The sequence below is a fragment of the Pipistrellus hanaki genome, assembly GCF_964339955.1.
Source record: "Pipistrellus hanaki genome assembly, chromosome: 5".
In the NCBI taxonomy this organism is placed as follows: Eukaryota; Metazoa; Chordata; class Mammalia; order Chiroptera; family Vespertilionidae; genus Pipistrellus; species Pipistrellus hanaki.
In genome coordinates this window covers 65,717,894-65,778,841 of record NC_140507.1, presented here as the reverse complement: position 1 = coordinate 65,778,841, position 60,948 = coordinate 65,717,894, and the positions used below count along the sequence as shown (strand labels likewise).

Here is a 60,948-nt window from a genome sequence, read left to right as displayed (position 1 = left end):
CTTTGATTGCCTTTTTCATTATTTTGGGGGGAGGGGGGCAGTCAGGAGTGGAGAACCTGATCTCAGGAGGGACGGGGGGGGGGGGGGGGGAATGGGGTGGGGGTGGAGGGACGAAGCCCCCCCAGCCCCTTCCCCCACGTACTTTCATGAAGGTGGTCTTTAGCTCACGTGAGGGTCAGATTTTTATTTTTGTTTTCTTTTCCAATGACAGTTGACATTCACTATCACGTTATCACGTTGTATTCATTCCAGGCGCACAGCAGTAGAGTGGTTGATAATCACATACTTTACAATGTGTCTCCTCCCCCTTGTCCCCCCATGGCCAGCCCCCCCACCTGGCACCATACACCGCTATGACCATATTGCCGATGGAGGGCCATCTTATTCAGAAATAAATACCCTTTCTGCTCTCCCCGTCCGCTCGCTCGCGGCCAGGAGCGCAGCAGCCCGGGGTGGAGAGGGAAGGCGGTGACCTGGGTTCAGCGAAGAGTCAGGAAGGCAAAGAGCAAGATCGCGCGCGCGGCTGGGCTCCCGGGAGCGCTCGGGGCAAGGTGACACAGCCCGGGGCCCGGCGGGGCGGACGGCTTCCTCCCCGCCCACTCGCAGGCAGGAGGGCGCCGGCCGGGGTGCAGCGCGCCGGGACCATAAAAGCTGCGGAGGCGCGGGACGCCCAGCAGCGGCCGCACCATGCACGTGAACGGCAAAGTGGCGCTGGTGACCGGCGCGGCGCAGGGCATCGGCAGGGCCGTGGCAGAGGCTCTGCTGCACAAGGGCGCCAAGGTAAGAGCTCACAACGGCCTGGCTGCAGGAATTTTCTCTGCTCCCCCCTGAAACTCACCTCCCACCCCCCACCATCCCGCCTGCCAAGCAAGCGATGGGGTCCCGGGGGAGATAGGGAACTTTGCGCCCCCAAGTGCCCACCGTGCCAACTTCCCAAAGCTGCCTGCGAGGAGGCCGGTGCCCCGTGGAGTAGATCTCCAGAGTAGCTGGAGGGAAAATCCGACCTTGAACCTCTGAATGTCAGGTGCCCACGGGGAGCGTCCTAGTGTTTATTGACTGTTCGCCTGCGCCTCTCCTTCTCCGAGCTGCACGGGACCTGGGCTCCTCTTCTTTCCCCCACAGGTAGCGCTGGTGGATTGGAGCTATGAGGCGGGCATCGAGTGCAAAGCGGCTCTGGATGAGCAGTTTGAGCCCCAGAAAACTCTGTTCATCCATTGCGATGTGTCCGACCAGGAAAAACTGAGAGGTAAGCTAGAGGAGCTCTGTTCACCGACGCGGGACGCTCCTTGAACAACTGATAACCTGAAGGCAGCCCAGCCCGTGCCAGAGAGTCCGTGTGGGGCAGGCAGGCAGCTGGAGAGCAGCTCCCTCTGAGCTCCAGGGGATGGCTTGGAGTGGTATGCTTCCCACGGACATTGCAACCAGACACACACACACACACACACACACACACACACACACACACACACACGAGGGAGGGAGCCCAACCCTGAGAAATCCTTTTATTTCAGTCATTTGGCAGCGCATAATGTAATCAAAACCCCTTTGTGTATTCAGAGACAGTGCTGGCGAACAGTAATTATTAAATGATTGAAACTGCAGCTGGAACTTGGAAAGTTAGACATGGGCTAAGGGGCTTCTCCCAGAAAGTTGGACGACACAGATGACAAGTGTGGCCAGTGTTTTTCTTTTAAAAAGTACTAGAGTGCAAGGTCGAGGGTCATCATCACAGACATGCTAGATGCTGTTAACCACGTGTTTTATTTGGTTTTTCCCCTATGAGATAGCAGTTTAAAAACAATAATAGCTGCGCTACAGTGTTAGAATGGCAGAAGGAAAGTTTCTATCAGACTTTTCCTTCAATGCTTTCCTGTTTCCATCCACTACTCACTTAAAATAGAACAATCGACTTGTGAAATAACAGGGACGATATTGGCATATAAACCGATTTGGTTATATAGAAGTCCAATAGATATGCATGGAAAAATGTTTTTCTGGAGAACAAAAAATAGAAAAATAGATATTTGTCTCTCACCAAGTTTTATTGAAAGATTGAGTAAAAAAAAAAAAAAAAAATTCATAAAAGTCACTCTGGCCCTAGCCAGTTTGGCTCAGTGGATAGAGTGTCGGCCTGCAGACTGAAGGATCCCGGGTTTGATTCTGGTTTGATCATGGTTAAGGGCACATGCCTGGTTGGCTCAATTCCCAGTGAGGAGGGATGCAGGATTCTCATCATTGATGTTTCTATCTCTCTCTCCTTCTCCCTTCCTCTCTGAAGTCAATAAAAAATATATTTTTTAAAAAGTCACTCTGCTACTCCTGTTTTTAAAGGAACACTGAAGTATGGCTTTTTTTTTTTTCTTTTTTTCTTTTTAATGTAGGGCTATTCTGTAAGAGATTAGAAATAGCATGTTAGGAAGGAGTGTTCCCCTACAGTTAAGGAAAATTGTTTTAAAGGAAGATATGTAATTAAAATCTGAAAATGCTAAGAAAGATTTACAACATGTATTAAAGCGTGAGTAGAAGTGAGCTATAAACACAGTGCTGGTGGAACATATTTTGCCAGAGGATAAAGGTTTGTTGATTGCACGTGACATTTTGGATCAAGAATAGAGGCATGTCAAATCTCAACATCCAGGCAGGATGGACTAATCCATGGTATATATCATCTGGAAGCTATTTCTGTCTGAATTTGTGTAGTTTCTCATGTGACATTTAACCTTAATTGTTTTTGCTTTTCTGTATTTAACATAAGTACCTTGGCTGTAAACACATTCCTTAAGGATAAGTGATTGTGGAGGAGGAAACTTAGACACATAATGAGTGACCAGGAGAAGGCATGTGGTCATGAGAAATCCACACGTTGTCTGGACAGCAGCACGTATCTGCATTTCAGGAAAACACAGCATTGACCCTTCCCGTTTCAGGATTTAGTGCTGCCTTAACTTTTCAAATGGTCTAGACATGTGGCCCAGGGAGACTTCATTGAAATCATGCAAATACAGAGGTGAAGATGTTCTTGGAGAAGAACAAGACAGAACTCATTGTATATAGGAAGAAATGCTACTCCATGGTGGTGGTGGTGGGGAGAGTAGGTACATTATAAAGAGTACCACAGCATATAAACATCACCAAGAGCTAGACTGTAAGTTGCTTGGGCCCAGCATTTAGTGGTATGTCAGAAAGAAGATGGTGTATTATACATTGTTAAGGGCAGAATATAAGAAATGCAGTGGGGACTAAAATGAGAAAAGAAAATTAAAGAAGTAATGAGATGTACATATTTTTGTTTATTTTATGATAACTCTATAGCCAGTTGACTTATTTTGAAAAAATTCAGTACTCTATTAAAGAGTGTCAATACATCTTAGGATTTTAATTTACTAACTCTCTTCGTACAAAACACTGGACACTTTATACATTAGCACAATTTCACACAATGATGACTAATAGATATACACGTTTAACAACCTAATTTCCTATAGGGTGGATGTGGAGTTCTGAAGGGAACATTCTTAGGATGGAATGCAAAAATAAATAAGCAAAAAGAAAAGTTCTTAAGTGTTTTCTACTAGAGGATCTTTCCTAGAATCAATGTGAGATCTTAAGAATTATTGTAAAAATTCCATGAAAAAGGAAACAGTTTTTATTTTGTTGTTTTCCATTTCAGTATGGTAAAAGGTACTGGAAAGGGCACACATTAAAAAATCGTGCCACTATTTTTGACAATTAAGTTGCATAAGGAATTATCTTTTGGGGGAACTCAATATGTCCGGTGGTTGTCAAAAATTCTATGATTTTACTTAGGTGTACTTTTTTTCAAGGAACTCAGAAGTTGGCCTCAAGACCTGAGAACATCTACTGTCATTTGGAAGAGCAACCACAATTGTTTTTTCATAATCTCAAGTAATAGAACTAGGGCCAATGATACAAGGCCCCAGGAAACAGTTTAAATCAATAGAAATACTTAAAAGTCAACTCTGAGGAATGTGTTTCTCACACAAGAGTAGGAAAACCTAGTATGAACTGGCTAAGGAGGGTTTGCAAGAACTGGATATCTAATTGGACCATGGAATGAGTGACCTTCAGGCTTCAGAATCTATCCAAACTAAACCTTGCTTAAACACAGTGGAGATTTTGTGTGTGTGTGTGTGTGTGTGTGTGTGTGTGTGTGTGTGTGTGTATGTGTATGTGTGTGTGTTTTAAAAAGTATATTTTATTGATTTCAGAAAGGAAGGAAGAGGGAGAGAAAGTTAGAGATAGAAACATCAATGTTAAGAGAGAATAATTAATTGGCTGCCTCCTGCACACCCTACACAGGGTATTGAGTCCACAACCTGGGCATGTGCCCTGACTGGGAATTGAACCTGGGACCTCCTGATTCATAAATTGATGCTGAATCACTGAACTACACTAGCTGGGCAAAATTAAGGTTCTTGATTCAGTAGATCTGTGTTGGTCATAGCTTCTGCCGTTCTAATAAGTTCCCAGGTGATGCTGACTAATGCTGCTGGCTCACAGCCACACTCTGAGGAGCAAGGCATTGAGTCACTAAGAGTGTAATGTTCACTATCAGAGTGGATACATAAAAATGCATGCCATGGCATAGGATATGACTTACATGTATATGTGGAAAGTAAGAACATACCTGTAATGTCTCTTTTTTGATATTAGATGCTTTCAGAAAAACTGTAGACTGCTTCGGAAAACTGGACATTTTGGTCAATAATGCTGGAGTGAATAATGAGAAAAACTGGGAAAAAATGCTGCAAATTAACTTGGTAAGCCATCTTAGCCATGTTAATTGCCTAAAAGTGTTTAATAATGTGATTTTTTAAGAAAAATTGTTCTTATATTCATAGAAATAATACAGTAACTACAGAAAGCTAGAATAAAAGCATTTTCTTTTATAAATAGGAAGATACTTGAGATTTTTAATTATGAAAATATATGTCTTAAAATATAAAGGAAAATATGAAAGGGAACATAATTTATTGCATAACTCAGGAGTTGGCTGGCTATGGCTCACAGGACACACTAGCCTGCCACTTGTTTTTGTATGGCCTGCAAGCTTTTAAGTGGTTGAAAAAAGTGAAAAGAAATGTAAAAGAAAAAAAGACAGCTGTAGTTATTCATTTACACACTAGAGGCCTGGTGCACAAGATTTGTGCACTGGGAGGCATAGGAGGGTCCCTCAACCCGACCTGCACCCTCTCACAGTCCGGGACCCCTTGGGGAATGTCTGACTACCAGCTTAGGGGTTCCGGCCTAAGCCAGCAGTCAGACATCCCTCTCGCAAAGAAATAATTTCTACTCAAACAAAATAGAAATATTGCAAGAAAATAAAATTATAAGCTAGAATCATGTGTAAGTAGAGACACAAATACAAAATTAAGTTAGTTACAACTAAGCAAACTCAATGGTGCATTAAACATTGATATGCCATGATAAAGTATTATTTAGCCAAGAGATATAAGCATGTTTCACAATTGGAAAATATTTTGTTTTATTTTACTTTCACTAAAGGCCCTACTGTATTCACAATAGGCACCTACTGTGTCTTACCTCTGAGAAAGCAAATGTCAGAAAAGTGTGCAACAATATAAGAAACATAGAAATAGTAAAGAGATTGTCAAAGGATTCGAATTATCTGTCTTTATCTAGCTGAGAAAGCATGTTTGGTTGAACATAGCCTAGGTAAATAAACATCTGCTCCAAGCTTGGAAGTTTCCTAAACTACCTGAAAATAGGAAATTCTAGAAGACCAAGGGCATTTAATTTGACTCCTTTAGTTACAATTCACTCTCCTGGATTCTTCATCATTGAAATTTAGCTGGCCTGTATTTTTTCTTTGGACTCTTCTGACATAAGCCACTCCTTGGCTTAACGCCAGAGGCTGGTAGCATTTGTTTAATCTTACATAGAATAGAACATAACCTTTGTTACCCATATATTACTAAAAACATGTTACTGCCCCACCTACTTAAAACACCCATTGCAAGAGGAGATTAGAGTCTGACCAATCATTGTCCTTCCAACTTGATTATCTCTGTTGGTATAATGCAAATATTTGCGTGTGTTTTATATAATAATATTTTAGACACTGTTCTGAATGTAATTTGCCACACACAACTCTGTGTGTTCTTTTGTACATTTTTCTATATCCTTGTAAGAAAGTAACCACTTAGTTAAAGAACCTTACTACATCTTTCCCTCTTCTGAAATTTCACACGACATATTTATATGATATACCAATTTTAATTTTTTATTATTTTATTTTAATTTTTAAAAATCTTTATTGTTGAAAGTATTATATATGTCCCCTTTTCCCCCTATCAACCACCTCCTACCCCCTCCCCCAAGCCCTCACTACCCCATTATCTGTTTCTATGGGTTATGCATATATGCATACAAGGTCTTTGGTTGATTGCCTTCGACCCATCTTCAAAGTATTCACTCAATAAATTGTCTTTCTTTCCAAAGTATAAAAATCTACATTTTCTTCTTTCTCACTGTCTCATTTCTATGTGAGTTGATTTCCTCTCTCCTACTCTATCTCAAAATGAAGAGTTGAAGAAATGGATAGAAACATTGTTGTCAAATGCACTCCCTTTTCTTGGTTACCAAGATGTTGATTACAAAATTAAATTAGTGATGACTTTCTATTATTACTACTCTATAATTTCTAAAGATCCAGTTGAACTATTATCATAGTTAAGCAGAGCTAGCTAAATTGTAAGTATTTCTGCAATTGGGAAGACAATAATATTTATCCCCTAAACAAGCAAAAATGGAAAACTATTGACCATAAAAAAGAATTTCAGGGGGTGGGAGGTGGAAAGAAAGATAATATATATTACTATATTTCTTGAGAACTGTATTGGAAAAAAGACAAGAACCTGAAAGCAAAGTATTAGACCTTGTCATGTAGAGTTAGTCCAAGAGTGTTTCCATTTGAAAAGTTACTCCTTTCATATCCAGACAATGGATGGGAAAATTACCCTTTGTGCTCCTCCCCCACCAAAGATGTGGAAATCAATCTTGCTTTTTAAAAAAAATTTACAATAAAACTTACACATTCCCAACTTTTCTAGCTGACTGCATCTTGTAAATGTTGAAAACACAAATGTGAGGTGTCAGCAGAGTATAAATAACTGAGGAAAAGCATAGTGCCAATACGCATAAACAGAAATTCTGCTCAGACGCGCTGGAGGCTTGGGCAAAAGCTAGCAGCATCTAACTAACTTCAGTCATTTCACCCATTCACATTTTTCCCTTCTTATATAAACCATTCATGTTTTCTTTTTCCATTTTAAGGGAATCATGTGGAGATTATACTCATTATTCCTAAGCCTACTTAATAGCAAAATGATACCTGGTTTATGTGAATAGGATCTTCAATTTACTTTTTTTGTTCTAAACTCCTGTTAGGTAGAGAGGCAACTGTGAACTTCTCAAAAAACTCCCAAAGGACTTTTTAAATTAAAAGAAGGTAAACAGTAATAGGTGCCCTCAGTTCCAGACTCATTATTGTATCATTTTCTTTGCAGTATTATAAGGAATGAAAAAGGTAGGCATTAAGATCTCAAAAGAAAATGTCCACCTTTTAGAAATCTGAGTTGGAAGGAAGAGAAGTTCTTAAAAAGGAAAATAAGATTTCAAATATAAGTTTCACATCACAAATGTGAAATGCTTTGAGTAGTGATGAATTCTTAAATGTTAGAATACAACAGAAAGGGTGTCTACCTATGGCGATGAGCAGGGAAGCAGAGTCAACCAGCAAAAGCACATTGTGTGCCATGATGAGGACAATGACGGACATTATTGAAGACCGTGTATCCCAAGTAACAAAATCTCCCATTGGAACTGGGTAAAAGTTATGTGACCTCACACAGCAGGGTTGTAGTGTCAGGACTGTTTGATGTTGCATCTCAGTGTTTTCATAAGGACCCAGTTTCTTATCTACTCTTCCACCTGCCATCCTTTATTCTAGTTTCATCATGAGGAAGCTAACCATCGCACCTATAGAAAGCAATGGAAAAGGAATAATATAATCATTTCTTTCTGGTTTTCTTAAAAGTAACAGACAGTTTTCCATGAGTATCTTCTCCTACCACCCTTCCCAACCCAACTCCTTCACTCCCCTCCAGCCAACTGCCCCCCAGGTCTTACTGGCCAGATATGGGTCATATGCCATCTCCTAAACTAGTCTCTGGCAAGGAGAATGGTATTTCCATGACTGAATTAGGTTAATCAGTGTCTACACTAAAGCTGGGAGATCACCTTCCTCTGTGTTACCTGGAGGAGGGGGGAGGGAAGTAGATACAATGCAAAATAGAGTTTTTATTTTCTTAGATCTTATAATATGTAATAGTGGAAATTAAGAGAATTCGCTATTATATATTGCAAGATCCAAGGGCATTAAACTGAGAAGATGAATGCAGACTCCCCAGGCATGAGGACCATATGCTTCTAATAAGGGTAAATGAATTTTATATCCAATCTTTAGAAAAAGAATATATAGAATTCCTGATGATGCTGAACATTGAGTTAAAGTTGACAAAACACCATAGGGTTACAATCTTTATCATAAACTCTCAGGTTGGGCAACTAAGTGAAGTTTTGCAGAATGCGATAAGCTCCACAACTTCACACAAACAAAAGAGAATCCAGGTCAATGCAATTTCAAAACCCTTCATTGATAACAGTTGTTGAACTCTGCTTGGGACAGTAACAAATACATTGATGTATGATTCTATGACAGAGTGTAATGTCTGTGTTGCTTTTCCCATTCATGCTCCTGGTTTAGGTATCTGTGATCAGTGGAACCTATCTTGGCTTGGATTACATGAGTAAGCAAAACGGAGGTGAAGGCGGCATCATTATCAACATGGCATCTTTGGCAGGTAAGGACACCTGTTTTGCTAATAATAATTTCTTATTGGTGATTTGGACCACAGAAGTAAATCTTCAAAGTATACTTATTATCATCTCGGGTTTGAAAATGAAAGGTTGTTTAATTTTTCTTTGTTTTATTAATGGCTCTATGGAATTTTCTATTGCATAGCAAATGTCTGGACTATATGTTTACTTCTATTATTTTAAATCATGACTTCTTAAGTTATCTTACTGAAGTACTCTATAAACACACACACGTGTATTTTCCCAGAGTTACTGTTTGTCAAAGGTTATTGTGCGATTCAGTAATACATGTGAAAGCACCTTTGACAAAGTGAAAAGCACAAAAAGAAGTTAAGGTATCTCTGTGATTTTGATCTCACTCATCTAGGGGAAATGGTGAACAACACAGATTGATGAACAGGAACAAACCCAGAGATAAGGAGCATGGGTCAGACTGTTGAACCTCAAAGGGAGGGTGGGTATAAAAGGGAGAGATCAACCAAAGGACAAAGATCAACTCATATGTGCATACATCTGAGCCTAACCAGTGGTCAAGGACAATAGGGGAATGGGGGTATGAGTGAGGGTGGGGATAGGGGATTAGAATAGGGGGCTGAGGACAAATATGCGATACCTTAATCAATAAAGAAATTTAAAAAATAAAATAAAATGCATTATTTGTAGAAAACATAACAAACAAACTAATAAACAAAAAAACAACAACATGGAATTTTAAAATATAGCAGAAGTAGTGGTTGGGATATGCCATTAGGAGGCCAAACTTTACCTCTACTTTCTTAGGGTCTCTAGCTAGGCCTGAAAATTAAGCTGACATGAAATAGATTCACTGGAGAAAAACATACAGATTTTTACAGGTACATGGGAACCTCCAACGGAAAATGAAGAGCCAAAGAAGTGGCTAGTCCTAAGCATTTATAAACGAGGTGAACAAAGGATATCAATTGTGGACAAGTAACTAAAATATACAGGAAGGCTAGAGGAAGATAACAGTTATTTTATTTTAACAAGGTCTGCTTGTACAGATTTCTCTTGGCCTTGATTCCTGGTTTCTGGTGATAAAAATGTTTCTTTCTTTCCTGTTTAGACAGGGCATTTTTACATTAGATTTTTAACTCCTGTTTTCTGGAAGAGAGGGAAGGCCCAAATGCCTTTCGTGCACCTCTTGTTTTTCAAGTCTTTTAACCTCAAAATAATCCTTATGCCCAAGTGGTATTGTTAGGGGTGGCCTAGCCTGGCACCCTTCAATGCTAATGTGCTCTAATAAATAGACTGAAGCACATACTGCCTAAATATAAGACACTTGGTTCAAGGTGAAGTTCTTGTTGCAGGGAACCTCTGTTGTAGGCAGTCATTTGGAAAACAAGGCTGGCAGATGCTCCGTCTTCACTATGGAGCCTTAAAGGTTTCGGTGGCATTGGTGGCCTCCTCTCCAATAGAAAGAGAACAGCGAGGAGGCGTGGGTGCTCTTTTGAACCCCTCTTCCTCATCATCCCTGTCACCCCCCGCCACCCAGTGATGGCAGACTTCACTCTTGCTCACATTCCAGTCTGGATTTGCTCTCATAGCTCATCGAACTCCAAGAGAGTCTGGGAAACACAGTCTAGCTGTGTGCCAGTAGACAGTTCATGGTCTCTACCACCACGGGCAATCCAAACTGCTGCACCCAGGGCAGTAGGATCTACTATTAGATGGTATCATGTTACTCAAAAGTAGCTATCAGCTGTCAGCCAGAACCTTTGGAGCTACTTAGCCAAATCCCTTACTTTTTAAAATTCTAGAAAAGTAGTGAATGGTTCTTAACTAGTTCAAGGGATATTATGAAATTTTAGAAGCCTGATCAATAGTGACAGCAAGTCTAATCTATTCATGTCCACAAATAGTGAGACTTCCTTAAATTATCTGGTTGGTTTCCCTTGGTGTGGTCATTTCACAGTAGGTGCCCTCCGACCTTGTCCCCACCTCCCAGCTCCAATAATATCTGGGTAGTCAGGATTGGAGGTACCTATGACCACACCTGTGTCTGATGGTCTTTAAACCACCAAAACCTGCCACCAGTGGAGATGTAGGAATCTTCTTTAGAAGTTCTAAAAAAAAAAAAACCAAAAAAACAAAACAACAACAAAAAACACCCATTGCTTAAAGACAACATGGCATCCCTAAAGCTATGATAGATCTAATTCTATAATTTGTTCAGGATAATCTGGCTGTAATTCCTAATATGACATCTACTAATTTCAATTCTAAGGCTAGATAAAGAGGTAAAAGCACGGGCCATATGTAAAATATTTGACCTCAAAAAGGAGCAAATTTCAGTTTCTGGGAGGCTAAAACCTTAAAGGTAAATTGTCAAGGCTAAATCTACATTATTTAAAAATAAAGCCATAAGAAAGAAATATATAAATGATAGGAAAATTAACAAAAATAATTAATTTTTATTAAAAATGTAAATGTGAATAAATCTGGGCAATGGTCAAGAGACAATGGCATGGACTCTCTCTCCAGCTGGGAGGGTTAGCAAAGCTTGAATCAGGAGCACCATCCAGGAAGCCCTCTGCCCTGTGTCGCTAGGGGCACTGACTTCTTCTTAGGAAGGCTGGAAGCCTCAGGTTGGATCAATTTAGGACTCTCTGGAAGACATTCTGTACAATAAGAGGAGGTTTTCTTCCTTAAAGACCATAAATAGAGAAATGCAATGTCTACTGCTTTTCATCCAATAAAAACATTCATTGAGCACTCACTGTTTCCACGATACTAGTTTAAATATTGTGCATGCAATTATCTCATTAATAGTCACAACAACCCCATGAAGTAGATTTCATAATCTCCATTTGGTGGATAAGGAAACCTCAACAGGAGAGTTTAAGTTTCTTAAAATAGAGTTTAACGTCAAGGAAGCAGTAGAGCTGGAATTCATGTGTAAGCAGCCTGATAAAAGATCTCATGACTTATCTGAATTATCTAATTCTTCTATCTATGGTGTTTCTGTTAATCTCTCTAACCATGTCCATCTTAGCCCATGAAATAAAAAATTTTTTTTTAAATAATTGTTACAACATGATTAAGCCAGTGTAATTTGCTAGTATCTTCAGGCCTCTTGGGCACTGCTTTAATATATTTTTAATGCATTATTGATATATTGGTGAGATATATCTATTGACAAGAAAATAGCGTAGGTTTCTTTTTTTTGGATAAAATAATTTTGATATATTCATATAATGAATACTAATCAGCAATAAAATGGAATAAAGTACTAATAAGAAGCAGCAACATGAACACTGGACCCAAGAATATACTAGTACAGACAGTGAATCTGTTCATATGAAATTCTAAAGGCAATGCTAATCAATGGTAACAGAAATCACATAAGTGGTTTCTGGAACAAGAAAGGTGTTGGGGTGTGGGGATTGCCTGCAAAGGGGTACAGAATTCTGGGGAGGTAGAAACACACTTTATATTGATTTGGATGGTAGTTACACAGGTGTGCACATACATTTGTCAAAAACATTTAACTAATATGCTTAAAATATTATATGTAAATATTATTTCAAGAAAGTTGACTTAATAAAAAAAGACAATTGGCTTAGAAGAGGTTATGCATTTAGAAAAAACAAAAATTCCTCCATCTCTGTTTCCCTGTCCCCCAAAATGTTTTCTTTTACAGTATCTTTCTTAAGGTCTATGGATATTTCTTGTGGAGCAAATATTTCAAATAAAAAATAAAAAATTATTAATATATAATGAGTTAATATGACTGATGATAAACCTCTATATTTTAAATTAAATGGGCAAAAACATAAACCTGCAATTCAGAGAACATATAGAACAAAATGGCTAATAATCAGGAATAAATGGTCAGTCTCATGAGTAATCATGATGATGCCAATGAAAACAAAAATAAAATTTAATGTGTAACCTATCAGATCAAATCGTCCTGACTGGCCAGAATGTGGTGAACAAGGATTGTCAAATACTGCTAGTGTATGTGAGCCACTGCTTTCATCTTACAATTATGTTACTAAACCTTCAGTGGAATCTTGAATTCCCCCCTCCCCCATTTTACACACAGAGTAAAGCCCTGAAAATATTTGGGGTGCTTACCAAAGTCTCAAGTCAAAACATGCCATTGAGAAGAGCAATTTGGGGATTACAATTCAAGTTCCATTTGGCTTTCTTGGCTAACAGCTTGGTTTATCATATTACCCATCCCTGGGTGTTAATTCTCTTCTTACCTATCTAAGAGCCAATATTTGAAACCATAATAAACAGTTTATCTTTTTTCTCTTCTGCTTGACTCAGTACCTTTCACCAGTATGAAGGGAGACACCCTTCCTTCTTGATGCTTGGCCTCCACACCTGGTGCATTTACACTGTTTCCTGTTGCCAGGACCAACCTGGACAGTCTCTGCTACCTCTCTGCTCACCCAGGGCTTTGTCCCTACGGTGCATCTCAGAGAGAATATTAAAATGTATTATCTTGTATTATGTCTGCTCACCAAGAGCTTCTATCCTTTCCATAATGAGATTAGCTTGACAAAAAATTCAGAATGTTATAATAGTAGAAGATAAATGTGTGGACCTCTCTGGCTGCACACTTTCCTCAAAAATGTTACCAACAATTTTATACCCTTGAAGTTATAGCATGTTGGGAGAGGTCAGCCAACCAAAAAAGTCTGTGAGAAGTTCTGGAGTCAAATTATTTTTTCACCCAGTTTTATGGGGGTATATTTGACAAAATTGTAGAAAAAGTATTTCCAATGTTTGCTTCCTTTTGTTTTCCGAACTTTCCTTTCTCACAGACTTGACCTGTGCCCGTCCTTATGCCCTTCCTCTCCACCCCCACTCCCACTCCCCGCTCACTCAATTAAAGGCATAGCTGTGGGTTACATTCAACACAACCAGTCTATCATTATGATCTCTTGCACAGATTCAGTGAAGTCCTTCACTGTCATAGTAAAAACCTTGACACACTGGTTTGGGCAGAGAAGTTAATGAGTAATGACCACTGACGCAGAGTAAACTGAGTATCAAATGCAATTAATAAGTTTAACAAACAGAGGAATAAAGTGGAGAGGGATTCCTCAGTATGTTGAAGGAAGGGAGTGCTCCAGTCTGGAGGCCCAGAAGTTGTTCTGATCATCATTAACCACATAGACATTTCGGTATGAGTTTTTATTTATAAACATAATATGTAAACCTGCCCTCATTTTGCCTCATTCATCCTTAGCTATAAAAAAAAAAAAAAAAAAAAAAAAAAAAAAAAAAAAAGTTGGAAGGAACAACAGAAAATAGTGAAGCTGGTTTAATGAGATAATTAAATGCTTGTGTTCCCATAAAACATCCCATATGAGTCAAATATATTTCTTAACTACTTAGTTGCTAAAAATGGTATGAAGGACAGAGTAGTTGTCACAGGAAAAAGACTCTGTAAACCTGCTTTCATCTGCCTCCATACTCAGCTACTGAGGTCTTGGTATTTGGGGAGCATCCTCTATGCCTCTAAGTCACAAAGTGACATTTTGGAGGAGATCCCATGAAAGTCTTATTTACTCTGAGCTGAAAACATTAGAATCTCAAAAGAAAAACACTTGAAAACCATATATTTTTTTTAGCATGTCTTAAATATCAATCCAGGGACACACCCGCTTGTGTTATAAGTTTTACCTGAAACTAGAGGCCCGATGCATGAAATTTATGCAAGAGTAGGCCTTCCTTCCTCCCCCTCCCCCGCCCTGCTGGTACTGGCTTCTCTCTGGCACCCGGGACAGGGCTTCCCTCACAACCCCAGCTTCGTCCGAAAGGCCTAGTCTAATTAGAATATTATGCTCTAATTATTATAGATGATATCATTAACTTGCAGTTTGTATTAAGGTGGAAGTGCTAAAATTACTACTTTAAGTAACAAATTCAAGTTAAATGTATGTTGAGTATTTACAGAAAAAAAAAAAAAGGAAGGGGAGGGCATAAAAATAAGTAGGCAAAGTTTCCACACCAAAATCTATGTAATCAGTATCTTGTATCAATATGGCAGGACGAAATAGAACAGCACAGGCCATTTAAAGAGAAACAGGACATTGAGTTGCAAGGTCCTGGGACCATAGCCTGAAGAGCAGTGGTTGGACTGAAATGTCACAACAGACCAGAATTTTCAGGCAAAAAATATTGATCACCTTCCTTCATCTTTAGGCTAAAAATAAATCATGCTGTTCTACCTCTGCATATATACTTGATACAAGGCACAGGGGCTAACAGAGTTAGCAACTGCTGAGTCCCAGGCTTTATGATAAACTGTTGGCTCTGTGATATCACACTTAACTTTTCAAGTCCCTTTAATAAAGGTCAGTTTAAAAATCTTCAACATATAGTTGAACAACTAATATCCAACCAGCTTCATAACTTGGAAAATATGGTGAGAATTAGCAGTAGTAATAAAAGTAACTTTATTCGCTCTATTTTAGTGTATGTCATGAATGAATGAGCCTATATTTCTGGATCTTAATTGGTCAGATGAATCTGTGAGCTATCTTTCTTGCTTAGTCCTGGCACAGTTCTCCATGGTGTTCACTTTGTAGTCTTATGGCATAATATTATTAAGAAGACAGACTGGAAGGAATAAGTAAGAAAGATTAAATAGTTATAAATTGACCTTTTGAGGAATGGATAAATGATGTGGTTTCCTAGCATGGGAAATGAAAAGACTACTAGGTAATATCTTCTAGGACTTATGCTGCATAGATAATGCCTAAGGACTTTGTTTGTATGCAGATTCTGACTCAGTAGGTCTGGAAGTGTCTCCTGAAATTCTACTCCTGAAATTCTGATTCTGGTCCTTGAACCATACTTTGAATAGTCAGCCTCCAACTTGCAGAGGGATCTTCTTTGAGGGGCTAGGAAACTCATCTCAGCATAGGCAATGACTGAATTTTTAGGAAGATGGATTTTGGTCGAACATTAGAAGCAATTTTCAGGGAATTAACTATGTTAATTCTTAAAGTGACCTTTCTGGAAAGATTTTTGTTATAGAAATGTAGTTTTATGAAAGCTCATGTCACTTTTTGTGTTCAGTCACACTTCAGACATTATGGTATTTGTTATGGTGAAGATGAGATTGAGGGTAAAAGCAGCATCAGATAATGTGTCCTGTTATGTGGGAAAATCACATAATGGGGAAGTCCACCAGTTACTTTGGTCAGCTTTCTGCACGAACATTGATGAGTAGATTTTCAGTAGTTCTCCTTTTTTCCCTCGTATTAGAGAAGTGATGGTTAAAAACGGAAAGATGGGTAGACTGTTTTGTGTTTTTTGGACGGTAAAGAAATGTGAGGAATTCAAATTTCTGCTTTCTGGCACTGCTACTGAGTTTGAGTTATCAGGGAAAGATCATTATCCTTAGATTCTCAATTTATTTTTCTAAGTTGAATTTCTTTTGCACTTCTATATAGTCGATTTTACAGGGCTTCTCTTTATTTAAAAGAAAATGATGATATAGTACACTTGCCCCATCTGAGAAGATACCAGTTTTTAAGATATTTTTTTGAGCTTTTTTTCTTCTATAAGATGTAGGGATTAAAGTTATCTCTTTTAAATATGGGTAGAAAGAATATTTAAGATAGAAAAATAAATATGGAAATTATGTTTTATTTTTCGAAATGACTTTCTTACATACTTCTCCTATAATTACACATGTAATTTCCAGGCATTTATTTGTTTATAATTATCTCATCAGTCTATGGCCATTTGGTGTTATTATCCTTAGTGGTTATAGAAAATATGTCTCTGTCTTATGGGTAGACTCTCTCCCTCTATTGATTTTTTTTCTAAACATATAGTTATGATAGACCTGTTACTCATTAGACATGTTATAGTTTGAAAGCCTTTATATTATTCTATAAGTAAATTTGCACCATGATGGGCCTAGAATAAGTATTGAAAAATGTGTACTTTTAAAAATTCATTTTTAAACACAAATAAAAGATTTTTCACAACATTAAACAAAATTATATTTCTTTAGAGACTACTTTCTTATTGTCACAATTCTGTGCTTTGTTGTTACTCTTAAGTTCTTTAACAGTCAGACAAATAAGTTCCTGTCCATATGGGAATTAATTTGCAAAATTTAAAAAACCCAAATTAATTCCAGAAACTAATTGGTCCTGTGTCATTCTACTGGCAAACCTTCCCTAAATTTGGATAGAGTTGATCTGGCTGTTCTGTCAGTGAAGTGCTACCCCCCCTGTACCTGGGATCCTCCCATTGGTTTTACACATTTTAATAGAGTATATTTAAATACTACTTCAGTATATTTTGTACTTGAAAGGTACTATTCATATTTCTTAGATAAATGCACTTTTATAAATCCTTTTGAATTAAGATTAGCAACAGTTCACAGCTTGCCAATATTCAGTAACTATTTCAAGTTAGGATTCTCTACCAGATTTTAGTGGCATTTAATTAATATTTTTATAAAAAGAATAACAAATAGCAATGCTTATTATTTTCCAGACCTTGATTTTAGTATTTTATGTAAATGATCTCAAACAAAACTCAACAGTAATTACTATTCCTATTCCAATTCACAGAAGTAAAACACAGTGTCATAGAGCAGTTATCCTTCCAAAGCTAACATAACTCATTATGGTGGATTCAGGATTTGAACTCAGCCAGTCTGACACCACTGTGCTGTAATCCCTCTTGATAAACTTGATTGAGAGGACATTTTTAAATGATTAAATATTATAAGAAGTAACAGTCTGTTGAAATTTATTGTGGTGACATTGATTAATAAAAGTATATAGGCTTCAAAATGTATAATTCTATAATATATCATATGTATTATATATTGAATTGTGTGTTCATTTTCCGTTACTGTTTATTCCCCTTTACTCTCTTCTACCTCTCCCCAGCCCTCTTTTCCTTCTGGTAATCACCATAGTGTTGTCTGGGTCTATGAGGTGGGATTCTTTCTTTCTTCTCTCTCTCTCTCTCTCTCTCTCTCTCTCTCTCTCTCTCTCTCTCTCTCTCTCTCTCTTCTTTCTTTTCTTTCTTTATCCCTTCACATTTTCTCAGTCTCTTTTGCTTAGTCACTTTCCTATACCATAGAGGACTGCTCTGTATAGTTGTGTAGGTTGTAAACTGCACACATTAGGGGGCGCTGTTTATGCAAACTACCACTCGAATCCATAGCATACACACTTGGCACACTTAGCACAATTCTCCGTGTTGACCCTTATTACCAACACCAGAACACATTTTGTTTGAAGCACATAGGAACATTATATTTTGGTGTGTGGTTTAAGGTAAATAATAGTAGTATGGTTAACCAATACTGAAACTAAACCACAATAGCAATAATGCTATACTTGTAAAGAAAAAAAGTGTCTTAAGAATCAATAGGAAATGTTTGATTTCTGAACATTTTTCACCTAACTAAAATTTTGGATCCGGTTGATCTGGCTTGAAAAAAGGCTTGAAAAAGAGTTTTTCTTCCTCCGTGTATTATACCCTTTCAAAGCAGCAGACTGAGGTAAATAGTAAATCTCTCAATTGAAAGTCAATTGAGCTGCTTGAACCTTTCACCTTCCTCCCCAAACAACATGAGCTTCAGCACCTGCTCCAGCTTCTCCACAAACTACTGGACCGTGAGCTCTGTGCAGTTAGTTGCCAAGACATCGGGCCCAGCCAGCCAGAAGCCTGTCCAGTGTCTATGCAGGTGCTGGGAGCTCTGGCTCCCAGATTCTTATGTCCCACTCCACCAGCGTATGGGGTGGCTGGGGGCCTGGAGGATTGGCTTCAGGGATGTCCAAGGATCTGGAGAATTACAGGGATCATCCAGAGTGAAAAAGAGACTATGCAAAATGCCTGAATGATCGCCCGGACTCCTCTCTGGAGGAATCTGAAGACTGATAATCAGAGACTAGAGAGCAAAATCTGGGAACACCTAGAAAAGAAGGGACCTCAAGTCAGAGCCTGGGGGCATTATTTCAAGACCATCGAGGACCTGAGGGCTCAGATCTTTGCAAGTTCAGTGAACTAAGCCCACATCACTCTCCAGATTGGCAATGCCCATCTTGCTGCTGATGCCTTCAGACTCAAGTATGAGATGGAGTTGGCCATGCACTGGTCTGTGGAGAGTGGGATTCAAAGGCAGTGTGATTGATGATGCCAATATCACTCTGCTGCAGCTGGAGACAGAGATTGAGGCTCTCAAGGAGCAGCTACTCTTCATGAAGAAGAACCACAAGGAGGAAATAAATGGTCTACAAAACCAGATTGACAGCTCTGGGTTGACCATGGAGTTGGAGTTGGATGCCCAAATCTCAGGACCTCAGCAAGATCATGGCAGATATCTGGGACCAGTATGAAGAGCTGGCTCAGAAGAATCGAGAGGACCCAATCTGGTCCCAGTAGATTGAGGTGAGCATCACAGTGGTACCTTGCAGACCACTGATTTAGGTGCTGCTGAGACTGGTCACAAAGCTGAGACATATGGTCTAGTCCTTGGAGGTCAACCGGGACTCGATAAGAAATCTTAAAACCAGCTTGGAGAACAGCCTGAGGGAGGTGGAGACAGGCTATGCCATGCAGATGAAAGGCTCACTGGGATCCTGCTGCAGTTGGAGTCAGACCTGGCCCAGCCACGGGCAGAGGGGCAATACCAGGAGTATGAGGCCCTGCTAAACAAAGTCAAGCTGGAGGCCAAGATCACCACCAACCAGTGCCTGCTTAAAGAAGAGGAGGACTTCAACCTTGGTGATTCCCTGGGCAACAGCAACTCTATACAATTCCATCCAAAAGACCACCACCCATAGGATTGTGGGTGGCAAAGTGGTGTCTGAGGTCAAGGACACCAAAGTTCTGAGGTGTTAAGGCAGCAGACATGGGGCACCCCTTGGGGAAACAGGAGGCCAAGAAGAAGTTTATATTATTGGGGAGTGGGAAAGAAAGTCATTTGGCAAGTTGGGGAAAAAACATTGCAGATCATTAACCCACCCTACCTACTGGACATATGAAAAGCAACAACTAACATCTACATGTATTATGGAAATAAAGAAAAGCTCTCTAACTAAATTAATTGCAACTTGCCTAAATAAAATAATTGAAAAATATAATTCTTTTTATTTATCATATCCCCAAAAGATCCCACATATCTATCAGCAGGTGAATGTATATATTAATAAGTTTAACTTTACAGTGAAATACTATTCAGAAAAGAAAAAATGTGCTATTGATACACACTACCACATGGATGATTCTCAAAATTATTATCCTGAGTGAAAGAAGTCAGACAAAAAAGAGTTTCACTATATGACCACATTTATATCAACTTCCAGAAAAAGCAAACTAATCTATTGTGACACAAAGCAGCAGGTCGGTGGTGGCCTAGGAGGAGGGGAAAGGCAGGAGAAAGAGATGACAAAGGGACATCAGGAAACTTAGGGAATGGGTATGTATGCCTATTATCTTGATTGTGGTTGTGGTTTCATGGGTGTATGCATATGTCAAAACTTATATTGTATGTCAGTTATACCTCAATAAAGATGTAAAAAATATAAAGAGAAAAGGATGCACAATCTCTGCACATCTGAAATTAATTTATGCAGCTTTTGATCTGTATAATATCAAAAAGTGAAACAGCGCAAGAGTAAACGTCTTTGCAGGATAGCAGTGAAAATGTCATCGAAATGTTACAACAAGATTCATAAAACCAGGTGGCATTTTGAAAATGCAAACAAATCCCTTCTCTTTCTGGCTGCATGCTCCGTTCTACCTTTAAAGGAAAATGTATGTCTTGTGCTTGCTTGCTCCTTAACCAGAAACAACACAACAGTACTTGACATATTGCCCGTGTGTGACTCCTTGAACCGGTTTGGGTTCAGAAGTTCAGTGCCTACGCTTACGTAACAGAAATTCATTCCAAACTCAACTCTAACAACACTTAGGAGCAGCATCCCTGTGCTTTTTGTGGCTGCTTCAACTAGCCTATCTCTGATGCAGGTTCACACTGCATTTCCTGCAGCCCGTGACCACCGTCCCACAACCACACTGCCTTTGTCTGAGAAACACTTAAGGAGAGGGTAAGACAGCCACTAGCTTCAAAGAACAAGAAGCGGCAACGCCTGGTGCGACTATTTATTGCCTTCATCTCAACTCCTAGTACACCTGTGTACACGGTGCAGGCATCGTCACTTCTTGGTGACTGATATCGCTGAACTTAACTTACACATTTACTTAACCTACAAACAAAACAAAACAAAACAAGGAGGGAGCCACCTGCTGCAGTACTTAGAGATCACTGGGCGGACGCACAGTGTGTGAATTACCCTCCTCAGGATTTGAATTGCTCTTGGCAGGCACCCAGGGAGTGATTAAGGTCTGCATTTATTGCTGAACTTTGGCACAACATGCTCAATGGATTGGTGGTGCTCTGGGACTAGTTAGCTGGGTGGAGATGAGAACGCCTCAAACAGAATAATTGAACATTATTAGCATGACTTTGGATAGTAATATCATTATAGTAATCAAGGATCGCTGTCTCTTGACTCAGAAATCATGGATTTTAAAAATGTGAATATGAGTTATTTCAAGGAATTAGATTAAAAAATGAAATATACAAATAGCTATAGCTAAAAAGCTTACTGTTGATTAGATGGAGAATTGACAAATAGGAGAGATTGGCTTGATAGTAATAGTTACTATAGTAAAATGAGTTTTTCTTGCTGTTTTATTGGGGGGGGGAGAATTGGACTAGAAGGTAGGGGAGAAAAGATGCAATCCATGCTACAGCACTGCTTTTTCTCCAGACCATGAATTTAATTATATTTTTGATTAGCTCCTATTGCCTACATGCGGAAAGTTAAGCAAATTCTAAAATTGTTTGAATTCTGAACATGATTATGAAAGGAAATGAATTAAAACCATAGATGCTCTAAATTCCACTTAAGCAATTTAAGCCTCTTCAGCCATTTGGAAACCTTTAAAAATATAGACTTAAAGACTGAAAATGAGATGGTAATTTACTATATTTAAAGATGATTCTCTCTAAGTTTTAGATAACATTGACTTCTCTTGACAGAAAGTCAGGGAGACAGAAAAAGTTATATATTGCATTTGATTGCATCCCTCAGCTGTATCTTACCTACAGTGCATTCTGGGCAGTGCAGTAGATAGAGATCATGGAAGGAGTGACCACGCTAAGACGAGTGAGTTCTACAAAGTGTCTGGTGATTATTTTAGTGTATTTTTTAGATTAATTTAAAAATGAACAGGCAGCCGAAACCGGTTTGGCTCAGTGGATAGAGTGTTGGCCTGTGGACTGAGAGGTCCCAGGTTTGATTCCGGTCAAGGGCATTTACATTGGTTGCGGGCACATCCCCAGTAGGGGGTATGCAGGAGGCAGCTGGTCCATGTTTCTCTCCCATCGATATTTCTAGCTCTCTATCCCTCTCCCTTCCTCTCTGTTAAAAATCAATAAAATATATTTTAAAAATAAAATAAATAAAAATGAACAGGTACAAATTATTCATTTGCATAGCAATTATTGGGTTTCATCTGCTTATTGTTTAATAAAATGGTTTAAATTTGTTGTTTGTTTCAGGACTCATGCCAGTTGCACAACAGCCTGTTTATTGTGCTTCAAAGCATGGCATCATTGGATTCACACGCTCAGCAGCGGTGAGGATGTAACAACCACAATATCTCCTTTTCTCTCTGTATATATGTGTAGCATGCATTCTACATAGTCGAGGGGAATAAATTAAGAATTCAGTGCATCTGAGTAAAGTAAGAATATTATAGTTCAGTCTTTATTATGAAAACGTTAGAGGCCTGGTGCACAAAATTCGTGCACTCAGGTGGTTCCTCAGACCAGCCTGAACCCTCTACAGTCCAGGAGCCCTCAGGGAAAGTCTGATTGACAGCTTAGCACTGCTGTGGAGGCTGGAGAGGTGCCCACCACTGCTGCTATACTCACTAGACATGAGCCCAGCTTCTGGCTGAGCAGCGCTCCCCCTGCGGGAGCACACTGACCACCTAGGAGCAGCTTCTGCATTGAGCAGTGCACATCATAGCAACTAGTCATTCTGTCATTCAGTCAATTTGCATATTCGTCTTTTATTATATAGGATAGTTTTAGATCACATAAAAGACCAAATAAAGAATAGATCATTTTATTTTTTTAAACATTTTTTGCTGATTTCAGAGAGGGAGAGGGAGAGAGAGAAACATCAATGATGAGAGAGAATCATTTATTGGCCACCTCCTGCATACCCCTTACTGGAGATCAACCCAAAACCTGGGCATGTGCTCCTGGCTAGAATCAAACCTGGGACCTGGCACGTGCCCCTGGCCAGAATCGAACTGGAGTCTGAATGATGGCACTCTATCTACTGAGCCAAACCAGTTAGGGTAAGAATAGGTGATTTTAAAATGAAGTAGATTCTGAACATAGATGTGTTATTGAAAAATATTCTAAGACTAAATAATGGGAAGATAGTTTTTAATTTTAAAATTTACTCCAAATCTAAAGAGTATTAACTTCAGCTTTCCTTAAAGAGAATTTGCAGTGTGCTCCAGCCATTACCTGTCACTGTGTGAGAACATAGGGATGAGCAGAAGGGGTGGGGTAGGATTCACTGAGTAGTCAAGGAGGATGTCTCCATGGAGCCCTAGCATGTAAAGTGTACACAGCTTTAAAAAAAATTTTTAGACCTAATTGACCATGTGCATTGACAATGCAGCTGCATGGCTTAATGGTTGACCTATGAACCAGGAAGTCATGGTTTGATTCCCGGTCAGGGCATATGCCTGGGTTGTGGGCTCAATCTTCAGTTTGGGGTGTACAGGAGGTAGCCGATCAATGATTCTCTCTCATCATTGATGTTTCAATTTCTCTCTCCCTCTTCCTTCCTCTGAAATAAAATTTTTAAAAAAATATAATGTAAAATGCCTTTCATAATAACTGGGGGGAAAAGGTAGCTTAGCTGAAGCTAGATAAGCAAGGGAAAGTAGGATGAGAAATGATTAAAAATGTAAGCAAGAGCCAGATCAAGAGGGTTTATGTGTTGTAGTAATGAGATTTTATTGTAAGTGAAACCATCAATGTATTTTTTACACATAGGAGTGACAAGATCAGATTTCCATTTCTACAAGATCACTCTGACTGCTATTTAGAAAATATGTTAAGAGTACAAATATAGAAGAAATGAGGAAATTGGGAGGTCTCTGCAATAGTTAGCCTAGATGAGATATAGAGAGAGTCCAGACAGATGAAGAGAAAAATATTAACAACAGAAGAAATACTAGGATAAAGAAAACAGATGTGTGACCAGAAAATTTTCAATCAGAAAAGATAAGAAGCTCTCACAATCCTAATTTAAATTCACTGGAAATTTAATTTGCCAGGCTTAGTCTTTAACTCAACTTTGAATGAACACATAAAAGTATTAAAAAAAAAATAAAAAATGACCAGAAATCTCATATTTACAATTACAGTACTTGGAACTTATATAGTCAACTCTTATTTCTGATAGTTATGGTCTATAAGGTCACTTTTAAACACTGAATTAGAATTTCCTTACAGCCTCTGGTCACATTTTGGTCAATTAATATATATGTGAATTTCTGTGTAAAGATACCTTACTTAATATGTATTGTATTGATGTATTGTATTCACTATACCTCATGTTTGAGTGAAGCTCATCTGACACACGTATTTTCTCTGTAAGGCCTGCTTGGGAACACTAGATATCAATTCAGCACTATGCTTGGGCGAAGGGGCATTTTAAGTAGCAAAATCACAAACAAAAAGCACAAAAATAAGAAAACATGGACTAAATGCACTGTGAAAGGGAAACTTGTTTATAGTTAGAAGAACTGAAACAAGAAAACAGACTATTATTCTGCTGAACCTCAGTTGGAACATTGGCATTGGGCAACTTAAGTTTCTCACTGCTCCGTGGCTTGTCCACAAATGACCCCAGAAGCTCTAGGGAATTTGGGGATTACAGATTAACTTTACCAAGTAAGAAAATGGAATCCCCAAATAATCAACTACATTTTGTTTTACAGCTGGTTCCAATAAATCAATGGGGTGAAAATTAAGCCAAAGATTGTCAGTCTGAAAATACTGAAATTTGTCTTCTAGATAATTGAGTATCTTTAGAATCAATCGAAGTCTTCAAACTTTCCACTAGCAGTATTATTTAAGCAACTATTCCGTTAAACAACCCTAATCTTTGAAAGAAGGAGTGTTTACTAGATAAGAGCAGTTTAGATAATTAAGCATTTTCAAGGGCTTTCCAGTAATATTCATTTTAAAAATTTAATTAGGTGAGGCTTTCCGGAATTAATTCAACACTTTAGATACATGTTCTTTTACTTTCTGCTATGAACCAACTTTAATATTGTCATTTTTATAAATCCAGAAGGATATCTAACTAGTATTTTTCACATCAGAGCCTTTGAATAGCTTTAATTATCAGTTTTTTCCATGCTGTGCATTTGCAAGATTAACAAAAACTGACACTTTCTTCTTCCAATTGGCAGATGGCTGCTAATCTTATGAACAGTGGTGTGAGAATAAATGCCATTTGCCCAGGCTTTGTCAATACGCCCATCCTTGAAACCATTGAAAAAGAAGAAAACATGGGACAATATATGGAATTTGCGTGCCATATCAAGGATATGATGAAATACTATGGGATTTTGGAGTGAGTAAAGCTATACCTTTTTTAATTTGATGTAGCAAAGCACTATCTATACCTGGTTATAATATAGATAAGTATAGATAGTGCTTTGATAGCAAAGCACTATCTATACTTATCTATATTATAACCAGGCCAGTGGGGAGGGGGGCAGTTAGGAGCCAGCAGTACCAGATTGTGAGAGGGATGTCCGACTGCTGGTTTAGGCCTGATCCCTGAGATTGGGCCTTAACCGGCAGTTGGACACCCCCAAGGGATTCTGGATTGGGTCCAGACTGGGCTGAGGGGACCCCCTCCATGTACAAATTTCATACACCGGGCTTCTAGTCTACATATAAACAATAAAAAGGGGGAGGGGGAATAAAGTTTTAAAGTTGAGAAACTAATGCAAAGTTTGGTTTTGGCATACTCTGGGAAAGAAAATATCTTTTCTGGGTTTCTGAATATAATGTGTTTATATATTATGAATTTTGCTTAAAAATATAGACAATGCATTATTAATACATTTAGCCACAATCAGGCATAGTGTGAAAAGGTGATGTTTAGTTATCTTTGGAAGCAGTGATTCCTTATCTGCCTAAATTCCAAGCCATATTTACTTATACTCTTTGTGAAATTTCATATGGCCCTCTAACTTGAATCATTTTTATACTAAACAATGGATCAACACACGTGTTTGGTGAACATTGTCTGAATTAGAGCAGTCAGATTTCACAGTCAAAGCTATCATGCTGAGGGAATCAGACCATCTGGGATCAGATCCCGACTCCAGTTCTGACCATGAACTTCTCCATCAAGCTCATGCAAAATGGGGATAATATTAAAACAAACTTAGAGGATTTTTGCAAGTTCACAAATAAGTGATCCATCTAAACTACTTAAAACAGCAACAGATTCAATAACATACATGCAATAAATGCTAGCTATAATTCTATTTTCACTCTAATAACATTTCTGTCTGATAAGTCTAAGATGTACTGGTAGGAAAAAGATGAGAAAATAATAATTTTGTCAATGTAAATAATAAATAAATATTCATAAATCTTTCCTATCAAAATGATAGCAGGTTAAGGCTTGGACATCTACTAGTTAACTTATATAACTTAGTTAATATCTAATTGAATAAAACATGTTTATTAGCTGCTTGATGAACATTCACTTATTGCATTTTAAAGGTAGTAAATTATTCAAAAGTAACTAAAAGATAAAGTGAAAACTATACCTTCATCTTTAGTTTAAAGCACCAGTGTTTCCTTTCCTTTTAGCCCATCAACGATTGCCGAAGGATTAATAACACTCATTGAAGATGATGCTTTAAATGGCGCTATTATGAAGATCACACATTCTAAGGGAGTTCATTTTCAAGACTATGAAGCAACTCCACTTCCTGTAAAAAATCAGTGAACATCTTATATATCAGCCGTAACTGAAAATAAGCACAAGTGACTTGTCTTCAGACCATATCTTCATTTGAATACGACTTTCAAAGTGAAATGTTAATGTAGGACACTTTCCTTCATGCATTTGATGTTTATTTTTTTCCTAAATGATTGGTTAAATATATAGATTAAAAACATTAGGAACTGTCAAAAATATGATTTGAATCAAAGCAAGATTTTGATCCTATGGTCAAGGATATTAAAAAAAATGTATTTAAATTTGTGGTTCATAAATACTGTTTTTCAGAACATCATTTTAAAGGGGATACTTGAATTGTTATTTAAATCAAACCAGATGTAAAAAAACAAAACAAAAAAAAACACACGCCTCATTTTGTTTCCATATTAAAAGAGGGAGGCCACTGACAATGGCAACCTTTTAGTAACAACAGCTTTTCCTTACACACCAGCTTTCAGCCGAACACTCAGCTTTTATAGTTGTGGCATATTTAGCAGAAGGCATTAAGGAATAAATTACAGTGTGCATACAATCCCAACTGAAAATCTGATGTACAGAAAGATGTCAGAATGTAACTGGCTGAGTTGCTGATCCACCGTTCAGCTTCCCATCTGGGAAAAGCGTTTTTTACCCTCCTTGCTTACTTTAAAAACTTTAATTGAGTCCAAAAATCTCAGGAATGAAATTTGTAATAGATACAGCAGAAAAGATAGTTAGTGCTCCCAGAGTGTTATATTTAAGATACACTTATAAGAAAACAAATACAGATGTAATTTTTTTTCAGACTACTTCTCATTTATTTTTACTAATTTCAAAAGTGCCTTCCTTTCAATGAAACTCCCCCCCGCCCTCATTTCCAGAAGTTGCTTAGTGTTCTATGTATAGCTAAGAGAAGTCAATTTGTTGCAGCTTCAACTGTAAATGTTTTTGAATGCTCAGAGCCATAATCACAAGAGGTAAAAATAGCTGAGGTGTATTTCTGTTTTCCCTGTCAGGTCTTTTAAGAAGGGATCATTAAGTGCACCTGCTTTGGGTAACCCTATTTACAAGCAATAATTAAAGCTAATAATAGTGAAAGCACAAGATTTCTAATTCAATCCTTTCCTCTTATAACTTATACAAAATGCAAAATGTAAATGTTGTATGAGTGATTCACTGTGTCTGCTGACTCCAGAGCTCCCAGCTTGGAACAAAATGTATCCACTTGAGATTAATAAATATTTCCTAGAGGTCCTGAAGTGTTGCCATATCCTGTTCTGTTTTAATTCTGCTATAGAGTACAAGTGGCCTTCACTTTTAAAAGGGAATTTGAATATGAGTAACTGTTATCTAGATCTTCACATAATGTATTTTAAAAACCACCAAGAAATGAACATCAGTGAATGTCTAATAGAGATAAGTTGTATAATTAGCAAAACTTTGTTCGTACCTTATGGCAGTGACCAATCAGTGGGCAATGTGGGTACTATATGTGGTATGTCACTTATTGTGTGTATTTTTCTACTGTGATGTTTAAAGTTGTAGCTTAAGCTTTCTTTTTATGGATAATTCTCTGTATTGCTAGCCTTCAGTATACTTTGTACTTTGATTTTTTTTTCAAATTAATAAACTATGAAGACATTTACAACTGAGTAGAACTAAAAAAATGTGATTTATATTTTTAAAAGTTCTTTTACATTAAAATGTATCCTCTATAAATAGCTTTAAATAAATCGATAATGTTATGTGATATCTCTATATGCTGGTTGAGGAAAAATATAAATATTAAATTGGGGGGAGGTTTAGTTCCCCTATTTGTATTTTTCAGTGAAAATCCTAATGTGACTAATATATACTTTTTAAATGTCTTTCTCCTATAAAAGAAATAGAGCTCGCAGAGCAGCAAAACTAAAAATGTGTGGGCACTGAAAAAAGATTGAGATTTGCTATTGACATTGAAATGTCCAACAAACTTCTTTTTCAATATGACAATGCTCTTAGATACTTAAGTATCATTTAAGATACAAGTGATGATGATTGTAAATGATTTCCATCTATGCTTTATTTATTCATAAATTTAGGATGCAGAAGAGGTCTGAAAATGCACATTTTTAATAAAATCTAAAGTCATTCATATACTAAATATCATTTGATGGGTAGCTTTTTTCTTACATTAGAATTTCAAAAGGCACATTTACTGGTGCACTGGAAAAGGTGATTGGAGCCAAGGTCACAAGGATGTCATCCGTCCTCCATCTCTGTCCTCTGGTTGGCTTCCCTCCTAGGCAGCTTTCTTCATACGATGCTTCCAGGAGCTACAGCCTGAACCTCTCCGACCTCCAAACTGGCAAAACAAGAGCTTGTTTTTGGCAACAGAGCTCATTTGCCTTTCTTAGCTTATGTGCAAATTACTGAGACATTCTGTGTAGTCAGAGAGATACCAAACAACATGCCTTCCCCAGAGCTGGTAGAATTGGAGGATGCTGAAGGACACGAAACATGGGCTGGAAAGCTTTCTTAGTCCAAAGGGCTTGCATCCTATGGACTAAGAAAAGGAGAGGAATAATTTTCAAGAGGAAAATGATGCTGCCATTACCAGAACAAAAACCAGAGATAGCCTCTGTAGAGGAAGACAGAGTGAATAACAGATTCGTTAGGCCTTAATCCTTTAGATAAAATTTCACAGACTATTGGGGTTCCTATAACATGCCTAGATCCATATGTATCACGTTGGATAGGATACGAAAGAAGAAAATGAATAAAAAATGCAGCAGGCATACATGTTCCTGCTCATGCATATATGTTCATGCTCATTCTCCAAGTACAATATATTTCTTATTGTGGGCCCAAGCGAAAAGGGTTCAAAAGCTACTTATTTTAACATTGACTGCAATCACTGCCTCTAGACATCCTTCATTTCTGAATTTTTGACTGTTACCATTTTAATTATCTAGTTCCATTCAAACACTTCTAATTCATCTTACTAAAATTACATCATCAGCATGTAGTTACACTAAATTATAATAGGGCTTTGTAAGTTTAAATTTGAACCATTAAACTATTCCCCATCCCCAGTTTTCAAATAACACTGACACACATATATTCACTCATTCAACAAATAATTATTGAGCAATTTGGGGGCAAAATTTATATACACAAGTTTTAGCATAGAGTGTCTTACTTAAATATTAGTGCAGACACATACTGATTAAGGTCTGATCTGGAAAATGGCCCTGAAGTCTGAAAAAATCTATTGATTACAAAAGTATTAGAGCCTGGCCAGTGTGGCTCAGTGATTGAGCATTGACCCATAAAGCAAAAAGGTCCCTGGTTTGATTCCTCATCCGGGCACATGCCCCTGTTGCAGGCTCGATCCTCAGTAGGGGATGTGCAGGAGGCAGCCAATCTCTGTTTCTCTCTCATTGATGTTTCTATCTCTCTAGCCCTCTCCCTTCCTCTCTCTCTCAAATTAATTTAAAAACACTTTTAAAAAGTATTAGAAGAGAACTAAAGAGCCAAACATGGAATGATGGCATAACCCAGTGTCAACTGGAAAACAGAAATAACTAGGTATTCCATTGCTGAAAATGATTTATTCAGGAAAAACAAAGGATTGCACTCCAGGACATGCAGACATGGGGAGCCACTTGCACACGCTGCCCCCAGACAAAGATGCAGAAGGAACCAATAGGAAAAGAAAGTCAAGAGGAGGGGTGGTTACAGCCACAGAGCTCTATTATAAACATTGAGTTCTTCTTATACAGTTCTCATGATGACATAGACTGCTCTTATTTGAAATTATACAGGATGGCCTATTAAGTGCAATCAGGCAATGAAAGGAAAAGGCAATGTAAAAATTGGAAAGGAAAAAAACTATCATTATTTTTAGTGGACGAGACTATTAATACATAGAGTGTCCCCCAAAAATATATACACACTTTGAAGGATTATAAAGTCAGTGTTTATTAACATACAGTTCATTTTCAAAATTTAAAATAATCTACAGAAATGAATAAATTTTTTTTTGGTCAATGACTGCTTTCAAATCAATGACCATTCTGATCCAGGCCCTGCTGGTCATGTGAAGCAATGGAATTGCAAACATCAACAATCATTTTGTTTGGTATTTGTGGGCCCTCAATTCATCGACCATAGCTGGTTTTATACCATAAGCTTTATCGTTTATGTATTCCCATAAAATAGTCTAGTGGATAAATTTTCTTTGTTCAAAGCTTAGTCTGGCTTCAGCCATTGTTTAAATCAGTTAAATTTAGAATGGAGTAAAAATTGAGTTATCAGCTTTTAAAGTGTATACATTTTGGGGGTGTTCCCCAAAAAATGTATACATACTTTGACTAAATATAAAGGCAGTGTTTGTACTTCGACTGCATTTTCAAACTTCCAGTAGCATTTTAGGATAAATCTCCTTTGTTCAAAGGTTAGTCTGGCTGAAAAGAAAGAAACACCATTTGAGCCATCAGCTGTTGAAGTGTGTATATACATTTTGGGGACACCCTGTACAAAAGTACAAGAGGTTTAATATTAGAATTCATGACGACTTCAGCAAGTGTTATAGATTAAAAACATGATAATCATTCTTTTTTAGTTTCTCCAAACAAGAGGTGGAGTCTATTTTTCCTCTTGAATATGGGCTGGCCTTGTGACCTCCTTTGTCAAAACAATGCAGGAGAATCAATATTGTATGGTTCCGGAAGAAGCTTTTGTATGCATGTGTCTGCTTTTGTGCTTGAAATCCTGCCACCTCGTGAACGAGCATGAGGAGAGCCTGCTGATGGATGAGGGACCACATAGAGAAAAACCAAAACACTTTTTAATTGCCAGCTCCTAGCCAACCCAGCAGCCAGCAGCAGAGATTGAGTGAGCCCCATAGGAGATTAGAGAAGGCTGACTCACAGCAGCAGAACTAAAGTCTCAACTAAGCCTAGCCCATATTGCCAACCCACAGAGTTGTGAGATACATAGTTGTCTTAACCCACTATTGTATGGGTTCTTTATAATGCAGAAATTGCTAACTGATGCAGGAAGGCTGTGAAAACACAAGATATTATAGGAAAAAAGGTGAAAATCCTAAAACAGAAAAAAAGACATTTATAATAGAGCATCGCAGAAACCGGTTTGGCTCAGTGGATAGATACAGGGAGGTATAAGGGGTCATGAAAAAGGAAAAGGTGTGAGGAAATAAGATTTCTTATAAGAGCAATGAGAATCATGACTTCTAGGATTAGAAATATATGAAAACAAAAAGTCAAGAGGGAGCAAAAAAAAAAAGCATTCTAAATTATTTATATTTTCTGGGATTTGGTAAAAACCACTAAGTAATGTTAACTATTAAGAAATCAATAGTGTTTAATGTAAGATATAAAATAATGTATAAACCAGTCAGAGAAAGACAAATATCATATGATCTCACTTATATGTGAATCTAATGAACAAAATAAACTGATGAACAAAACAGAACCAGAGAATGGATACCTGGAAAAGACTAAAAGATGTCAGAGGAGAGGCGAATGGGAAGGACTGGATGAAAGAAGATGAAGGAATTAGCCAAAGAACATATATGCACAGCCCAGGGACACAGTCCGTGTGGCCAAAGCCAGAGTGGGGGGCGGGGGGGGGGGGAGACCAGGGCTGGGTGGAGGGGGGCAAAGAAGGAGGGAATGGGAGAATCTGTAAGAGCGTCAACAATGAAAATGAATTAAAGAGAGAAAAAAATTCAAATAATAATAGTTAAGTCTAAAGGTTAGAAAGAAGGGGGAAAAATCAGTATTTATAATGAGTGACCCAATAGAAAACAAATAGGTGCATAAGTAATGGAATTGTAAATGCAATCATCTTTACCTCTCTCCACAACCCTCAATGGTTTCCCATTGCAGTTGGAATAAAATTTCACCTGTTTTCACTCCCCTTCTGTCGATTTCTCTCTAGGCTTAGCAGCCTTGCTGACCCTGGAATGTGTCAAACTTTCTCTCCCCTCCAGGCCTTTGTGCTCATTCTTCTAATTAGATGGGTGTTTTCCCACATATTATTGGCTCTAATATAACCTCAGTATGACCTCCTTTTACCACTACTCTAAATTAACCTATTTAGAAATTCTACCCTAGGTTATCACATGGCCCTTGTTTTTATTTTTATCTTTGTAAGATCGATTCTCTGAATTTATCTCTGCTATTTTTTTTAACTTCATATGATTTTTCTACTCTACCACAATATAAGCTCTATTCAAACGAGGACTTCATCTGTTTCAATTCATAGAACTTGGTGTGCATGAAGTAAAATGAATGAGTAAATGAATGAAAGAATTGTTAAATGAATGAGTGAATTAATGAATGAACGAATGAAATATCTATTAAAAGGCTAAAGATACTTAGCTGCCTTAAAAATATATAAATTTTCTGGTTTATGATTTTTAGTAAAGATATTTTTCTCTAGTAAAATTATATATCTATATTTTCCCTGCCTGAATGGTATGGTTTAGAGGTTGAGTGTTGATCTATGAAACAGGAGGTCACAATTTGATTCCCAGTCAGGATACATGCCAGGGTTATAGGCTTGATCCGCAGTGGGAGGCATGCAGGAGGCAGCTGACTGATGATTCTCTTTCATCATTGATGTTTCTATTTCTCTCTCCCTTCTTCTCTGAAATCAATAAAAACATTATATATATATATATATATATATATATATATATATATATATCCCCAAATCAGATGTCAATATTTCCACTCTTCTTTGTATTGATCAGATGACTCTGCAATATTATGTTTGAGTTTAAGTATCACATTTTAAGAGGGCTTAACTATCTGGAGTTTACGTTTTGTTTTAAGTGCAATGGGAGAAGTATACAAAACTTCAAATTTTTGAGTTGTTGTAAAGAAGACAGAATGGACATAGTTTTCTCCAGTGAATAGAATTATTAGTAATTGGAGATTCAAGGAATGTGGTATGAGGTACCATCAGAATTAGTATACTCTAAATGACATTATATTTGCCCTGAAAGCAGAAAATTCATTGATCATTGAAATGGTTGAGGCTGACAGCCACCTATTAGGGATATTGTACCAGTACACAGCATATCTGTGTAAGTGGAAAGTTTGACCAAAGGGCTTTAAATTACTTTTAATTTTGTTTCTATTCAAGTACTATATAATGGTCCATGCAGTTAAGTTTATATCAAGTTAATAGCATTCACAGTAATTCTTCCCATAATCAGAAAAGGTCAGTATGGTTTTCATCCACTATTTTGCTTTGTTCTAACCTTTATTAATATCCAGTTTCTCCTACTTAGTTAATATCAGGGAATTTTGGTAGAAGGCTTTTCAGAACTGTGTGGACCTACTTTTCTGCTTCTGCACTTGCTACCCCCTCTTGTACAGCCACCAAGGTATGAACTTCCAGCCTCTGGTGAGGACGTCTTTAAAGAGTCACAGAGGCCACCCAAGTTTGGATCAGCCCAGTGCTTATTTTATTTAGATTTCATGTCAAAGAGCTTACAGTATGTTAGTTGATGAATGGTCTGGGCCATCCTTCCTGTCCATGGGAATGGGTGTGGGGAGATTTCCTTGGTAAGGAGGATGTTTGGAGTATAAGTTTTCTTAAGTAAATTTTATCATCCCTATCTGATGGCCCTTAAAATGTTATCATAAGATTTATCTTTTTTTTCTTGGGGGGGGGGGTATCTTCTCTTCCTATATCTTATTTACAAAGGATTTTGTAAATGTACAGGAGTGATACAAGCAGACACCTATGGTTTTATGAAGGCAAACATGCTGCTATTTATGAAATTGAGTCAGAAAATTACATCTTTCTTGCCTAAAATCTTTTATTCTTCCTTGTCCTTTTTCTCTGATCCATCCCAAAGTCGAGTTCTCACAACATCTTACATGTGCTAAATGTATTTTGATTTTTATCATAACTCCTTTCCAGCTCCCAGCGTCTGTCCTACTCAATTAACCCTAACTACTATGTTGGTGTAATCTAGCACATGCCTCTAAGTGGTTCAGTCCCCAACTCACTTCTGCCTCCTATTTCCAAAGACATAAAGTCCAGCCCTCCAGACAATCATTCCAGGCCTTACACAGTTAAACCACAATTCACCAGCCCCACCTTATCAGGGCTAATCCTTATCAAATTACAGGATCCCCGAATTCCAGCTCTAGATTTTTCTTACTTTATCCCTCGTTTATCTTTATCTGTAAATTTTCTTGGTAGATAGTAGGAAAAAGTGCAAGGGGAATGGGTAGGATAGAAAATCTGCACATGGAAGAAAATTAATATTAGGGGTGGGGTAGGAGGGTGATGGGCCGTTTAGGGTAAAGATAGTAGGAAGAGACTTGGATGAATTTCAGGGAAATATGTTTTTCATATTTTGCCTAGTATAAACGCATAAGGAATACATTTTTTAAATTTAATTGTATGCGTACAGATGTTTACAATCATTGTTGATTTGGACTCAATGGAACAATGAATACATTTTTCATATGATAATCATAGTACCTAACACAGAACAGCAGGCCTTTCCAGGTTGCCAATAGCTCATGGATGCATAGTAAGTGCTTACTTATTACTTGCTGGTTGATTTGAACTGTTTTTGAGTGTGTGTGTGTGTGTGTGTGTGTGTGTATGTCAGGGTATCAGCCATAATTCCAGCCAGTTCTTTTTACTTGTGTTCTAAAACATCACACATCCGCCCCAAGGTTGCTGGGTTTCTGGGTTGCTCTGTGTCTCTCAATATCATTTTATGCACAATGCAACAGAGCAGTGATTGATCTCTGCTTTCCATTATCTTTTTTCATCTTATTACAAGTTGTGGTGAGTGACTAATGAGGAATGCTGAACTCCAAACAGTTCTGTTTCTTGTCATTGCTGTAAAATATTCAAAACTCTAAAAACTAAGCAGAATAACTCTATTTGGAGAGCTCTTCACACACCTAGACAAACATAAAAACATAACTTGATGAGTAGAAAGCCAGGCAATCTCTAATAAAACTTTCTTTTTTAAAAAGGCTACCCATTTTTTGAGGTTTCTAAGGCAAATGTTAGTGTCTCTTTTCATTACCTCCTCTTGGCTACTTGAGCATTTTAGAGTAGAGAAAAGGCTGAATCATCCCCATAGTCATTTTCAATCATGAGCTTCACTGAATCCATCCCTATTGGTGTTCTTCCCCTTTAACATGGAAACAGACAAGAAAAAATAGGGAAACTAGCCCTTCTTTAAACTTAAATATAGTCAATCAGCTCTTGTATTTCAGCTTATGAATGACAAATCAAATTTTTTTAAAATATATTTTATTGATTTTATACAGATAGGAAGGGAGAAGGATAGAGAGCCAGAAACATCGATGAGAGAGAAACATCGATCAGCTGCCTCTTTCACACACTACTGGGGATGTGCCCACAACCAATGTACATGCCCTTTACCGGAATCGAACCTGGGACCTTTCAGTCCGCAGACCGACGCTCTATCCACTGAGCCAAACCGGTTTCGGCACAAATCAAAATTTTAACGATGTATTAAACTGCATGTTAAAAACGAAAGTAATGAAAAACATTTTTATTCTTCCCTGCCCTACTAAGGAGACAAACTTGTTTTACTTTAATTTAGTGCTCTTCTAATCTAAAACAGTCATTTCCCCCAAAAGAAGGAAATGTTGTGAGAAAACTTAATTTTGTTGAAGCTGTTATGCAGGGTATTTACTGAGTTAAGTTTTAAATTTGATTTAGTTTTAAATTTCAACTACATTTAATATTATACGTTCTAAGGATACACAATAGTTCTACCTTCGATTTCCCATACATTTATTGAATACCATCTTGTGCCAACCACAGTACTAGACACCAAAGAATTAATGATGAAATAGTCCCAGGCCTGATTTCAAGAGGCTCACAATCATGTTTGGGAAACAAATATGTACAGGGGGGAAAGTCATCATTCCATGTTACAAAGATTATGAAATACTTATGGGTAAGGATGATGGAAAAAGCATAATGGAAACTCTGCTTGAGGGGTGTTAAGAAAGGAAAAGGCTTCATACAAAAAGGAGACACTTGAGCCCAGACTTGAAAGATGTTTAGGAATTTGGGGGGAAGGTGTTCCAGGGAGAGGAAAAATGTATAATTGGCTCAACAAATGATAATTATCAGTTCCCTGAGAGTTCACTGTACAACTTAGGGTTGAAGTTGTCTGAAGCTTTATAAGAGGCTTGCACTTTTGTTGGCCAATAGGGAAACTTCCATGGACGTTGATAAAACGTAATATGAACAAGTTGGTGTTTGAGAATATAATCTTGGGGTGTGGGGAGGGTTCAGAATGGAGTAGGTAAGGGCTGGCCTGAAAGTCTGGATAACTCAGTGGAGAAATATTTCAAAATTCCACAGGGGAGATGGTAGAGGCCTCAATAAATGCAGTAATAATGGAGATGAAGAGGTAAACATGGATAGGACACAATTAGGAATCAGAATCAGCACTGTCACTTGAACAATGAGCAGAGAAAAGGAGGAACCATTATCGGGTTTTCTAGATGCAGTGTACAAAGTTTTACAACAGCAGCAGCAATAACATTTATTGAGGACTTAACTCTGTTCTAGACAGCAAGCCAAACACTTCCTTTCAAATCTTATAACAATCTTATAAGACAGACACCATTATTATCCCAATACTACAAAATAAATGAAGTGTAAAATGCTTTGGGGAGATTATTGAAATGTAACTGCAATTCCAGCAACCTTGAACTAGGATTATTATTTTCAAATGTTTGAAATTCATTATTTATTTTCTCCATATCCACAGGAGGCAGGGGTCAAATATAAAATCCACCTTGTTTTAATAAATGGGGAAGTTGAACTTCCTGGGGTGGGGAGAGATGATAGCTCAGGAATGAATCTGTCTCCTCACACCCATGCTGGAGAGATTCTCTGGCTCTTCTAGAATGACTATAACTAGAGAAGGTGTTGTCTCCAGTTTGCATTTCACAAATTACATTTCTACTGAAGAGATTCTAGGAAAAACGTAAAGGGTGTGCTATCCAGGGAGAGTGCTTGTCTTGTCCCCTAAGCTGCTGGGAGAGGCTCTGGTCACCTGTAAACATGAAATGAGGAGGTTGGAAAATAATAATCTTACTTGTTTTGACTGATCTTTCTTTAAATGTATGTAGAACTCACATTACTGTTTAATATTGAAATGGGGTCTTTAAAGACTGGTGATGATTTTGTAGCAGAAATATGCCATAGGAACTTCTGTTCATATAATTAGCCTGGTAAAATTGATTTCATTTGACACCATTTTGCTTAACGTAGTCATTTCCAAGAATCTATTTACAATGTTAAGTGAAGATTTGTTATACTAAAGTATTGATTTGATGCTGTATTTCATTTTAAATCTTTTCAGGAAGGCAATTTTGTTTTTCAAAGAAAAATTGGTATTGACATCTCAGTGTGTTAAAATTACTTTTGATCTATGATTTGGGGCCAGGATGAAAGACCTGGAGCTGTAGACATACAGATTGATTCTGCTTCTGCCTCGGACAACAGGATTCAAACATTTTTTTCCCTAATATTTTCATCTGATCTGAATAAATGAAATTCTGCCACCAGAGATTTTACCTGACAGTTTTCACCACTTAATTGGATTTTTTAAAATGTTTTCTTTTAGATTTAGGTAACATCTATTAGAGCTTGCATCTCTTTCATGTCTTTGTTTGATTTAAATATCACACTAGTTTCTGCATTCTGACTTGTCCTAATCACAAAGTAAAATACTCGTCCCACTAATGTCTTCCACACTTTTACCTTTGTATCCATATTCCTGATATGCTGACAGATATTTGCATTCATTGTAAAACTCTTACAAGAATTCCAATTGATCCAGGTCAGTTATGGTGTCTTTCTGTGAACAGGACAGTGACAGGAGAAAGGAATTATAGAGCAGGCTTTGATAGTACCCATGAGAATGAAGAGTGCTGAGCAGACAATTCTGAAAAATTTCTAATACAATACATAGGGATTAAAACTCATGGGATGCAATATTTACATTGCTGTGAGTTGATTAACAGAAAATATTTAAATTATCAGCCCAAACAATGGATTATTTCATAGTAGTAGTCTTCTCAACTCCTTACCCAACATGCATCCCATGAGTTTTAATACCCTCTCCTTAAGGGCCACTCTTATACACTCATATCCCTCTTCTCCACAGCACTGTCTCACCATGCCTGCTCTCTTAGGGCAGCAAACTGAGCTATACATCTTTCTCCTTTCACCACACGTAGGTGAGAAAGACATGCAGCCAAGACCGGAAGGGCAAGAGCCAAGCATTTCACATTCCAAGTTTGACATGGTGATTTAACCTGCATATTAGTAGCATGTTTTTCTATGCATGCTGTATTAAGCATTCGAAAAAGTAACTTGTCCAGACAAGGTCTGAATGCAAATCAGGAATGATCCTACAGATAAAAATTCTAGGCATCAGAGGAAGGTAAGGAGATATTTTTGGATAGAGAGACTCTGGTAGAAATCAAGTTGGGTGTCAGAACAGGGCTGCCACAGGCCCATATGTCAATACAAAGCAGAAAAGTAATTATTTGCTACTTTTTGTCAATGGGATTGTCCTTAAATATCTGAACATGATGATCTGAAAGTGAAGAAATTTGAAGATAGATTTATTCTTTATTTTTCCTTCATTTATCTAAAAGAAACCCCTTTTCCTTTTGAGATGAAGTATCATAAGGACACCAAATTAAAATTTCTAACTACTGATTGTTAGAAAATATAGCAGCCACAGAACTAAGAGGAGAGATAAAGATTAAAAAAAAATGATTCCTAGCTAACCCTTTAAGTGCTGAATTGGTTAATTCCTCAGAAATCTATTTTCATAAACTAGATATTCATGCATGCCCTGTCTTCAGTTCTAAACCTTACACCAGGCCATGTGGAACTCACAACTTTGGCTGGTACCATCTTGGTCATTTTCCTCATAAGTTCATTGTACGTGGTCTCTTAGAACTCCTCCACATGTCTTGGGGCTAAAAGTGCCATTGAATTAAATAGTACTTAGAATCTCTCACATGGTTAGATATGTATGTATATTCATTCTAAGAAATGAGTAAAGATATGGTTACTATAGACTAGAAAGGGACTTTCTTTGCCAAACTAAATATGAGTCACATACAATTTTCCTGTTTAACAAACAAACCTCTGTATCAATGTTTTCCCATACTTTTTTCAAAGATTGAAAGAATAGACTCCACATAGAGGAACTTTGTGAGCCATAGTTGGTTATGTGCTCAGAATTTATTTCACTTTTACTAACTGAGTTTAGATTTTTCCTTTGCAAACACCCCTCACCCCTTGTGCAATAGCCATGAATTTTGAATGGATTGATTCCATTCAGGTTCCAAGCTATATTATTTTTTCCCTATTTAAAACAAAAGAATTGGTCCCTTTCACACAAGCCCAGATCTATCAGCATTTCGTTCCTTTCTGGCCACAGTGATTGGTCCAATCAGAATAAATCTTAAGACTTTTGTTAAATGGTTATAGAAAGTGACAATCTCTCTCCCCTTGGGTATGAATCATGTAACATGTGGCTCTTGTTGCTACTGGCAGCCATTTTATGACTATGATCAAGTTAACCTGGGGATGAAGCCAGACTACTTGAGGAAGGTACAGCCAAAAGAATCATAGAAAACTGGGAGATGATCTTAATCAAAACATGCCTTTTCAGATATGTGAGCCAATAAATCTGGTTTATTACTTATGCTAATTTGAGTTGAGGTTTAATTATTTACAACCAAAATAGCCCGACTAATATATGAAGCATCTGCAAAGGTGGACTTCTCCAGGAAATGAATACAAGGATATAGTGAAGGTTAAGTGGAGCACTACTGTTTATTTCCATCCACTGTAGCATTTTATGAACTCAAAAATTTCAGATGGAAAAAAAGCAGTTAATTAGGACCAAATACTTTTCTTATATTGTATAATACGTAGTAGTCAATTCAAGTGCTTTTTAATGATGCCAACTTTGAAAGTACAGTTGCTTCAGCTAAAATTTTCTCTCTTCTAATAAGCTGCTCTATTGCAAAAAAAAATAGCCAACATTAGTCATGCTTACAAGATAAGACTTTGAAAGATCTTACTATTCAAAATTATAATCTTAGATGGGCAAGGTAAAAGCAATCATTTATTATTAAACAACTCAGCAGGCATTAGTTTATCAGACTAGCTCCAGCAGAGAAATAACCCTCAGGAAATCAAACACAAATTGTATTAGGTGGAGAAAGAAAAAGTTCTGGACCATGATAATCTACAGAAGAAAGTAGGTATAAGTGGAGACCAGATCATAATGATGACTAGGGGTGAGGAAAAAATAGGAAATTGATAAACATTATTTAAAAATCAGCCTCACTTACTTTAATTTACTCCAGAGCCAGTCTTTGTAGAAATGTTAATAAATTATATCCTAATGTTTGTGCTACATATTTATATGAGTATGAACCCTGACACCAACAGTTGGCAAAGTAGTAGGAACATTCTGCAGAACTAGAAGAGGGTTCAAGCCAGCAACCTGCTACAAACAAATGAAATAGTTGTCACATTTTAAGCCTTACAATTTGTCTTCTTTGTCCCTTTCCATCCCCACCTCACTTTCCCCAATCCTGCCAGTCAATGCTTTCTTGGTAGTCTGTTCTTACAAGATATTTTCATGATTTCTCTGCTATACTATACATCCAAACTAAAAATGACCTAGCTTTGAGAAAAATTTCTACTTGTCTCACTGGGAGAAAGCAATGATTAACCACTAGACTTTCATCCAGACAGAACTGAAGCTGGTTCTGTTCTTATTTAATAAACTTTGCATTTCTAAAAGAAATGGAGTTGTGGTTTTTTCCCTTCTATCCTGCCATCTATGTGCTACATCTTTAATTGCCTTTTCTCTAACACATCAAATAAAAGGTTATTTGATTTGGGTTTCCAAATACTTATGGAGTTTCTTGAAAGAAAAATCTTTATAAAAGCACTTTGGAAAATACTTTTTTCTTAAATAAAAAAATAACACTAAAAAATATGTTTTGATTTCTTTTAACAGAGAGTGAAAGAGAAAAAAAGAGAGGGAGGGGTATTATTATATTATTAAGGAGTAAAACTACCACTTGACTGCTTGGTATTGAGTTAATATTTTATAAAAATTTATAATACTAAGAAAACTCTTTGGTGTGTAAAAATGCAATCTTTAGAAAAACTAATGCCATGTACTATTGTTTTGAAGAACAAAATCTTGCTCCATATATCATATCTGGTTATGCTATGCTTTCAGGGGACAAAACATCACTTAAGTCTCATTTAGATCCCTCATGGTACAGTGGGGGTTCACAACAAGCCACCCCAAGATGTGCCTCAATGGGATGTGGAATATTTTATGCTAAAGGCAACTGAAACCCTGTGGGCTCAAAAGAAACTTCTGGTCCCTCCCCCAATATCTAGAATTTGAATGAGGAGCCTTGCCCATAATAAGAGATTATCAGAGATAATCTCTTTGGCCTACGTGTATGGCAGGGCAAACTACTAATTACTGAACATGTGCTCTCACTGCAATGACCTTCTGAAGCCAAGGTGCATTAGCTCACCCCTAACTCAGAATGGTATACTAGTATATACCTCATTTTCCCTTTCTGTCTCAGAACTCTCATGTATGTGTGGTCTCTGACTCTCTCATGTATGCGGTGCTCTCGTGTGCACAAAGTTAACTTGGATTTTGTGTGTGTGTGAGTGACTATGTCTCTTGATTTGATTATTTAGCCAGCCAAAGAACCAGAGGAGGCATACTGGAATTTTTCCCCTTCCCTACAGTACCAGTTTACCAGTGGGTGAATGCCAAAACTTCCTGTTTCTTGATATTCTAACCTTTTACTTTTATTTTGTTTAATCGGGAAATATTTAAACTTACAGTTCATTTTAGGTTTCTGAATTTCACACCAGCTCATTTGCCAGCAGCTGTCCTTCTCTCTATATGGGGCTTTGGCAGAAGTAGACTAAGACGGGTAGAATATCAAAGCTTCTCAAACCACAACATCTGCAATGTCTTAATTTTCCTCATTACTCCCCATCCCACACACCCAGTCCCACCCTAGAAATTAGTAATACAATCCAGAAAGGAACCTGCAGTTACTAAATCAAATAGAGTGTAGCAGAGAATCCTAGACTTAGAAGAAAGGTCAATTTAAATTTGTTGACAAATTTATAATCAAACATTTATAAGTATGATGCCAAAAACTTAAAATTCAGAAAGTCCACTTACATATCATTCTCACTATGGTCCTCATGATGAGCTGATAATTATACATCACTCTTACAGCCAAATAATCTGAATCCAATTTCCAGAAAATATGCAAAGTACTTATAAAAAAAATTATTGAAAAAAATGGCATGAGGCAAATTCAGGCACTTAATTTTTAATTTCCTCTGAAAATCTCTACCTCAAAGATAGAATCTTTACATGTCTAAATGATAGCTTAAGAATATGGCTATATTTTCTAAAAGTCTTTTTTAAATTAAATTTATTGGGGTAATATTGGTTTATAACATTTTTATAAGTTTCAGGTGTGCATCTTAATAATGCATCATCTGTATATTCCATTATGTGCTTACCACCCAGAGTCTAGTTAAAATCTTAAAAAATTAAATTCTCAATATGATTTCTAACCTTAAGTGTACTGACATATTTTCAAGAGGAAAAACAACCAAAACAAAACTACAAAAGCCACTAGATTCTATGCGAACAAAATATTGAATATATTTATATTTTTATAAAATCAACATTTTCAACAAAAGTATCTACCATAAGTTATTATTCTTACTTTCCTAGGTAAGAATAATTATTATTTTAAGAATAATAACCCACCAGCATTTCTTTTATATTTTACATTTTCAATCTAAAACTTGCAGTTGAGTTACATATCCTATATAATGAAAGTGTAGTATGCAAATTGTACCCTCTAACAGGAGTTCTTCTGGGAGTTCGGCCAGGGGGCGGAGCCAGCCAGAGGATGTGAAGGAGTACTAGGCCACCACCAGCCACTAGAGACCCTACTAGTGCACAAATTCTGGGCACTGGGCCTCTAGTATTATATATAATATTATTTTAGATTTATAAGTGATCTATCTACTAATGTTTCATTTTCCTACTTTGGACGCATGGACCTACCTCCTCTATTTCTCCTCTGCCTCTCCCACACATTTTAAAGGAAATGGGCCAAAACATTCATTCAATATTTGGAAAATTAAGCTCCAGCTGAAATATTTTAAGATTGTCCTAGCCAGTGTTGCTCAATGGTTTAAGTGTAATCTATACACCAAAAGGTCATAGATTTGATTTCTGGTCAAGGGCAGGTACCTGGGTTGCAGGTTCCATCCCTGACCCCAGCCAGGGCCAGTTCTCTCACATTGATGTTTCTCTCTCTCTCTTTCTCTCTTCTCTCCCTTCCACTCTCTCAAAAAAAAAAAAAAAAAAAAAAAAAATCAAGGTAAACAATATCCAAAAAAATAAAACCACAAAAAATATTTTAGGACTATAGCAATAAATGTTATTTTTGTATTCTAATAATAATGATGATAATATCTTGAATTTAAATGTCTTTCTTCCAAAGCATTTGAGCATATTGTTTTTGTTTTTATTATTAATAGATTACCTAATGCTCCTGCGTCATATTTAAAGACACCTGGCTCACTGGCAGAGTTGAGACTATAACCTGAACCTCCCACTAATGTTTAATGTTTACTCCACTAGATTATATATTGGCCAATTCATAAGATACCCACTTCAATGACAGAGTCCAAAGGCCTCAAAATAAAGAAGGAGGTCACACCAGTTATGGTTACTTTCCCTCTGAGAGTGATCTCTGTTCCTTTGTAATAGAGCTCACTTTTATTTTTAAAATCAGCTCCTTGTTTTTTTTGAATAATCACTACCTAATGAAAGACCTATCTAAGATGTTGCCTTTGAGTCTAACTATGTACATATACTTTTGTTAAAATATAGTCAAGAGGTTTTAAAAATACTAAACTTTATTCTGGAAAGACATGTCTTAATTTCTAGGGGTTATGAAATATTATGAAAGAATAAATCCAATTTATTCCAAGTAGTATGTATCTAGATGTTGACAAATGTATGCCTTGGGTAAGCCACCTTGGTCTTGGCTTGCTTATTCATATTGTTTCTTTTTTTCTCATGGCTTAAACTTTAAATGTGGCCTTTTTGTTGTATTTTATAGCAAAGACTCTAGAGCAGGAGCTGTTTGCAACTATATTGGATTTGTGATGACCTCAGGGGCTAGAGCTCCATATAATTCAGACTGTGGTAAATCAAATAAACATTTCAGCCTTTGTTTAAAAGAAGTCACTTTTATTACATGTCTTTTTTTTTGTCTTTTTTTCTGGGCAGAGTGCCTTTACCTGCCCTGTTTTCTTCTGTTTTATCAGTCTTCTCTATTTACATAATAGTTTCCTTCAACTTTACAACTTACAATTGATTTGACATGAAGCTGGTTCTTTCTGGATCAGAAAAAAGAAAATATGTCATGTAGTATTATCCTTCTTTTAATCAAGCCATCTGGACATCTGGAAGCAGAGTCCAAACCTGTCAACTTCTTAGGATATAAAGCAAATGGGCGTTGTTCTATGGAAGAAACTAAAACAGAGGTGCTCTTTTCTCATCTCTTCACCTCATGGAAAGAAGTTTAATTTATGGGGATTTTGTGGAGAGTGGTCTGTGCCAGAGAGGAACTGCCTAGCACTCCCCACCCCCATCCCCCCAAAAAAACAGTTTCATTAAAACACTCCCAGGACTTTGAAAGTTTGTTCAAACCTTATTTAATTTTTGACAGGGGCTTTAGATACATAGAAAGAGGAGGAGAAGCTTCCAAGCCAAAATGTTCTCAGTGGATGCCAACCACGGAGGAAACAATGGTGTGTTGCTTCCTCAGCCACTCAGCCAAGTTTGTGTTGTAAGACTTCATCAACAAGGAGAGTTTACAGCATACTGTGACTGCGAGGAGCCAGCTGGTATGTTAAGTGTAATCATACCTAGCTAAGGTGTTTCACTTCCTAATTCACCCTCTCAAAATAACAGGGTTACACCCTGGGTAATGCCTCTGAACAATTAAGAGCGATAGATGACACTGTGAAGGATTTAACCTGGTTCCGTGTTTTCAGTCAGCTGCTTTTGCACAACCAAAACAATGCATTTCTGGGTAACAAGAGACTTAAAGGGACATAATATGCATTAAGGGGTTAGACCACTAAATCCAAGGCTCAATTATCGAAGTTTCAAAGGATCAGTAATAGGAGCTAAAACAGTAAGTGGCTTTCCTTCTCTATTCTAACAAAGAATTGTTTTCTACTGAATAATCACATACAACACCCAAAACACGGATTTTTTTTATTATGAAGCTAATATCTCCACCTCACCAATAATATTTTCATAAATAATAAAACAGAAGAGTTTTACATTGCACAAAGCAATCTGTCTATGAAGCATTCATATCCAGAACGTAAACACATAGACAATGTCATTAACACCCTATTCATCGGGATAATTCTAGGATTCTCAGAGTTGAGTCAGAATTTTTATTCTAGTCATTTGTACAGAATCAAAATACACACCAAAACACTCCTTGAAGAATCTATCTTAGCTTTATTCATCTCTATGGACGGATGTTCTCTTTTTCCACTCCTGAACAGCTTCTTCTCCCTCCAACCCCAGCCCAACCATTTCTAGGATCTAAGGTGTATTTGGGATTCTCTGAGGACCCATTCTATAGATAGGTCTGTTGTATATCACTCTTCACTTTAAGGGGCCTCCAGACTGCTGTTCATGCTGTAAAAACAAGACTTGGGTTTAGGAGAGTCTGTAACCCCCTCATTACAATAGCTTTCCCTGATAGCTGGGCCCAGGCCCTGAATGACAGGTTAAGTCTTGCAGTCTCTGAGATTTTAGACTCCCCCAGGCTAGATTTCTAGAACTTGGAAGCAACTTCGAAAGAGTGATTTCAATCCTTTGCTCTAAGGAAGTACAAACAGAGTTTCCCATTATAACTATTCCAACGTGCATCTTTAAAGAACCAAAGCCAACTGATTTTCATCCAACTCAAAGAAAATATTGCTGCTTTTCAAAAATCCATCACAGTTCTTTTACAGCTCAACTCTTTTCATTAGCGAAGAAAAGCTTATTTAATTCTCTGGATTGTATCTGGAACCGCCGTAGACAGACTTTTACATCACAGGTTGGCTGTTTTGATTTAAGTGAAGACTTCCCACATATGCTATAAAACAAGATTTATCATTCTCATTGAATCTTTGTATCTGAAAATAAACTTTATTTTAAGCCGCTCCTTTCTGAGGTTTGACAAAAGAAGGCAGCCAGATTTGGGAGGTTATGAATTCTGTGATGGAACCTGATTCATGGCTTCTAATAAAGACATTTTAATGTTCCTGCCAAGTTCAGCATCAAGGCTTGCCAGAACATATAATCTCTAGTAAGCTTAGCCCTTAATTTTGTGTGAGAGAACAGGCCCGACAGCAACCGGACTGGATATGAGCTTGTGTCATATCTCTAGTGAAAACCAGCTATACTAGCAAGAAGCAACACATCAATATCTGATAGTATTCAGAGCCATCAGCAAGAAGAGAGGGTTTCTGATCAATTGAGTACTTATCTACATAGGAAAATCCCTCGTTTGAATTACCCATTGAAATATGTTTGTTTTCTGCATTACACAGAGACAGCTTTTGATTATTCAATAATTGGAGTGAGAAGGAAAAGGGGGGAAGAGGAGACAGAACCAATTAAAGTGACAAGTAATTTAAAAATTCAAAATTCAACAGCGGTTGACTTTCAATTTTGTTTCTGTACTTGTAATGGAATATGGGTATGCTCAACATTCTGTGAATTTGCATTTCAAAGTAATACCTTTAGACCATAGAGACCTGACTCAGAAAAGCTGCAAAGTCACTTTAGCTCTTTCTCTGCTCAGGATCTGGTGATCTCCATTTCCGAGGATGGACACGTCCACATCTTCAGTTACCACTGACTTTACTAAGTGGAGTGGCATGTTTCCCACTTCTTAACCAGAAAACGCAAGCATGGTTTTCCAAGGAATGGGGCTGTGAAAACTTGAGCAATAGAGATTTTCCTGTTTCTTAAGAAAATTAGTGAATTACAGTTAATTTGCTTCTTAAGAAATTATAACCTGAATAGATTTCAGAGATATTTAGCCCAATGCACTTGATAATTGCATACACTTTGCAAAATGGGATTGTTTCTGGAACTTTTACTTACCTAAAGTCACCTCCAGTTCACCGCCCACACTACCCTACACACATATCCCTGAGACTGACTGAGAAATGAGACAAACATCAGGTGGTGGCGCAGAACAAAAATCCAGGAAATACCAAAGGAGATTTGTCCTCTAGCAATGGGCCATCAAGAGATGACATAAGAACATTCTTATCCCAATGCTGGGTTAGAAATATTACAAAACAAAGAATATTTAAAAATTCATTGAACCTATACATTCTTTCATTTTCAAAGGGGTAAAATAAGCATTTATATATTTGGCAGATAGGATATACTTGTAGAGATACTGCCATTTCTGTGGCTTTTAATTTCTTTTAAATATATTTTTATTGATTTCAGAGAGAAAGGGAGAGGGAGAGATGGAAACATTAATGATGAGAGAGAATCATTGATCGGCTGCCTCCTGCACACCCTCCACTGGGGATGAAACCCACAACCCGGGCATGTGCCCTGACTGAGAATCAAACCATGACCTCCTGATTCATAGAACTGTAACCTCCTGGTTCCTTGTTCAATGCTCAGCCACTGAGACAGACCAGCCGGGCTCTGGCCTTCTTAAAAAGAAAGTTTTAGCACATGATTTTGATGTTTTACAGTCATTTCCCTATTGCCAAATCCTTTGAATTATTCTTTGTAATTAAACAAATAGAGTGTTCAGATGCCTTAAAGCTGGGAAAATTGTTCACCAGAAAATGTTTCATTTTAGTCAGAATTGTCTCAGGAGGACAGATATCTCTAAACAATGCTAATTCAGGGACTTGGCTAACATATGGGATATGGAAAGTACTGCTTTATTGCCAAGTTTGGGAGATGTTTTGCACAATATCTAGATTGAATCATATACATGGCTAATCAAAGTGACAAATATCAGTAATATAACTTAAATTTATAATGGTATCTAATGATAGGACATTTAAAAATTAGGAATTTCCTAATGAAAGTGAAAAAATAGCATTTCTTGTTTTATCAATCTATGCAAAAGCAAGTAATGTAAAATATTGTTAAGCTGGCAAACTATTAATTTTATGTTTCATGCTTTTGACTAAAATCTTCATTTTAGGACTTGTATGTGTTAGTCAAGCACTCATGAGATTATCAGTAAAATGCAGCTTACCTCAACCTGGCATTTTTACTCAATGTAAGAACATTTTGTTCTGAGGAAAAAAAAAAAAAAACAGATAAAGAAACAACAGAAATGGCGAAATGCAATTGCATATTCATAAGCCAACATTAGATTAGAAATAAACAAAAGAAATCCAAATGATCTTTGACATAGTTGGCATAAATAATGCCTGAAGCATGAGTCATAAGTACACAGTCAAGATAGATGGGAGAGTTTATAGAGAAAAAAAGCAATATTTCTTCTATAATGCATCTAGAACTTACTGTGATAGGCTTTAGAGAAATATGTTACAAATAAAAATAAAAAGTGGGCATTATTTTTCAAAGGATTTGAGCTTAGTCAAGGGTGATGCACAAATTACAGAGCATATATTATATTATGGTTTGTTTGTTTGTTTTTTAGAAGATACTAATTTAGATTATTCTTTCTTAGATTCTTCAGCATCATTACTTTGGAATAACTGCACTGATACTATAAATTTACTCAGTAATAAAGCAGTCAGAGCCACAGATAATTTTGAATGACTTGCTCAGGACTTTGTAATTTTTTATAAGGTTTTCTGCAGGTTCACAATCCTCATTAAGTTTTGTATGGACAAAAAAAGGTGTGGACAGAGTCAGAGATCAGTAGCAGGAAAAGGATTCCAAAGTTCCATTTTTGGTTGAAGATGGAGGAGCAATGTGTCAAGAAATGTGAACAGGCTCTAAACGCACAAAGCAGACCTTGATGCTCAGCCAGCAAGGAATCAACAACCACAGTTCTATAATCACAACAAACTGAATTCTTCCAACAACAAAAATGAACTTGGAAGGTGGATTTTTCGACCCTGGAACCTCCAGATGACAATTCAGCCCAGTCCACACTTTGATTTCAGCCTTGTGATACCAAGAATCTGGCCGTGCCATACTAGACTATTAACTTATAGAACTGTGCTGGCCATGGTCTTTCTACTCTCTTATCACTCAGGGGAGACAACTGGTCAGTTAAGCATCACATCAATTCACAAACCTGGGCAACAGAGAATTCTTGTCATGTCAATGCTGAGAAGAAGCAATGAAAGACTGGAGCCTGCCTCTGAGGCTATAAGATTTTTAAAATCTTACATAATAAAATACTGACACATTTGCATTAAGTTTGAAAACTGGTGCTTCAAGTATTAAATTGAAGTTGCTGCATGACTAGTGTGGCCCAGTAGTTGAGTGTCAACCTATGAACCAGGAGGTCACTGTTCCAGTCCCCATCAGGGCACATGCCCAGGTTATAAACTGGGTTCTCAGCAGGGGGTGAGCAGGAGGCAGCTGATCAATGATTCTCTCTCAGCATTGATGTTTCTATCTCTCTCGCCCTCTTTCTTCCTCTCTGAGATGAATAAAAATATACTTATTTAAAATATGTTTTTAAATAAGTATATTTTAAAATATATTTTTAAAAATATTGAAGTTTATGAGAAAAATTTAAATGAATAGTTGCATAACAGAACTATAAAGGAAAAAAAGGCACAGTAGAAATAAAAGAGAGGGAATATGCTCTGAATGAGCATGACTGAAAAGACCTGAGGATGAATCCTGTGTTTATTGTTTTTAGAAATTAGAGGTGCATCTTCCTTCCAAAGTCAGCAGTGCTATTATTGTACTATTATTAAAAGCTTAATATTTAAAATAGTTTGTGGCATACGCAAACTGCAATTCTTCACTCACTAACAACCAGAATCTGGGTTTAATTCAAGTATTTTCAAAGTTAGAGAAATGAAATTTGAAATATTAGGTTAAGCCATATGAAACCACATATACAACCATTTATGATCTATAAAAATGGCAGTTTCATATGGTTCAACTTAATAGATTGCTAGGAGAATATTAAAAACATGACACGGATATAGCCACATAATTATCTTGGTGAAGAGAAAAGAATAGTGACTGAACAATCAGTCAGTCTCTTCATTGGGGTCATTAAAGGAAAAATTGGGCTTTGCCTTTAAGAGAAATTACTTTTAAAGTTCACTTTTGTAATAAGGAATATCTCTCTGAGAGTGGGGATGCTATTGACTATAATTAGCTACCTCTCTTGAAGGTTTGATTTAAGGCATGATTTAATATTTTTGTGTGGAACAGAATATTTTAAAATAAAGAATATTTATTTGTAGTAAAAATAAGATTATATGATTGGGAAACACATTAAGTCACAAGAGACAAATGTGAACACTTACCCCACAGGTACTACATCTCAGAGAACCTCCTCTAAGCTCCTCTTATATCCTTTTGTACCTTGGTGCCATTTTTATTGCCCCAGCCTAGACTTCATGGTAAGTCATTTCATTGATGTCCAAAAAATCCCCTTAGAGTCCTCTGTTACCCTTAAATTTTGTAATACCAGCAACTAGAATTTCCTATCTTGGATTAATCCCAGGGTTTTCATCATTCTTATACCCACTACCATGGATTGGACCCATTCAAAGTGCATGTTAAGTAAATTCAATCAGAATTGAACTAATTAGCAATCTTTTTCTTCACTATTTTCCCTGAGGATGATTTAAATAATTTCCACAGTCCTCAAATTTCTAATACTTCCTGTACATCCAAACCCAGGGACTATATCATTAAAAAGATTTAAGCCATTAACAGTAAACTTTCATTTATTTGTTTTCTAAGAGTTTGTTTCCTCATACCCACTCCTTCAATTTTGTCAAAAAGAAATATTCTGCTTCCATTTTGAAAACTAACCCCTTTCCCTGTCCTAAGATTCTTGTTTTCACCTGCCTCCTCTCTATCCTTATTTGGTAAGTTATTGCTTGAATCTTAAATGAATTCTTCCTTGATGACTTGATTGCAAGCAACCTCACTGTTTTCCTTTTATTCTCTTTAACTGGTATTCCTCAGTCTCCCGTATAAGCTTCACTTTTATAATTTTGACACACCAGGGCTGGCTTTCTGAGGAGATTTTGTTTGTATTGTTATCACTCCACATCCTCTACCTTGATGTCTTTGTGTCTAAATATAATACCTCTCTGTTTTATTGTTTCACATATTTTGCTATGGCTTTTACATTGAATTTTGCTAAGAAACAACTTTGCTGCAAGGAAGAATTGGAAAAGCTTAAAGTATTATCTCAGCCTGAGGCAACTTTAAAGACTACTGTTTAGATTTTCTACTTCATCTTGTGTCTGTTTTGGTAATTTGTATCATTCAAGGAATGCGTCCATTTAATTAAAATTATCAAACTTAGTGGCAACACATTGTTATTTTATTATTCTTTAAATGTTGAAAGGATTTAGAGTGATGGCGCCTCTGTTATTCCTCATGTCATCAATTTCTGTCTTCTTTCTTTTTTGCTGATATTCCTAACGAGGCCTTTCCACTCTAGTTATTCGAACCTTGATAGACTTTCAGTCTGGTGTGAGTTCTGAAACATGATAGATTCTCAGTCCTGTCTGAGTTCTTTGCCTGGCCTCATAGAGTTTCACTGTATCAATGCACAATTTAGGATTCAACAATAAAATCAAGGGAGTCAGTACACACACATTTCTGTGGCTCTTTTTCTACTTCCTCAGTGCTATTTTGCCATATAAATTGAAGCCCCTCATCCTACATGAAATCTGAATCTATCTCCTCAGTGGACTCTTTGAAACCACTTCCTCTGCTTGGATTCCTCTTCATGTGAAGCAATACAGAAAGGGTCTACAGGCAGAAGAATGAAGGTAATTGCTGGGCTCACTATTTGTACCTTTTCTCTCAAAGATCATTGTCCTGTGTTGCCTGTCTCCAATGTGTAAACCCAGTTGGTTAATATATTTTTCCAATGGAAGGGCAAGATTATGGTCAATTACTTGATGGGGGTCAGAATTAGAATTTCTTTGATGTGGGGTTGCTTTTGGATGTGCTCATTTTATCACATATGTCCTCCTTGGTGCCATGTGCATCTCCCCTATTATCTACAATTGTTCTCTGGACCTCCTGCCTTGACAGTTTGTCTTAATTTTTTTTTAAATGGGATCCAGTAGTCTTTACTAAAAGTTATGCATTCAATGAGATATCCTAGATTTTGAAAGAATAATGGTAATTCAAGTACTTTTTTTTTTTTTAACCAGTCTTCTACTCTTGCATGACAGTGGTAGAATGGAAGGTTAAGGTGCCATCTTGTAAATGGCAAATTGTCTAGGAATTGTAATACATTTTCAAAGAGATGGCCAAGTAGCTTTCCTTCCATGGATCATTAGACATGGAGGAAAATATCACAGAAAAGGGAGAAATCATCTCACTCTAAAGATAGTTCCTCAGGACTTCTGTCTGTGGAACAAACTAGCTTTCTGTCTTTGCCCAGTCACTTTGAGGTCAACTGAGCTTCTCATCTTCCAGTAAGCCATGTAGGGCCCTTTGGGAAAGAAGTGTGGCTCACGCAGAAATTTGAAAGGTAGAATATGATTTGGAGTAGGGATAAATTACTTTTATAAGCATTTTTTTTTAAAAAGGGAAATGATAGAAAACAGTAAATTATTATTTCTAGTTACAGAATAGAGATAAGCAGATTGGATAATGAATCAGCGCATCCCTAAAATGTATGAAGCCATGTTATTCTAGTTCTGAGAATTGTTAACACCTATTATGCTAAAAAATGAGTTTATTGTTCAATCAGAAAACTAAGATAGACATGTGATTTTGCTTCTCATGAACCTTAATAACATATATTCATGATAAATCTCTAAAAAGAAATGATAATACTAGTCAGTATATTTGACCTGTAATATATTGGATTGGGCTATTAGCTTATAAAAGCAACCAGGTAATTTTACAAATTTTGAGTGAGTAAACACAACCATTATAAAAATTAAATTACATAAACTTATAATTAAATAAATTATATTAAAAGCTAAGGTAATTTATACTCATAATTCCTAACTTTATAATTATGTTATGAATGGGTACCTCAAAATATAGCCCTTTGGCATATTGATTATTTTGAACTGTTGATACTTGAGAAAAAGCAAATACAAGGAGAACCTTTATCTGCTTAAAGATAGTCACTCCAGCCCAGATGGAGTGACTTAGAGGTTGAGTCAGGAAATCACGGTTCGATTCCAGGTCAGGGCACATGTCTGGGTTGCAGGCTTGATCCCTGGGTGGGGGAGGGAAGGGGCCTTCAGGAGGTAAGCAATCTATGATTCTCTCTCATTATTAATATTTCTATCTCTCTTTCCCTTCATCTCTGAAATCATCTCTGAAATCCATAAAAATTTATTTTTTAAAAAGACAGGCCCTCCAAAAGGAACTCAATTGTCATAAATTCTCTTTCAGAGTTTTATCCACCAGGGAGGATTGACTCTTGCCAGGAAAGAATAGGAGAGGAGAGGAGAGGAGAGGAAAGGAGAGGAGAGGAGAGGAGAGGAGAGGAGAGGAGAGGAGAGGAGAGGAGAGGAGAGGAGAGGAGAAGAGAGGAGAGGAGAAGAGAGGAGAGGAAAGGAGACGAGAGGAGAGGAGAGGACAGGAGAGGAGAGCACAGAAGAGGAGAGGAGAGGAGAGGAGAAACTGTACCCAGAGATCATAAGCAGTTGTACCTCCCATTTATGCTTCTCAGGTCCCATACATCTTTTCTAAAAATCATTTCCTCCCCCCAAATAATCCTACATGCTTCCTCCTCTTTCCCTATTAATATGGATTTAATACTGAATTCTAAGCACCTCAGAAGTTACTCATCTTTTCTTGGTTATTTCCCATGTACACAAAAGTATGCATGTTAATAAACTGTTTTATTCTTATTAATTGTGTTTTATTACTCAGAAGGTAGAGGGAAAATTATTGTTCTGCCTATACTGTTACTACATATTACTACTGTCTAAATTTTTTAAGATATTTATGTCTATTGTATCTGAAATACTAATAAATGCTACTCTGCAGCACTTCCCAACAAATGCTACAAATTAGAACTTTTAATTTTTTTTAACAAACATTTACCAGCACACTACTTCCCATAGAAAACTATTTTCTCTGACTAAGCAAGTCCAGTGACCTCAGAACACACTTTCAGAAATGCTGACATAGAGAAAGAAAAATTCTTTCAAGCTCAGTCTCCTAACTGTTCCCACATTTATTTTTTACCACAGCAATATTTAGTGTACCTGTTTTCCTCAACTTCTGATTCTCACAAGCCTCAGCTCAGACATTGTCCTTTCATGAAACCTCATTTGATCTATGCCAAATCAAGATATCCTGTCTCCATTGAAGATCGAATATTAGAATACTATTATCCTAACTATAATTCAGTGATTAATTCAACAAATATACATTCTGCCCCTATATGTATCAGGCATTGTACTAGATGTTGGGAATAACATTGAATTCAGAGCTGTGGTCCATTCCCTAATGAAGAAAATAAAATCTAATAGTAAATCAAACAACTACCATTTTAACAAGTGCTCAAAAGAAAATTATAATTGTCTATATGTTTATTTAATCATTATTAAAGATTATTTTCTCTCATCTTCCTCTTCTTAATATCAAGTGCCTCACAGAACATATGTGTTGAACAAATTTTCTGAGATAGAGAATACACAAGGAGGGGAAAAGACTTGCTTGTAGGTTGTTTGTATACTGATTTAAAAGGACTTTGAAATATATATGAAACATATATATATATATATATATATATATATATATATATATATATTGCAGATTCATATGTGTGTGCATGTGTGTGTGTGTGTGTGTGTGTGTGTGTGTGTGTGCGTGCATGCATTTTTTTTCTTATTGTTAAATATAAATTAACTCACAGGAGAAAAGATCATGGAAAGAAAAAGGAAAGGTAAGGCATTTGGAGAAGTAACAGGAGTAGAGATAAAATAGAGTTAAACTACATTGTGATTGTGGAAATGAAAAGAGAGAAATCTAGAAAACATCAGCATTAAGCATGAGTTGCAAATGGTGATGGAGGTAGAGGTAAGAACAGTAATAAAAGAGACAGAGCTACCTCTGACAATCTAGAATACCATGACCTTAGAGCAATGGCCTCATCTTTACACTGATCCAATAACTGGCAACATTCTTGCCTAAAAAGAGCTATTTCAGGGCATTTGCATTGGAATGTGCACGTAAGACAGTCTGGGGCTAAAAAGAAAAAAAAATAACTTGAGAATCATTCAATCTGTCCCTGAGTTCCAGCTAGATCACTATGTATTTCATTAAATTCTCCAAATAACAAATTATTATATTTTTTCATGATAAGAATTCCCTAGCTTACTAAAAACAGATATAATCCAAGTGTCCTGCTGGCAAACACCCACTGAGAATAATATAAGCATTCAAACACTTTGAGGAAACTCCCTTAATTGCTGCCAAATTCCTCCCCCCCCCCCCCAAAAAAAAAGTCAAATACAACTCATGGAATAATTTAATAATATCAACATGATACACATAATTGACTTTGCAACCAAAAACATGAGCTTTATATATTGGGATCTCAACCAAATTTGTCTTCTTGGGAGCATTTAAGTTTAAACATTAGAAGTTAGAGCACTCACATGTCTGCAAAACAAATGATTCAACAATTCCTCAGGCCTTCTCACTAAGGAAATGTAGACATATAACCTGAAATACGAATAAACAAAGAGACTTAAAAGTACTAGAATTCAAGACATGGATATGACAATATTATGAACTGCCCTCTTGTGTTTATTCACATTCCTCTGAAGATTGGCTTTGGGGCTATTTGTTTTGAAATCCTATAACCATTAGTACTTGACAATTACACTGGAGAAGTATTTATTTTGTTTGGTATCGCATTAAATTATGAAATACTTAGAACTATAGGTATTCTAGTCAACTAGTGGCTTTGAAATTATATATTTTAATTTTGATGCCAGTAATATTCAATCACAGACTTCTTTGAAAATCTGATATTATCTCTGAACTCTCTGCTAAGAAAATTGCCTGTGTTCCCAGTGTCACACATAAGTTTCAATCTGTCAACTTCCTCAAACCCATTTATGAATGATGTTACCGTTTCGGTGGGAAGGGCAGGACCCACTGGCCCTGGGTCAACCGTCTCTTATTTGGCTCAAGCAACTTGTCTTCAAGGGGAAAATGAAACCCAGAGAAGTTACTTGACCTGACCAAAAGTCACACAGCAAATGAGGAAGAGAGCCACCAGTGAAATTGAACTGTCTACCTAACTTATGGTCCCCTGGGTTTCTACTACCTCCTGGGAATTCAAATAGCCATAAAATACTAGGATTTTGGATATTGGCCCTCCTCTCCCAAGACTGTATCATAAACAAGAGAAAGTAAGGTCAGATGTTAGAGAGATTTGGCATTATATCTGGGTGATTGACTATTGAAGCTATTGCTTGACTGGCCATAAAAACTTTTTCTGCATCAATCATTCTATCTGCAATCTCTCTATCAATCTCTCTAATTGAAGTAAAAACAATTCTGTCCAATAAATTCCAACCACTATCACAAGAATAAGTGAGCTCATTATCTATAGCACATAATATCAAAAGCATAGAACTACAGGGGGGGGGGGAAATTCCTTCAGAAACAGAATAATAACCTGTGTTTTCTCTCAGAGCATTCCAACTTAGGGAGAACTGTGAAGTCACACTTTTAGTACAAATAAGTATCAGAAATTTGCCCTGATTCACTGGAAAAATTGATGAGACACTACATTGTCATTACTGAAAGTTTCCAGCTGTGTCCCCGATGACCTCCTATGAAAGCCATCTCAGCTGCCACATGACACTACCTTTCTCCTCCTCCTTTGGCTCCAGCCTCTGTGGAAAGACTTTTGAAATCTGCCAACTGCCCTGTTATTGCTGCTGGTGGTGGGTCAGCTTCCTACTCACACCATTTCCCCACCAGAGTGCATGTTGGTAGAACTGCTTGCAGGAGTGTTATTTGCATGAATTTTGCTGATAACCAATAAAGTCGCCCAGTATCATGTTACACTACTCTACATGTACCCTATTGAAAAGCAGACCGCACTCTGTTATATTTGTCCTAAAGCAAGACTTCTTAGTATTTCTTACGTCCCACCGAAAGTTTCTATTTCTAGTGGCCGGTACATTCTTGGTACCAAATAAATAAATGCTGATGGAAATGCACTCTGGGGGGGGGGCGGGGGGGGAAGGGAGGGAGAGGGCAATGGAAAGATATGTACACATATAATACCTTAATAAAAAAAAGAAAAAAATGCATTATGAAGGACACCAAATTGGGAACATTATCATTATTTCACTGTGTTAGTATAATTCCTTGACTATGTTGCCAGTAAACATATGGAGTCTTGGTCATGCTGATAAAATAAATACAAGAATAACACAATTTCCAAAGTAGACCTATCTGAAATGATTTAAATGTCAGCTTGCAAAATATTCTTTCATTTCTTAAATTTCAATTTCTGATCAAGTTAATTGAGAAAGTTTGTTGAATACATATAATTATTTAAATGGCAAACCTGAATATAGTAATAGATATTTTTACTCTATATTGTGGATGTTTTAGACCAAAATACATTAAACTGGAAAATATAGTGGATATTTAAAATATTACTATCAGTGTATGAGCTTGAGAAATATTAGGTTATCAGAGAGAAAGGAGGTAAGAAGAGGATGAAATATTTAAGAGGGTCAAATATATGCTAATAGAAGGAGACTAGACTTTGGGCAGTGAAGGAGACTAGACATAATGCAATATTCACATAATGTGCTATACAATTGTACACCTGAAACTTATATAATATTAGTAACCAATACTACCTCCATAAATTCAATTTTAAAAAGACAAAATATGCCAAAATATTAAAATAAAAGAAAAACACTTAAGGACAATATTTACATTTTGGGTTTTATTTTTGTTCATTGCAAGTTTCATAACTGAGGTAAATGCATTTAACCAAGAGAAAGAAAGACCCGGAACTTATTACTATTCCCAATTATTTCTCCAGAGTCTTGCTAAAAACTTTACTCATTCATGTAACAAATGTAAGCAGTATTGTGTGTTAGACACTGCTTTATACAGGGGATACAGTGCTGGGTAAATAAAATACAAGTCACACTTCTGGGCAATTTACAGTCACATGGGAAATACAGGCAAATAAAGAGACAGTTACCTGGTGACAAATCCTAGGACCTGGTGCCTTACTTTTCTAGGAGGAAGTGCCAACTAAGATAGAAAGATGATAGACATTAGGCAAAGGAAGAGATATTTGAAAGTAGAACAAGTTGTATGTACAAAAACTCAGAGTGAATGTTTGGAGAAGTAAAATCAATTTAGCCTGGCTTAAATGCAGATACTATAAAGGGATACTAACTGGAGATAGTGAGGCTAGAGAGGTAATTACTCAGGGGAAAAATTAAGAGGTGGTCTTAAGGTTCTTGTTAAAGAAGTTTAATTTTATCCAGGAAAAAAAAGGGGAATATTGACAGATTGATAGTACAGTGGTGGCATCAGATTTACATTTTAAACTATTCTGACTCCAGCCTAAAAAATGTCGCCACGGAAAGTTCGGAGAACAAAGCTAAGGGCAAGGGCATCAGCATCACCTAACTATCCAAAAGTAACATTTTCCTCACAACTCCCTGCGGTATTGCTTTGGAACATCGCAGTCACGTTCCTGGTCTACTTGAAGTTGCTGCTCTCTGCATTCGTGGGCTACATGTCAAAGGTGAAATGTGTCATAATCATCCATCAAGACCCAGCATGTGGAAGATTTGTTTCACAAATGGGTTAGTCACATGATGTAAAGGACGATAGATAGGCCTGAAGACCTGCTGTGATCTATAATAAAACACAGGTTTTCAACACTGAACTTTAAAAACACATGGGAAAACTTGAAAAATGATGGATGCCCAGGCCCCACTCCACAATCATTAAGTCAATGTCTCTGTGGATGAAAACCCAGGTATTAGTATTTTTTAAACTCTCAGTTTATTCTCATGTGCAGCCTAAGTCATGAATTTAAATTCAATAGGATTTGGGTGATTAACTCAGGGTACTCCCAATATAGGGATTAATTCATATGAACTGCAATTTACCCTAATAAAGGCTTGAGCTGTAAAAGCATGTGCTTAACAGCCTTGGAGTATCCTCTTGCACACGCAGCAGACACAGCAAATGATCAGATATGTGTGCAGGCAGGAACACATGTTAAAGAAGACTTTTGTCTAGAAAAATAATTTAAAAATTTTGTTACTAAAACTTGGTGAGCAGAGAGTAAAAAATTATTAAAATTGTTGTTTACAGCCCAAACCGGTTTGGCTCAGTGGGCCTGCGGACTAAAAGGTCCCAGGTTCGATTCCTGTCAAGGGCATGTACCTGGGCTGCAGGCACATCCCCAGTAGGCAGCTGGTCGATGTTTCTCTCTCATGGATGTTTCTAGCTCTCTATCCCTCTCCATTTCTCTCTCTAAAAAAATCAATAAAATATATTTTTAAAAAGAAAGAGATGATCTTTAAAAAAATTGTTCTTTTATAGGTC

General features: G+C 37.0%; 1 protein-coding gene and 1 pseudogene across 2 annotated transcripts; both read left to right on the top strand.

The window, feature by feature from the left end:
- Positions 1 to 327: 327 nt before the first annotated feature.
- Positions 328 to 28,379, top strand: HPGD (15-hydroxyprostaglandin dehydrogenase). Its single transcript, XM_084885387.1, has 7 exons — positions 328 to 780; positions 1,123 to 1,246; positions 4,675 to 4,781; positions 8,810 to 8,906; positions 22,514 to 22,590; positions 25,462 to 25,625; positions 26,885 to 28,379. The coding sequence occupies exons 1-7, from the start codon at positions 688 to 690 to the stop codon at positions 27,021 to 27,023; spliced, it is 801 nt and encodes a 266-aa protein (XP_084741513.1). The 5' UTR covers positions 328 to 687; the 3' UTR covers positions 27,024 to 28,379.
- LOC311623406 (keratin, type I cytoskeletal 18-like) lies at positions 18,404 to 19,876 on the top strand (annotated as a pseudogene). The gene has a single exon. The product of its transcript is annotated as a keratin, type I cytoskeletal 18-like (transcript).
- Positions 28,380 to 60,948: the final 32,569 nt, after the last annotated feature.

Coding starts and splice junctions, on each gene's coding strand:
- HPGD (XM_084885387.1), top strand. CDS start 688: ATGCACGTGAACGGCAAAGTGGCGCTGGTGACCGGCGCGGCGCAGGGC. Junction 4,782..8,809: donor AAATGCTGCAAATTAACTTG/GTAAGCCATCTT, acceptor CTCCTGGTTTAG/GTATCTGTGATCAGTGGAAC. Junction 8,907..22,513: donor CAACATGGCATCTTTGGCAG/GTAAGGACACCT, acceptor TGTTTGTTTCAG/GACTCATGCCAGTTGCACAA.